The sequence below is a fragment of the Nelumbo lutea genome, chromosome 8, assembly GCF_056320005.1.
Source record: "Nelumbo lutea isolate HS-2025 chromosome 8, American lotus-T2T, whole genome shotgun sequence".
Lineage (NCBI taxonomy): Eukaryota > Viridiplantae > Streptophyta > Magnoliopsida > Proteales > Nelumbonaceae > Nelumbo > Nelumbo lutea.
Window position 1 is genome coordinate 52,034,351 of NC_142691.1, and position 72,089 is coordinate 52,106,439.

Consider the following 72,089-nt stretch of genomic DNA (forward strand, 5'->3'; position numbering starts at 1 on the left):
TGAGCTAGCGACCTAAATTTAGTAGTGTTGCCCCCGAAGGTCAAACTCCTAGTAGCTTCTTGTAGGAGTGGCTGACTAGCATTACGAGGCTGATGCAGTGCAATCATAGCTCTAAGACACCCACCTGGTCAGCTCGGCACCTCATAGGTAGCTCAACACCTGGTCAGCCCGATACCTCATAGGTAGCTCGGCACCTCACAGGTATCTCGGCACCTGGTCAACCCAAAACCTCACAGGTAGCTTGGTACTCAGTCATCCCGACACCTCATAGGTAGCTTGACACCTGGTCAGCTCGGCGCCTCATAGTCAAATCGGCACCTCACAGGCAGAGACCTCGACAGAACTACTTAAGACCCAGTCACCTCTTCGGCATGGGCAAAGTCAAGAAGAGTGGACTACGAGTCGCTCCCAAAGCCTACGGGCCACGTTATTGCTGAAAAACCCAATCGCATCTATGGCATGGGCAAGACAACCGCTTAAGACCCAGTTGCCTCTCCGGCATGGGAAAAGTAAAGAAAAGTGGACTATAAGTCGCTCCCAAAGCCTATGGGCCACATTATTGCTTAAGACCCAGTCGCTTCTTCAGCATGGGCAAAATTAGCAAAAGTGGACTATAAGTTGCCCCCAGAGCCTAAGGGCTATAGTACTGAACTGGCGAAGACCTCCTCACCTTATAGGTAGCTCGCCACTTACAGGCAGCTCGCCACTTACAGGTAGCTTGCCAGTTACAAGCAGCTCCCAAAGCCTAAGAAATTAGATCAGCACTTACTAGCTTGTCGACTTACGGGCCAAAAGGAGAAATCTACTCCCTTCGCCAAATTACTCTCGACTCGGAAGTGGGAGGCAAATGATGAGGGCAGAGTTGGCCCTCCAATGGAATTATGACACCTGGCACCTCATGACAGCCAAAGAACTTGCCAAGGAGCTCGGCATCTCACCAAGGAGCTAGGCAGCTCTCCAAGGAGCTCGCCACCAAGGAGCTCGACAGCTCTCCAAGGAGCTCACCAAGGAGCTCGGCAGCTCACCAAGGGGCTCGCCACCAAGGAGCTCATCAAGGAGCTCGCCACCAAGGAGCTCGCCACCAAGGAGCTTGATAGCTCACCAAGGAGCTAGGCAACTCTCCAAGGAGCTCACCACCAAGGAGCTCGAAAACTCACCAAGGAACTAACCACCAAGGAGCTAGGCAGCTCTCCAAGGAGCTCGCCAAGGAGCTCGCCACAAAGGAGCTAAGCAGCTCTCCAAAGAGCTCGCCACCAAGGAGATAGGCAGCTCTCCAAGGAGCTCACCACTAGGCAGCCCGAAGCTCATTACCAAGGAGCTCGCCACCAGGCAACTCGGAGCTCATCACCAAGGAGCTCGCCGCCAGGCAGCTCGGAGCTCATCATCAAGGAGCTCGTCACCAAGTAGCTTGGAGCTCATCACCAAGCAGCTCGAAGCTCATCACCAAGGAGCTCGTCTAGGGCCTCACAAGAAGCATTCTGTCTGACAGCCGTACCAGAAGACTGTACCCACGCCTCTCAACTGACGGCACCATACCTACCAGCTCTGGTGGTTGCTTACTGCCTGGCAGGACCGTACACTGCAACGATTACCTGCGCCCACCAGCTCAGCCCTAGCAAATAGCAGTTGCATCAGTATATAAAGACCTCACCCCCCTAGGGAAAGGGGGATGGAAAAATGGAGGTAACCCCTGCTCTCTAGCTCTCTCATTTCTCTAATATCATCTTCAAGCTCTCTACAATCAGAGTGCTAACTTAAGCATCGGAGAGTCCTCGTCGAGTAAACACCCTCGGGTCCTCTGATTCAGTTCTCACAGGTTCCTCAGCTCTCGCCGTCTACAAAGAGGAGAACATCACCTCATGCAGAGGGCAGTCGGGTTGCGCTACACCAGGGAGCTCCACCATCCTTTGAGTCATAGGCCACCTGGGAGCAGGTCGAATGATGAGCTCACCACCAGGGAGCTCGTCACCAAGTAGCTCACTACCAGGGAGCTCGCCACCAAATAGCTCACCACCAAGGAGCTCATCACCAAGTAGCTCACTACCAGGGAGCTCGTCACCAAGTACCTCACCACCAGGAAATTCATCACCAAGTAGCTCACCACCAGGGAGCTCGTCACCAAGTAGCTTACCACCAGGGAGTTCGTCACCAAGTAGCTCACCACCAGGGAGTTCGCCACCAAGTAGCTCACCACTAGGGAGTTCGCCACCAAGTAGCTCACCACCAGGCAGTTCGCCACCAGGGAGCTCCATCATCTGGGAGCAGATCAAATGACGAGGTACTTAGCCAAAAAATTGATACATCACGAAAAAAAAATTTGGTACGTGACCAGAAACAGTTACATCGACTAAGCCGATGACTAGATCAAGCAGAACAGCAACTTAGAGAACCAACGGCAACAAGATGATGGAGTGGAAGAGGAGAAACGCGGTGTGATTTTTGGAGAAGTAGAACGGATTGGAGGAGAAACGCAAAGCCGAGAGGTGATTTCTAGGAAAAAAGTCGAAGAGACACTCTCAACCTTATTTGTTATTGGGGGGAAGGGGGGGCAATTTTGAGATTTTCCTTTTTTTATCTACTTACCCTCCACTCGGGAACCACTCGGGAAACCAATTTACCCGAGTGTCGCAAGGGTATCGTTTACCCGGAGAACTGATATTCGGGAAAATTAAACTTACTGTGGGTCCCATATGATTTTAGAATTTGAACACTGGTCAATTGGTCAATGGCATTCACAATCCCATTTACCAAACTTTCCTCCTTCACTTCACGAAAAACGAACAGGGCCTAAAAGGCTCGTTTAAAGACAAGCACAGAAGGTTGGCCGAGGGTGGTGTGCTGTTCAGACTCCCTCTGGTGATTAATAGTTTAAATGGTGCTTGTTCTCCTAGTTCTTCGATATCTGCATTTGGCATTCCTCATTAGGAGATAAGTGAATGCCAAATGCAGCCTTATTATCTTCTTTTTGAAATCCAGGCCCTGAAAGTCAAATTTCAAGATCTCAGTTTTGTTTACATTAACAGACGGCTGAATGATAATGCGCATTGTTTGAAGAAGTATGCTAAACGAACTCTGCATGAGTTTCTTTGGTTTGATCATCAGCCTACCTGGCTGCTGGATGTTGTGAACCATGTTTCTTTTGGTGGTTAATATAGTTATTTTATACAAGGCTCCAAATACCTACACGGGCCGATACACTGGTGGGGCGGAATATCGGCCCATGAAGGTACATTTTTTTTTTAAGTTTCATTTGTTTTCTTTTTCGAAACCAGTTCAGAGGGGCCAGTTTAAGGCCTGGCTACCCTCTGAACCAGTGGCTGACCCGATACAACCCCTGGAGGGGCATATCGGTAAGCCATTGGCACAATATGTATCAGCCGATACGGGCAGATATGATACTTTGAAGCTTAATTTTATATAGCAAAAAAAAAAAAAACTATACAAGCTTGAAAGAGATCACTGACGTAAAAGGTATCTACTGATATTCCATTTAAGTATAAGATCCAGATTTGTCTGAAATTCATTTCACTGAATCAGAATGCAAGACACGGCCTAAATAAAGTAGGCAACACTTGTTTCTAGTTTACAAAAATGTACCATTTCATTCCATTCAAAAAAAAAAAAGTGTACCATTTCATGCAATTCGGAAATATAAGGCAAACAAATAGGACAATTGAGATGGAACAAAATTTGCTTTTCTTTTGCTGCTAAATTTCACAAATCCTCCAAAAGCACCACTACCGTTAAACATCTTAAAGCTCACAAGCTTCTAAATCTAGATTTACCCCTCAAAACTGATCAAACCCAAGCTTTAAATACAGATGAAAAATGAACTGATCAAAACCGAGCTTTCCTTTTGCGGGCTGTGTATTTTGTGTCAGGAGGTACCATGTTCCCTTTTCTTCTCATCTGTTCCTTTTTCTTGATCACCCATTCTCTTCCCTTAACCTTCTTTGTTGTCTTCAGCTTCTTCCTGGGGCGATGCCTATCTGAAATGCAAACCTGGATGCCAGAAGTATTTTCAGCATCATTACTAAAAATACTAAATAAATGAGGTGTTGTAGAGTCTATTGTCTCCAAACCCCTGCAAAACAGTGTTGAATGGACTCTCCTAAATGGATGACGTGTGTTGGTTACACATCCAAGTCTGACACTCCATGAATTCTTGAAAGCACTTGTGTGTAACATTTCCCATTTATAACATGAAAATGATATAAACGAACAGCTAATCTATAAGATGAAAATGATGTTGTATCAAATGTCACCTAAGCTGTGTTTGGTTGCATTACATTGCATGGGAGTGTAAAAGGACCAAGTATATATTCTGGTTTATTTCAGATTTTGACCAGTTTTCTTTGTTTGTAAGTAAACTAAAGTGACCTTCACTCAGAGAATGAAGGTAGGAGGGTTATCCGTCTAGGAGTATGGTAGGATACAAGATGATGTGACCTCACTTTATATGAGAAGAGTTGAGGTAGAAGGTGGTGCAAATTTTGCATCACTTTTTGGTATGCAAAATTTACACTGCCAATGAATGCAAAATAGACAAAGTACAAATTCTGTATCAGGTAGCAATGCAAATTATATTTATGACAAAACGAAAGCAAAACTGAACAGGCTACAAATCTTGCACCTGGTCAAAATTTGCACTGCAACCAAATGCAGCCTAATTAGTGATGGCCTGACAGGCAATATTTTTGTAAGTATCTAACTTTAGAATTCAAAGAATATGGAATTCTTTTAATAGTATATACTTTTCAGTATATGTGTCCCCAGTCCATGTTTTCTCATTTTGCACTCCTGGACACATGTCGGATTCCGACTCCCATGTCCATGCCCATGCAACACTGCTGCAAACAGATTATCTCCTTGATTAATGAGCCATACCACCAAGATAATATTTGATCAGATGATGGCTTTTTAATCAAATAGAGTATATCAATTTGATTTGACCATAGAATTTATTTAAGGGAAAAGGATCAAGCAGTCTGCAAATAAGCACATCATACTCCTGATGTACCAAATAAATGTCCACTTCCTTGAAGAGTCAATTAAGTGGAGCTTACCGTCTGATTATCCTCATCTCCACTATCATCATCAGAACAAGTCTCTCCATCTTCACCTTTCCCGCTGGGAAGGGCCGTGCTTAGGGATGGTGGACCACAAGTGAGGACAAGGTATTCCTTCCTGCTCTTAGAACTGTCATGAAGATAAATATTTAGGCCAGAGCCATTTAATTTGCAGGTTCATATCTATGGCAAGAATCAAGATCAAAGCAAAAATCAGTGTAGCTTTAATAAAAAATTTTCCAAAAAGATTTTCCCATCATAAAACACATTAATAGCATGAATCAAATATCCAGAACGGAAATTCTATGCATCTTTAAAATTAAATGATTTTCTTAAAAAGTTTGCAAGAAACGATTAAACCATTTAAATTGCATGTTACATCACCAGCATGGAAAATAGACATGTTACATTTTGAATTCCCAAAAGCTACTATAACAAAAACATACAAGAATAGGAAACTGACTTTCCCATTCAAAATAACAAGAGCTCCATCCTTTCATTCTCTCACCTGTATCTTTGTTGCATTCAAAATAACAAGGGCTCCATCTCTTCATACCTTTCTCTTCCTCTATTCTTTCATTAACTAATAGAAACACAGTCTCTGCATCTCCATCTTATATAAACAGAGTAGTGGTTTATTCCCTAGTTTTTCGGTCATATAATTCTCGATGTGTTTAGATCACTTTAAATGTTTTCTAATTGCTGTACCAACTAGTGAAACAAGTTAACATTACCCAAGTTTCTATATGAAAAAATCATCATCTAGATAGTGTTTTAAAAGGCATGGGAGGTGTACGCCTGGAGGTGTGCCTCCAAGCAAGGTGCTTCCAAAAAGCCCCAAGGCGTAGGCTAGACCTGTTCATGGGCCGGGCCGGGCTGGGCCTTGACTCTTTATTAACAGAAAAATGTTAGGCCCGAGCCCGGCCCTAATAAAAAGCCCGAAGCCCGACATAATAAAAGAAATTCAAAATTTTCCCTATTCAAATAGACATTATCTATTTTAATTCAAATGTTTTTCCCCTATTTAAATGAACAATGGGCCTACAAGTGAATCAACAACCTTCTCAAATCAAAAAATTTATTCAAATGGACATCACATTGGGTTTTTACTTAGGTTTAACTATAGATCGGGCCTGGCCGGGCTATTTTGGCAAAGCCCGAGCCCGGCTCGAATTTTATGCGGGCCGGGATTTTTGGCCCGAGGTTTAGCCCGCGAGCCAAAAAGCCTGTTCAAGCCCATCCGGGGGTCGGGCCGGCCCGTCAGGCCACCCGGCCCATGAATAGGTCTAGCGTAGGCTAGAGGTGCTGACACCTCTGAGGTGTATGCCCCAGGTGCAAGAGGTGTACGCTTCATGTGCTTTTTCCATGAGGCGTGCTAGAGGCATACACCTCATGTGCCTCATGCACACCTATAAAAAGACTGGAAAAAAAAAAGCAAAAAGAAAAAAGAAAAAAAGGAAAGGAAAAGAAAAGAAAAGAGAAGAAAGGGAAAGAAAAAGAAAGAGAAGAAAAAGAAAAAAGGAAAGGGAAGGAGAGGGAAGAAAATATAAGAGGAAAGAAACTAGTGCTATGCATCTTTATTCTTCTTCAATATAAAAAAAAATTATTATTAAAAATAAAGAAAAATGAGATTCCCCCTTCCTCTTTTTCCGCCTGACCCCCCTCCTCTTAAGGAGGCTTACGCATCTTTGTGTTTGGGAGGCTTACGCCTCTTACGTTCTAAACTATGCCTCACACCTCTAGGTAGTGGAACACCTCATGTCACGCCTCCATGTTTTAAAACATTACCTAGATGATGCCTAGGAAGGGGCCTAGCTAGATGGACTACAAGGCACTCCACTGTTGTACAGCCTCATAAAATTTTAACTTTTACACCAGTAATGTGTAAAATAGATGTATATAATAAAGAGAAAACTAAAGAAGAGAAATCCTTAATTCCCTACAAAAAGAGAGGAATTAAGATAAACAACCCTTGGAAATGAGGGCTTAAAAAGTGCACAACATACAGAACATGAAAACATAGACTCTAACCCAGTAAGATAGGTTCACAATAAGTGACAAAATTGAAATTTTATCTGCTTCAATCAGGAAGCTAGAATTAGCCAATGATGCAGTTTCTAACCTTTTTTATCAATGAATTTTTATGGAAAAAATATTCTGACAAATAATTAATAGAACAGTCTCCTCAATTGAGCATCTCCTTAGGTTAATGGCATTTCCCCCTTACACCAGCTGATTGGGTTGCACCTGAAATGAACTAACTTTATGATAGTAATAAAGAATATGGATCAGAAATGAAATGGCATACCCAGATTAGAAGTTTATTAAGGACAATATGACAATTTTTTGCTATATAGTTGCTTGATCTGCACCTAAGATATTATTTAATGATGAAACAGAATAATAGATAAAAAGGATGGCATTAATAACAGATACTTTCTTCCATTTTTTTTAAGATAAATAAAGAAAAAAGTTATAAGAAAGAGACAAGATAGGAGATTACAATGGGTGGTAAGGAATCAACCCCCAAAAAATAAGAAACCAAAACACCCTGCCACCCCAAAAATTCCAAAACTATAATCACAAAACGACCAAAACTCTCGAACCACCCAATTAAAGCCCAACATTGTCCATGCGTTAACTCCTTACTGAACCCCCTCCTCATATTACCCAAACACCTTACAAACAGACAGCTCAAAACTCCCCTTCCACCTACCGAATAAATCCCCCTTAACCTTGCAAAAGCCTTTGATACTGGCACAACTTGGAAGTTTTTATGTTGTTTGAACCTTTTAACTGCATTGGGCATGTCCTTAGCACTCCCCCCTTCCTCCTCTGTAACCTTAGACCTCTCTTCAACAATTGCACTGTCCTCACAATTCTTCCAAAGACCACCAGGAATTTCTTCTATTTCCTCAAAGGCTTTTCTTGCAAATTCCTCTCTTCCCATGAAAAAAAGGCCCAGCGTTTTACCCACCCCCATCTTGATGTTAATAATTGTTTCCAGATCAGTTTTCTTCTCAATTTCGTGAACTCCATCCAACATAATCACCTCTTCCTCCTCTTCATTTTCAATTTCCAATTATCCATTGCAAGGTCTTTTTCCTTTGATAGCCCCAAACCTTTCCAATTCAACCCTTCCTTCCATTCCATTAATTAAATCCTTCTTCTGCTACTTCCCCAATCTGTTCTCATTGCTTACTTTATTACTTAATATCTTTCCTGCCCCTTCCTTTTCCTTTCCTTTCAGCCTTACCGTATCATTTTCCTCTGTTATCACTGAGAGAAACCTGTATCTCGTACAAAACCTCCGCTGAAAACCCTTCATTCCTTTAAACCTCAAACCCCTTAATCTCGACTGACCTGATTGCAGGGTTCCCCATATCCTCCCATCCCGTCCATCAGTGTCTAGTCGAAGAGGAAGACGATGGACCAGAAGAAATGTCCAACAACCCCCTCCTGAAAAGTCCACTGGATCACTTAAAATCTCATGTGCCTCCTTTATGTTCAACAGGTTACATACATTTAATCCAACATCTTTATCCAGCCCACCCTTTATGGGCTCCATCATAGTAGGCCCAACTAACTCAATTGGACATCCTCCCATGTGACCATTTAACCCATTACGTGAAGATACCTGATCCAAATCGTAAGCCTGATTGGAGTCATCCACCTGACCTACCTCCAACTCCTCTCCCTGTCTCTTAGACTTCTTGTTCTGCCCTTGAACCTCATGCACATGCTCTGGAACATTAAATTCCATTTCTTCCTTGCACCAATGAATAAGATCTTGGGTTTTTAACCCAATGTCTACCTTGCTTCTCAACTACCTTCCCCTCCCAAATTATTTCTTACTTCCATCTCATCTTTCATTTCCAAACCCCCACCTCCACGTACCGCCCACCATGCCTCATCATCATCTTCAAGCTTTCTCCCACAGCACCAAAGTGTTGCTTCAGCTTCTGTTGCCACCCACACTTTCCTCCAAAAACTTAAGAAACAGATCAATTGAATGAGGGCTGATCTCTGGCTTTGAACCTGAGATTTTGATTCTTGCTGCATGAAGATCCGTCACATTCACAGCCTCCAAGTTTCCCCCACAAGCAGTCACAATCATGTCCAGAACTGGTTCAGTCCAACAATTGAAGTCCAGTGATTTAAAAGGCACGCCTAGGCGCACATGTAAGGCGCATTTTAGGGTATGCGCCTCGCCTAGGTCCTAGGCACAGCCCTTTCAAAAGGCACATGCCTAGTGCGCCTAGGTGTGCACCTTACACCTCAGCCCAGGCATGCACCTTTTGAAAATTGGACACTTTTTTTCTTTTTTTGAACCTAGCGGCTGGGCCGGGTGGACTTGTTCATTCATTCATCCTAATAGAATATCTTCTTAAAAAGCAATTAAAATTATAAAATCATTATTTTTGTGTGAGAACTAAGAATTTAAGACCCTAACATGGACTTGTTTGGGCTTGCTTTGAGGGGCATGGCACAAAGGTGGCTGATAGAATCAGGAATATAATATGTTTTACATTACATTAGCTACTTGAAGTAATGCAATTGAGGAATAAAAGAAATTGTGGGAATTACATGCTTGAAAATGATTCACGTTTGATTTTATTTTTAAATTATCATTTGAATACACTTCACATGTTATGCTTATGTATTTTAATTGTAGATAATAGGTTTTTTAAAACACTTATTTTAAAATTTAAGTTTATATTTTTTATTAATATTATGTTCAATATTTTATACTTTTTTTTACATTTTTTGGCATTTTTTATTTTTCTGACATTTTTAATATTTTAGCATTTTTTTTGTGCCTTGCTTCAAAAAGGCGTGCGCCTCGCCTTGTGGCTTGTGCCTCGGATGCAAATTGACCCCTAAGCCTTGCACTCTTAAAACACTGAGGGAGTCCCAAAATCTTCAACAGAAAAGGTTCCATCTACTGTTTTTTTTTTTTTAATTGCAGAATGAAGACCGACTTTCCACCACAACAATTCCTTCACTGGATTTGGAGCTTACCAGCATCCAAAATCGCTTTATTCTTTTTGAAAGGCACGAGAGTAGCACTCTCTTTGGTCAGAGTCTTCATCAGGTTGCTTCTCTGTTTCCTCATTTTTCAATGCTTTGTTGACTGATACTAATGTGGTTAACTCTTTTCCTGCTAGATAAGTGTGGTATGCTCCAATACCCCCATAGGTAAGGGCTTTTTGTTGGGAAGTGGTACTCCAAAAAATTAAAACTTTGGAGGTACTTCAAAAAAAGAGACCAAACTGGTGCTTATCCCCACACATTTATAGTCTTTGCTTGAACAGCGGTGAGATGGTAAATCATCTACTTTTATCTCATTCATCAAAAAAAAGAAAAACATCTACTTTTATCCTGTCCTTTTGGTACTCATGTCTGGGAGTGGTTCTCTTCCTTCTTTGATTGCAAGTGGAATCCCCCCTCAAGAGTGGCAGAGCTGTTGATTCTAGTTTTTTCCAACAAAAAAAGAAGCGGGGAAAGGTGATGTGAAGAACAATGAGAGCAGCTTGTGTGGGCAGTTTGGGAAGAGAAAAATAACAGCATTTTCCAAGGCCAAGAACAAGTTATAGAAGGCATTACCATCAAGGTGATACATTGGCTGAAAACTATGGACCTCTTCAAGGATTTTTCTGCAGATGACTTGCTTAGAGGTTGGAACATAGTAGCAGGCTCTTCCATCCCTCCTACTATTGTTAATGAGTGGACCCCACCCTCACATTTTTCTGTGAAAATGAACTTTGAAGGAAGTTCTATGGGAAACCCTGGTCCTTCTGGAATCGGGGGGGGGGGGGTGATTAGAAATACGGAAGGAAGAGTTTTGGCCCTTTTATCTGGCCCTTTAGGGGTGGGTGACTCACTAAGAGCAGAACTAATGGCACTCCTTCAAGGGCTCAGATTGGCTAAACAGTTGGGCCTCCAGCTAGAAGTGGAAGGGGATTCAAGATTAGTCATAGGCTGGATGCAAACAAGGAAAATTTATCAAAAGTGAACAAGGAAAACCAAAAAGGAGCATCAAGGTGAAGAACCAACACAGTTCCCTGATGCCATAAAGATGACTAAGACTGTTTAACCTATAGCATACCTGTGGGGATAATCAATCACCACGCCACCTGCAAATCCAGCACGCATAGCAAAACCTAGGATCAACTCACGCTGTGCTAAGTTTTCAGGATATACTTGCAACACTGCTCTTGCTCCCCTTGCTAAACATCTATATAATGATCCAAAGAAAGCCCTGCAAAAAGATTATGCCCCATTCATTATGCCTGCCACAAAATATCTTTCTTGATTGGGATAGGAAAATATTAGCTCCATGGTCAGAAAAAGCATACTTCAATCTCAATCTTGGATCATGAGAGGATTTGTCAGCATTGCATAACCACTGCTTAATTCAAAACCAGAAAATGATCAAACTCAATGACAGACAAATGGGAGAATTGCAACATCCATCAAAAAAATATTCAAAGAGTAACCACTTAATATTTCTCCAAAGGAAACTAAGGATTTTTGCATTGAAATATAAATGAGCCATAAGACATTTGGTATGATTTACAGCTCACAGGTAGAACTTTCAAAACAACACTTTTGGACCAAGATTTTGAAAATTCGAATGAGTTCATTTAGTTACATTAACATATAGAGTTATTCTTTTTAGAAAACATTGACATAGTAGGTATGTGGACAGGGGTATTCTTGTCTGTGTACCTTTTTATCAATAACGGAAATTTTCATTAATAACTAAATCAGAGAACATTGGAGACATAAAAGAGGAAAGGTAAAGCTTCTTAACTCTCCTCAAAAACTTAAGAGATTACAATTGAGACCAAAACAGTTGACTTCTTCCCACACCTTTCTTTGCTAGAATATCAGCAAAGGCATAGCAGTTCTTTTAACCCAACTAAGTCTCACATCCATATCTTGTGTCATCCACTTGAATTTCTTTCTTTCACTACTGTATCTCCACAGTCCAGCTTCTATCTTTTGCAGCCATTCCACTACCAGCTTTGAATCACCTTCTATAATCAGCTTACTTAAGTTCATATCCTTCGCCTTTTGCACTCCCTCCATAACAGCCATAATCTTAGCCTTTAATGAGTCCCCTACACCAATTGGGCCTGAGAATAAACCAATAATTATGCCTTCACCATCTCCAAGAACACCTCCAATGCCAAAAGGACCTAGGTTACATGCACTACTCCCATCAAAACTAAACTTACTGTCATTAGCTGGTGGAGACCATAAGGGGCTTGTAGTAGACTTAATGACGGTCTGAACAAGCCACTTCCATCCAGTTTTTCCTAACGTCACCTGTTGAGAAATCAGTAAAGAGCTCCAAAGATTTCCCCCCATTGAACCATTCTAATCATGATGGTGTCTATGATTGCCTCTTTTCTTCTTTCCTTATCTGAAAAAAAATCTTGAATTCCGTTCTTCCCATACGTCCAGCTCAAAGCAGCCCTTAAGCATTTCCACATTATTCTCCCCCTTTTCTTTGGTCAACTAAAGAAAATAGAGAAAAACAAGCCTTGCACATTAAGCGGGGGAGTCCACCTACACCCAAAGAGAGAGAGAGAGAGAGAGAGAGAGAAACCATTTCCAAATATAGGTTACAAAGGGGGCAGGAGATTAATAAGTAAAAGAAAGTTTCGCCATTAACCTTGCATAGAACGCACTAGCGTGGGGACAAGCACCAATTAGTTCTGTTCTTTAGCCTAGACCATAAGTATTTATTCTCAGGAAGACTTCACAACAGAAACCTCCAATTCTTTAAGGGATATGTTTACTCCAAACCTCCTTTATAGCGAAAGGATGCCCCAAATTATCAAAGGGTTGAATAAAGGCCTTGAAGAACGAAGCAAAGGACAAGGTACTAGTGGAGGTGAGGGTCCAAATCCGGCTGTAAGTTTTAGAGGGAGCCAAAAAACTCCCCTCAAAAGTATTTATTCTTTTCAGGGAGACTTGACAACAGAAACCTCCAATTCTTTAAGGGATAGATTTACTCCAAACCTCCTTTATAGGGAAAGGATGATGCCCCAAACTATTAAAGGGTTTAATTAAGGTCTTGAAGAACGTGGCAAAGGAAAAGGTACTAGTGGAGGAGAGGGTCCAAATATGGCTGTAAGTTTTAGAGGGAACCAAGAAAATCCCTTCAAGGATACAAGGATATGAAGCAAAGCCAAAATACAATTTCATTCGGAATCCCTTACACTCCTCAAACCCAAGTCTCAATCAAAACAATTTCTTGAACTAAATGGAACAAGGAAAGTAGAGACATGCTCATCTTTGTATCTTGAAAGGGAAAACAAGGAGGGAAATTTGTCTTTCAAAGGACGGTTCCCCACCCAAATATGTTCCTAGAATTAGGGTTTCCAAAACATAGATCATACCAATGTTTTAAAACGCGAAGTCGTCACGCGAGGCGTGAGGCGTAGTTCATAACATAAGTGGCGTAAGCCTCCCGAACACAAGGAGGGGAGTGAGGAGGAAGAAGAGGAAGGGGGGATCTCATTTTTCTTTATTTTTAATAAAAATCTTCTATATTAAGAAGAATAAAGATGCATAGCACTAATCGAAGTGGCCGGGGGAAGACCACTTTCTTTCCTCTTATCTTTTCTCCCCTTCCCTTTCCTTCTCTTTCTTTCTTTCTTTTTCTTTCCCTTCCCTTCCCATTCTTTTCCTTTCCTTTCCTTTTTTCTTTTTTTTTTTGTCTTTTTATATGAGGTGTGCATGAGGCGCATGAGAAGTACACCTCTAGCACACTTCATGAAAAAAGCTCGTATGAGGTGTATGCCTCAGAGGTGTTAGCGCCATTGGCATACGCCTCAGAGCGTTTTGGGAGTGCCTTGCCTAGGGACCTACGCCTCCCACGCCTTTTAAAACACTGGATCATACCTAACAAAAGGTAGGAAAAAAGGCAAAATAGCTTGGATGGCCTTCCATGAAGAAGTTGTTGTAGCCCTAGTCAATACATCAACATCCCATCAGTCCACTACAAGACCATGAATGCTTACCACTACCTTAGCCCAAAGTTTATCCTTATCCATAGGTAGTCTCCAAGCCACTTCCCCAATAATGATACATTCCTTTTTTTTTTGTAAATTACCCATGCCCAAACCACCAACTCCTTGCTTCTACTAACCATTTCCCATCTAACTTTATGGTCCTTTTTCTCCTCCCCTGTCTTCCACAAAAAGCCTCTCATCCGACATCTTAAATACAGATATGCAATAAATAGGCAAACTAGATAAAGTGGATCTTATTAAAGCAATCCTACCTACTAATGACAAATAGCTTTTCTTCCACGAGGCAAGTCTTTTAGCAAACCTATCCACAATAGGATCCTAAAAACTACTCTTCTTTGGATTTTCCCAAGAGGTAAACCTAAATATTGCAATGGCCATTCATAGGCCCTCACATCCAATTGCACACTTTGACCCTTTATTTCAAATCAATAGCCACCATATAACTTTTATCAATATTCACTTTTAGATTTGAGATCTATTCAAAAAGTTGTGCTATTAACTTAATTCCTGACCCACCTTCTATTCCCTTCCTAACAAAACAACATTGTGTCATTTCCAAATTGCAAATGTGTAATTGGAATCCCATCATGATCAATTTTTTGTCCTCTCACTAGAACTTGTGAATCCACCCTAAAAATTATTTTCCCAAGGATCTCAACAATTAGAGTAAAGATAAAGGGAGAGAAAGGGTCCCCTTACCTAATTCTTCTTAAATCCAAAAAGAAGTCCACCACTATTCCATTCCCTTCTCTTTTCATCTCCTCCACACTCTCATTCTTCATAAAAGCACCATGATTAGGTGAAATCACAATATGAAGAGCTACCCTAATCCTCAAGGATAGAAAAAGAAGGGCAGCCCAATGCATGAGGCTCTTGCCAATGCGAGGTTTAGGAAGGGACAAATGTACATAGCTTAACCCTACGCATACAAAGAGACTATTTCCAAGATTTGAACCTTGGTCACCCATGTCAAAATGGAGCAAGCCAACCATTGTGCCAAGGCCCACCCTCCATTATTTTATATAAACTCTTCACCAAGCTAATGGGACTAAACTCTTGAGGATGGGTTGCATTAGACTTCATAGACACCAAGCAATAAACGTTGAGTTCAAACCTAGATTTATTACTCCTCCCTCAAAGAATTCATTAAACACTTCATGCAAATCATCTTTCAAAATGCCCTAGCAATCTTGATAGAATGGCATTGTTGACCCATCTAGCCCAAAATCTATCTATAGAAAACACAACCTCCCTGATTTCCTCTAGCTCAAAACTCCTCTCCAACCAATCCTTGAGTTCACAAGATAAACTCGGCCAATCAAGGCCATCTAGTCACACTATCATTCAAGGGTCTTCTATAAATTCATCTAAAGTGCTCTTTGAAGGCCCCAACTACCTCATTTTGTTGCGTGATTGTTACACCATCCACCACTAATCTTGATATATGATTCTTCCTTTATCTACCATTTTGTTATGTGATTTGTCACCCCCAACCCATTTATGCCTTGATTTTTGCCTCTAGCTAATTTCCTCTTTATAAACCTGAGTGACTAGGGTTCAAATTTTGGAAACAACTTCTTTGTATGTACGGGGATAAGGTTGGGTACATTTGTCCCTCCCTAGACCCCGCTTGGTGGGAGCCTTGTGCACTAGGCTACCCTTAGAGGATATCTTTCAGTTGCTTCCTCAAAGACCATCTTGTTTCCTTATCCCTTTCCACAAATACACCACTCCCTTTTTATCCAACTCCTCAATTTGAGTAATCACCATATGCTTCCTCTCTCCAATCCTCCCAAATTGTTGAATATTCCATTTTCAAATCTTAGGGCGTGTTCGTTTCTTCTTAAATCACATCTTTTAAGAGGAATCTTATAATGTTCATTTCCTCTTATCTCTTATCTCTTAAAGATAAATCTTACAACTTTTTGTTTTCTAATGATACACCAAAACCACAAACAAAAGTTCTCATATATGGGGTTAAAATTGACATTTGACCATTTTTCGGAATTCAGAATTCAGAACACCATTCTCTTTATTCAGAGTTCAGAGGAAAGAAAAATTCACCAATGTAATTATTGCACTTTCAGATGTCAGACGTTAGAGCAAACAAACAGGCCCTTAGTCTTCAAAAATCGCAACTTCCTATGGAATCTCAATCTTTTCCATTTTACTCTAGGGTTACTCTCCCCCCACCATTCCTTAATCTTTTGCACAAAGCCCGAATGACCTACCACATGGTCTCAAACCTAAAGGGAGTTCAGCCTCTCCCATGTAGCTCCTTCCTATAAATGGAGATTGGCCAATGACCCAATGTTACCAATTACCTTAGGTAGAGATCTAGACACTAAACCTCCCCAATGCTCTTCCCAATCCACCAAGAAGAAGAACCTATCCAATTTAGAACAAACTGGGTTGGCTTGGAGGTTGGACCAAGTAAAACCACTATGTAAGAGAGGCAATTCCTTAAGTTCAAAGGTATTTATGAATTGGTTAAACCTTCTCATATAGCAGTGCTACCTTGTCTCCTGTTATTTGTCTCTTTAGTGAATCTGATCACATTAAAATATCCACCTATACAACAAAGAACCTCCTAAAGTCCTCTAATATCACCCAATTCTTCCAGAAATTCATTCCTCTCCCTATAACCATTGGGCGCATACAGATTTGCTAATACCCATTCAAAATCATTGTCTACTTGCTGAAATTTTAAGGTCATTGTAAATTTACCCACAAGCTCTTTAGTTCTAGTCAACACCTCATCTCTCCAAATGGCCACTATACCCCCTGAAGACGCCAACTAACTTCCCTACCCCTCCATAGACTTCTAGCCCATCTTCTGTCAAACTCTGCCAGCTTGGTTTCCTGAAAAATGATTATATCAGGATTTTCTCTCCTTATCACCTCCTTAATGATTGAAACTTTCCTAGCACTGCCTAAACCTTGGACATTCCAACTTAAAATCTTCATTTTCAACCTTCTTTTTCCTCGGTTCCTCCCCCTCTTATTACTTCTCTTCCTACTTACTCCCTTTTATCCTTTCCCTTCTCACACTATATTTTTTATCTCCAACACTTTAGTCTTTCAACTTCAACCAACTTCCTCTTCCTCACCTTCCCTTCACCCTTATTTTTCCTTAAGTTTCATATCATTTGGGTTCTTTACGATGCAGCCAAGCTTCCCAACAAAATTGGCCCCATCCTCATCTTTGTTATTACTCTCTAAAGAACCCTCTCTCCCTTCACCTCTATCTTCCCCAATTTCTACCACCCTCTCCCTCAAATTACCTCCCTCCTCATTTTCTTTGAAATTACTTTCCCCTTCTAGTTCTTCCCTCTTTAACTCTTCAAATAGGACTCTATTAACTCCCAAATTATACTGCCTTTCCCCTCCTAATCAACCACCACATTCTTTCATTTTCTCTCTTCCACCTCTTCCCTCTCATTTAATGCTTGGTCCGCTCTAACATGGGCTTACAGCTTTCAATTAGGTTGGGTACCTAGAGAAAAGCTAACAGGGACAAAGCAAGAGTTAGTATCCAAAACCAAAATGACAATAGTACCTGAACAAGAGGGATGGGTAGAGGCAGCTTCTAGGATTGAATGCTCCATTATCCTCCCCTATTCATTTGGTTTAGTAACACTCCCTAACATTAGGGATTTGTTGGAAAGATTCACCCATCTCTGTTCATACTCTTGGATCACTCCTATTATTCTGTCGCTCATCCCCAACTAGAGTATCTCTAACAGGCCTCTGAATATCCTCAACAATTCCCTTTTTTATAATAAAGAAAATTTCATTAAACAATAAAAAATAGCACAATCCATCTCGGGTGTTAAGGCAACACCCACAAACATACATAAAATTGAAAATACATCAATAAAAGAAAGTTTCAATATCATCTCTAAAACCCACTACAACCTCATCTTCAAACTGCAGATGGGTGACTATCACCTCATTTCTGCCTACCCTCCAGCCTCTAAGCAACCTAGACTGAGTAGCCTTATTGATGATACAAGAATATACAGCACCATCACCATTACTCACTACATATCTTATGATCTTCGGTGGAGCTCTCACAGTGCTACTACCCTACTCTAAAGATCCAAAGGCTCTTATGAAAACTTTGCATCTGTGAACTTCGGTATCATTTCCTTATCTAGTTACAATGGGTGGAGAATAAGCCTTAGCTCAATGATTTCTTAATGGTAAAATCTATTGGCACCACATGCTAAGATAAGCATGATCTTGAACCAGGATAACTAGTCTAAGCTATGCTTTCTCAAGTTTGGCTCATTGATGTACACGGTTTTATATCATGAACCAAGTACCCACAAGTAACACAAAAACCATTACATATATCACGTATTAATCTTATGCCTTATGACTTACAAGCTACAACTTATGAGCAAATACTCAAGTCAATGCAACTGAGCCTTAACCACATGTATTTGGGGTGCTGGATATCATTTGAAAACAAGACAATAGAAAGATACATAGCTAACCTGAACTGCCGAGATACTAATAGCACCATCAATAACTCCAGGTCTGAATCCTAAGCCCTGCAACCACAGCACAGTCTGATCATAAGTCTATGGAACCAATGTCACAAACTCACTGACCATGAATTATCAATGTGATAACACCAAACAAGAACTTTGACTAAGGAGAATGTAACAAGTAATTGTTAAATGGCAGAAATCATGGAATTAGTAAAAGCAAGGATGAAACCATAACAGAGGCAAGAGAAATCCAAAATCAATACCACAACCAGAACTCTGGTAAAAAAAATCCAAACCAGGACCATATTAAAAATTAAAAAAGAAAAAACAGTTCAATAAATTTTGCAGATGGTAAAATCGCAAGGCAATTACCAGACACTAGAAAGGAAAAGAAAAGAAAAGAAAAGAAAAAAGCATAATAAACATACAAAACAAGAAATGCTAAAATTTTGCACAAAAAACCTTACTCATACCAGACAATTTTGTTCCTTTATAGTCTTCTTATATGTCTAATTTGCATTTTTACAATATAGTTTGTTGACTTGTTGCTCTTCAGGGAAAATTAAAGGGAAAAAATGCATACAAACCCATGATATCCAATAAATAATAAAGTATGAACTATGAAGTATAAATATCAATGTGGAAGGGTAAGTATTTAAAGTCTAAAAGATAGCATCTAAGGTATAACTCTGCTTTGATGAAGAAAAAAAGCTTACTTGCTTCTTTTAAGAGGAATGCCAGTAAACAATGAATTTATGCAACTCTTGTAAACTTTGCCCTACAAATGTAGTTGTACCCATGACAAAACACATTACAAAACAGAGTTGGGCATGTCTTTTCACAGATCCCACCTTTGAGGGAAAGGAAATCTAAGAGTTGCATATATTGTTGTTTACTAACATTCCTTCTTTCAAATTACCATTATTTGGTTATGGGTAGGGGCGATGGACTACCCCCAGTTGTGTAGCCCAACAAACTCAAAAAGAAAAAGTCCATTCTGGGTTTATCTATCTATCTAAGAACCTTCTCTACCAATAGAAAATAATCAGATCTGACGAATCATTTATGTTAATTTTATATATACTATGCAAAATTTAATCATAACCAGAAATCAAGATAACTATAGCTTTTCACCATGATCTCATACTTATCAAAACCTGAAGATTAAGGAGTTTCACCTTTCGATCTAGTCCCAAACCGGAGGCAGATTCCATGTTTTGCATACATATTAAAGTAACTAGTAAAATGGCAAAGAACCAGAAGAAATGTTTCAGAAGGAAGGTTTAGACTTGCATTTCCCTTGTTTTAAGGTGGATCATCATCTTTTCATTGATACTGAGATGGATTATCAGGAGATTTTTTTATGGGATGGTTTGGATGGTGAGAAGTGTCTACACCTTGTGCCTTGGAAGCAAGTGTGTTTGCCCAAATCTCAGGGTGGCTTGGGAATCAGACCTCTTGAGGCAGTAAATAAAACACTACTAGGGATGTGGATATGGAGGTTTGTCTCTGAGAAGGATGCCTCGTTGAGAAAACTAATTCAGGAAAATATGGACAGGATAATCAGGGTTGGTCTACAGGTGAGGTTCATTACCCGTATGGAACTATGGGCTCAACTTATGGAAGGGCATATCCAAACTGAATCAGATATTCTGGTGTAATATCATTTTTTCAAGTCAGGTGCTGGTGACCATATTGCCTTTTGGAGAGATCCCTGGTTGCACATTCAGCCTCTCAAGGAAATTTTCCCTTGTACATGTTGGCACAAAACAAAGGAGCCTCAAATAAGAGACTACTGAGATCCTGGGTGAACCAGTGGTATGGGATCCCCATCTGAGGCGAAACTTAAATGATCAGGAAACTCAGGACTTCTCCAATTCGCTAAGCATGCTGCAGCTGGCCAGAATTGACCCCTCAAGGCAAGGTTGCATATGGTGGTCCTTAGAAGTTCCAGTAGTTTCTCAGTCAGATTTTTTATCAATCTCTTGTAATCATCTCGGCTGAACATATTCTATGGTCTTGAATATGGAAAGCAAAGTGGCAGTTGAAAGTGAAATTTTTTTGTGGACTGCAATCCTTAACAGAATTCCTACCACACATCACCTTATTTCCAAGGATCTGCCTATAGTCAATCAGTGTGTGCTCTGTCAAGCTGAAGTTGAAGATGCTGCTCATCTTTTGCACTGGTGCCCAATATCCTACTGTATATGGTGTCATTTCTTGCAATCATTGAAAATAGCCTTGGTCATGCCAGGTGATTTGTCTTCTCTGATAGTGGCTTGGCCTTCTAAAGCATTCAGCAAAAGGGATAAGAGATTACAACAGCTACTTCCTGGGGCATTACGCTGGACCATTTGGTTGGAGCATAATAGTAGGATCTTCAATCAGGTGGGAGTAGATCCCAAGCAGCTAATTGGAAGGTCGAAAGGTGTTGATAGAATGGCCAGGTAAACAGAAGAAATTTAAAGGCACAACTGAAAGGAAATTCATGAACCAGTGGGAAAGGACTAGTTCATGTAAAAGGCTCCTTCTCGATTTCTTCTTACAAGTACCCCTGTTCTATGCCTGCGCCTCTTTGGGTTTCCTTGTAAAGGAATCTTGAGCTAGGTCTATTCCTCCAAAGGTTTCTGTGTTTTGCTGGGAAGTGTTTCATGGGAAAATTAATATTTTGAATAATGTGCAGAAGAAGAGACCTTTTATGTGTTTGTCCCCAATTTGGTGTATATTTTGCAAATCTAATGGTGAAAATTGCTGTCATTTACTTATATCCTGCTCTTTTGCTTTGACTATTTGGAATTGGATTTTTGCTATTTTTGGGTGCTGTGGGAATCTGCCAACAGAAGCAAGATTGTTGCTTGAGTCTTTAGCTTTTGCTTGGTCTACAAAAAGAAAGGGTGGGGGGAGAGGGGGAGGTAATGTGAAGATGCATTAGAGCAGATGCCTTGTGGACAATCTGGAAGGAAAGGAATGCCAGGATTTTCCATGATAGGAATGAAATATGTAATTTGTCAGAAGTTAAGGACGGAATTTTGACTAGGGCATACACTGATTAAAGACTACTACTTCCTTCCCGTCTTTCTCCTTCAATGAGTTGTGGAGGTGTTGGCCAGAAATGGCGAGTAGTTCCTCTCATAAGGAGATATTATTGCAGGCGGTTTCAACCCCCTGAAGATTTTATTAAATTGAATTTTGATGGCAGCACTCAAAAAGCGCTTCTAGTGTCAGAGGGGCCTTCAGAGATAAGGACAGCAACATAAAAGCCTTATTCTCAGGACCTGTGGGGAGTGGAAATTCTAACAGGGTGGAATTACTAGCAGCTTTACAAGGGGTTCAGCTAGCTAGTCAACTTGATGTGAAGAATTTAATAATTGAAGGTGACTCTAAGGTGGTTGTTGGATTTGGATTCGGTTCATTGGTATTTTAGAGATTTTATAAAGAAATTCAGATGGCTAACATAATACATGAACGTGAGGTGCCAATGGGTGTGAAGGTTGGCAAACAATTTTGCTGATTCACTTGCCAAAAAGGTTAACAGAGATAATTTGGTGCGGACTGTTTTGTAATTGTCTGATTCTGTTTTGTTTTCTTTCTGGCTGTTTTATAGCCTTTGTGTTTAGAGTGAGGCTGCATCTTGCACCTTCCTCTGGATGCTTGTAGTAGTCCTATCCTTTGATTAATGAATTAATTTCAATTATCAAACAAAAAAAAAACGTTGTAAAGGACTCTTTTTGCGGATTTTGTAAATGAATGAATAGTGGATACAGCCAGGTCACTTACTATACTTTTTGTATAGGAAATATAGACCTATATATCTCTATATTTTGTACTTAGTTTGAGGGACTCTTTCCCTCTTTTAAAATATGTATATATGGTGGATTGTCATTATATGATACTATTCTTGTCTATGTGTGTTTAAGGAAGATGGGATATGGGACTTGATGCTTACCAGTAATGACTCAAGCCACACACTGGAGTTTGATCAACTAGGCCCACTAATATACCAAATCTAATGTGCAGTTGTATTATGAAAATTTAAATAGAAAAAAAAATTGATAAATGAGAGTAATTTGTTTGTAAACTTGACCTTGAAAAGGCCTATGACTTAGTGGATTGGGGATTCTTATCACTCGTGCTAAGGAAGTGTGGGTTTGGGGACAAGTGGTGCAAATGGATAAACGGTTGCCTCTCTAGTTGCCATTATTCCATCCTAGTCAACGGGGTAGTCACTGATTTTTTCCCAGCTAGTAGGGGTCTAAGACAAGGTGATCTCACGTCACCTTTCCTTTTCACCTTAGTCGCCAATGCTTTTAGTAGACTCCTTTCAGAAGCGGATAGAGCCGGATCTCTAAGAGGGTGGAGAATAAGTAGAGACAGAGTGTCAATAACCCATCTCCAATTTGCAGATGACATAATAATCTTTTGTGAAGGTTGAGATTTTATAGAGGTAAGGAATCTGAAGGACTTAATAATTCACTTTGAGAGGGCCTCGAATTTGAAGGTAAATTTTGAGAAGAGTTGTGTTGTGGGGGTTAATTTGAATAGAGAGGAGGTGGAGTCTATAGCAGCCTTGTTAGAATGCACTTGCTCTCAGTGGCCTCTATCCTACCTAAAACTTCCTCTAGGTGCAAACCAAAGGAAGGTAGGTTATGGAATCCGGTGGTTGAAAATTTTGAAAAAAGATTGGCAGCTTGGAAGAGGAACTACATCTCCGTGGGTGGTAGAGTTACTTTGATTAAAGCAACTTTAGCCAACTTGCCTTTATACTTCCTGTCAGTCTTTAGAATTCCTAAAAGGGAGGCAAAAAGGTTGGAAAAACTGATGAGGGACTTCCTATGGGAACCTAATGAAGAGAAAAAAGATCACTTGATTAGGTGGGAAGTGGTGAGTCGGAGCAAAAAAGGAGGACTAGGCTTAGGGAATGTGGTGAGTAAGAATGAGGCTCTTTTAGGTAAGTGGCTTTGGAGGTGGCCCCTGGAAGGCTATCTCTGGCATTCTCCCTAAATTCCTCAAGTTTGTAAGGTACAATGCTCATTCTGGAAACTCTATTCTTTTTCGGGAAGATACTTGGGTGAGCACTCAACCCCTAAAAGACCATTTCCCTTCTCTCTATTCCATCTCCCTCTTTAAAAAGAAACCCATTTCTTGGTTCCTTCCCCCTGGTTTGCCCTTTGGCTTTAAATAGGGATTTTGGGTTTCGGAGAGGGTTAAGGGATGAAGAGTTTCATTGTGTCTCAGAGCTGTTGTTGCTTCTAGATTCGGTGTGCCTGGAGCCCACCAACCCGGACAAAAGAGTCTGGGCTCTAAACCTGGTTGGCTCTTTCACTTGCACATCTTTCTTTAAAGCCCTTTTCTCTAACCCTTCCTCTCAGATCTTCCCTTTTAAAGAGGTTTGGTCAAGGCCAATACCCCCTAAAGTAGCAGTGTTCTGTTGGGAAGACTATTATGGTAAGATCAATACTGTGGAAAACTTGCAAAAGAAGAAACCTTTTTTGTGTTTGTCCCCAAATTGGTGCTTTATGTGTAAAGTGAATGGTGAGGACTATAACCATTTGTTGATATCATGCTCCTTTGCTGCCAATATTTGGAATTGGGTTGTTTCTTTATTTTGGTGCAGGTGGAACTTGCCCTCTAAAGTAAAGCTGCTGTTCACTCCAGATGCTCTTGGGAGATTGACAAAAAGGGGGAAGATAATGTGGAAATGTATTACAGCCGCCACCTTGTGGATCTTATGGGAGGAGAGAAATGCTAGAATATTTCCAGAAAATGAAAGAAGTCTTGCTGAAGTCAAGGAATGTATATTGACAAAGACAACTTCATGGCTGAAATCTTCACGATTGTTGGCAGATTTCTCCTTTGATGACTTAAGGAGAAATTGGAAAGCAGTGGCTTCTACAGTCTCCACCAAGAACAAATTACAAGTTGAATGGAAACCCCCACCGAATGGAGGGGTAAAATTGAACTTTGATGATAGCTGCCAAGGTAACCCAAGGCCATCCAAAATTGGAGGGATTCTGAGAGACAAAGACAGCAATATGTTGTCTCTTTTCTTAGGACCGGTGGGTGAAGGTGATTCTGTAAGGCAGAGCTACTAGCAGCGGTACAAGGTATACAGACAGCTAGTCAATTAGGAGTGAGCAATTTGTTAGTAGAAGGAGACTCCAAGGTAGTAGTGGGCTGGCTGAATAGCCCAGACACAGTTTGTTGGGGCTACAGGGTGCTGGTGAAGAAAGTTAAATGGATGACAAGAAATATGACTGTTAGGTTCCAGTGGGTTAGCAGATCAGCAAGGGGTGTCAAGGGGTGATCTGTTTTGGGCTAATTTGTAATTTGTTTCTCAGGTTTGGGCATGTTTAGTGCTTATGATTCAGTCCTTGGGGGAGGTAACATCTCGTGCCTCTTCCTAAGCTGTATGTATTTCTGAACTTAAATAGAAAAAAATCAATAATGGACCCTAAACTTTCTATGGAAAAGTGGGTGATCATTGCATTACTGTGTGACAGAAGCAAATGGCATATGCAATTTCACAATTACTGATTGAGACAAGTCGAGCACCATACAGGGACTTGATCAACTAAGGCCTAACCCAAGAATTATATTTACCGTATAATCGTATCATGAAACTCAAAAATGCAACTCAAGCAAAAACCAACATTATTACATAGAAAAGAAACGAAAAGAAACCAAGTGGTTTCCCAAGGAGCTACCTGACCCATGTCACTAAGCATAAGATCACCCTCAACTTCCCTTTCCAATGCAATATCTGCATTTAAAGAAGTGATTGATAGAGGACCTTCAAGAGAAACGAATTGGGAAGACCCCAAAGAAAACAATTTCAGCTATAAGAAAAATAAACAGTTGACATACTAAGCATTGATTGTGATATATCCAGGCCAATCCATCGGTGCCCGTTTTCAGATAGTGTTTCTCCACTAAGACCCGATCCACAACCTACAAACAACAAAAATAAAGTTACAAAGTTGACTTCCCAAGTTTCATCCAATATGACGTTAAGCACAAACAAAGCAGGTAAAAGGTGGCTGCAAAAGAGAGCCACTGCCCACTTTAAGAAAAGAGTCCTATTACACTCATCAAAAAAACAAAAAAACCCTATTACAGCACAAAGTGAAGGTTCTGTGCAACCAAGGGCTGGTGATGGAACTTCTCTCAAGCTCAAAATTCTCAAGTCCAACTTCACCAGATGATTTTCATTCCTTAATTTTAAAGCATTTCAAAGTACCTATTCAAGTTTCTTGACCAATAAGCTGTAACTTGATCAGAAACCAGCATTACATGGATATGGATACAGGAGTCAGAATTGACATACAACTATGAATCTAACTCAGTAACATGGAAACATAGACACATCCAAAAAATAGAATAATTGTGAAGGCTCAACACTCCATCTCTTGTTTACTCCAGTGTTTTGAAAGGCATGGGAGGCATACACCTGGAGGTGTGCCTCCAGGGGCAAGGCACCCCCAAAATGCCTCGAGGCATATGCCAGAGGGATTGATACCTCTGAGGTGTCCGCGTTTTAAAACATTGGTTTACTATCATATTGCATACCTAAGCGAAAGGACATAAGTAAACCTAAAAGTTTGTCTTTATTACCTATGAACGTTTCATAGGAAATAAATCAGTAGTAGTTCATTTATGACAGATAAGGAGAAAAATGGAAAATGATATGCAGAATGTCCGTCAAAAATGGAATAAGTATTAGTTCATATCTTGTACCTTATAGCCTGTTGCCCTCTTGTGGGGTAGTTAGGTGATCTTTTTTATGCAATGAACTGAATTTCTTACTAATCAAAAACTAAAAAAAAAAAAAGATTCCCTCAATAATCCATGAAAAAATGGAATTTGATACATATCCAACGCAGTTATGGGAACAATTTTTTCATTGTGCCTATGCATGAAAAAAGATTCATCATAATGACTAAAGTAGTACAACCAACTCTTGTTGCATTGTGCCTATGCATCTCAGTTATGGGAACAATTTTTCTCTCTAGTGGAGTGTGTTGGGTGCCTCCTACAGATAGCAAAGAGTTGTTTAGCACAAATTGGATGAGATGTTACACAAAGAGACAAAATTCTGTGGCAATGTGTTAGGGGTACTGTGCTATGGAGTCTGTGGCATGAAAGGAATGCTAGAAAGGAATGAAAATCATTAGCTGGAATGTGAGAGGCCTAGGAAGTGCGAGAAAGAGGAGGGTGATTAAGGATTTGCTAAAAAGGGAAAAGCCTGAAGTTGCGCTACTGCAAGAAACAAAACTCTCCGAACCAGACAAAAGGTGGATTAGGAGATTTTGGAGATCTAGGGGTATAGGTTGGACCTCAGCTCCCTCTTGGGGAGACTCGGGGGGAATCATCACTCTTTGGAAGGGTGATGTGGTGGAAGCAGTGGAGGAATTGATAGGTAGATTTTCAGTCTCAATTAAATTTAGAAATGTGGTGGATGGTTTTGTTTGGGTTGTAACCAATGTTTATGTCCCTAATAGTTATAGAGAAAGGAACAAAATGTGGGAGGAGTTGTATGCAATTCAGGGCCTATGGGATGGTCCCTGGTGTTTGGGAGGGGATTTTAATGTTACACGATTCACTAGAGAACCTAACAGTCCCCAACAGACAACTACAACTAGTATGAGGAAATTCAATGGCTTTATTGAAGATTGTAAACTAAAGGAAATCCCACTTTTAAACTCTAGATTCAACTGATCCAACCTACAGGAAAATCCCCTCTGCTCGAAAACGGGATAGATTCCTTTTTAACTTAGACTGGGAGAATCACTTGGGAGATTTGGTTTCTAGAGCCTTGCCTAGGGTCATTTCCAATCACTGTCCCATCGAAATAGGGGTGGAGTCATTTGTCAATGGAACAAGAACTTTCAGATTTGAAAACATGTGGCTAACACACCTGGATTTTGTGAATAAATGAAGTATTGGTGGGATGAGGAGTTAAGCAGGGTAAAGTGGAAGGGCATAAAATTCCATAAGAAATTGCAAAGACTCAAATGCAAAATAAAAGAGTGGAGATAGGGATCGTTTTGGGAAAGTTTACGAACAAAAATGAGATTAATCTCTCGGATTGAAGAGTTGGATGAAAAAGAATCTCAAAATATTTTGAATGAGGGTGATAGAGAGTTGAGAAGACAATTGAAAGGATCTAGAAGAGATGCTTTGGAGGAAATTATTGAAGGCAGAAATCAAGGCATAAGTGGATTAATGAAGGCGACGGGAATACTAGATTCTTTCATGATTTAGCAAATGGGAGGAGGAAGAATTTTGTGACCAAACTTGAGATAGGAAAGGACGTGATTACCAATTAGGATAAGATAGCCAAGAAGTTCGTGGACCACTTCAAATCCATACATGAGAGATTAGTGATGGAAGGGGTGAATTGGCCAAGGGTGATCGAGGAAAGGGCTATGTGGTTAGAACGGAATTTTGAGAAAGAAGAAATTAAACAAATAATGTTTTTAATGGACAAAGACGAGGCTTTTGGCCCTAACGGGTTCACAATGGCTTTCTAACAAGCAATGTTTTTGAAGAAACGCACATAGTAAGCCATGGAGTTAATGCAACTTTTTTGGCCGATTAGTTTGGTGACGAGCATTTATAAAATCTTGGCTAAAGTGCTCTCCTTGAGGATTAAAGCAATTCTCCCCTCCATTATTAGTTAAGTTAAGCCCAATGGGCTTTTATTCACGGACGACAAATAATTGATCGAATCTTGATTGCCAATGAATGTGTGAAGGAGATGAAAAGGTCTGGAAAAAGAGTCTTTGTCTATAAATTAGATCTTGAGAAGGCCTATGAATTGGTGGATTGGTAGTTTCTCTTAGAGGTGTTGACGAAGTGTGAGTTTGGGCAAAGATGGTGTAGCTAGATACTTGGGTGTATTAGTACCTATTACTACTCAATATTGATGAATGGAGTAGTGAAGGACTTCTTTCCAGGTTGTAGGGGTGTCAGGCAAGGGGACCCACTTTCACCTTTACTTTTTACCCTAGTAGTTGATGTTTTTAGTAGAATCATCACTACGGCCAATAGGGAAGATCTTATAAGGGGTGGAGGATAGATAGAAATCAAATTCCAATCACTCATCTTCAGTTTGCAAATCACTTGATGATTTTTGTGATGGGGGTGCTAGTGAGAAGGTAGCAAAGTAAAAAGAGGTGATAAGAGGGTTTGAAAGAGTGTCCAATTTGAAAATAAATATGGAAAAGAGTTGTATAGTAGGTATCAATTTGGAGGATAGAGAGGGTGAGGCTATTGCAACCTGTCTAGAGTGCACCATCTCTTCTTCGCTATTGTCCTACTTAGGGCTTTTGTTAGGGGCAAACCTTAGGGAGGGTAGGTTTAGGACTCCAATGGTTGAGAAGTTTGAGAAGAGATTAGCATCGTGGAAGAACTACATTTCTTTGGGTGGTAGGATCACCTTGATAAGAGCTACCTTGGCAAACTTACCCACTTACTTTCTTTCTGTCTTTAGGATACCACCTAGGGAAGCTAAGAAGCTAGAGAAACTAATAAGGGATTTCCTGTGGGAACCAGGACAAGGGCAGAAGGACCATTTGGTAAAGTGGGAAATTGTGTGTAGAAGCAAAGAAGAGGGTGGTTTGGGCCTAGGTAAGGTGATTCAGAAAAATCTAGCGTTGTTGGGGAAGTAGTTGTGGTGGCCTTTGGAGAAAGACAAATTATGGCATGAAGTACTGGGAAGCATTCATGGGAGCTCAAAGAATGGGTGGGATGCTGGTGTATCAAGGCAGGCTACTTTGACAACACCTTGGAAAGCCATTCACAGTGTTCTTCAGTTTGTCAGGTATGATGTTTACTTTGGGAACAGTGTCTGATTTTGGGAGGATATTGGGTTGGTAATCTTCCTTTAAAGAACCTTTTTCCCTTCACTTTTACCCGTGTCTATATAAAAATGAGGTCATTTCAAGCTTTATCACAATTGAGGGTACACCTTTGGCTACAAATTGGGACTTTGGTTTTCATAGGGGGTTAAGGGATGAGGAAATTAATTCCTTATCTGGGGTGTTTTCAGGGATGAGAATGGGATTGTTTCTGCCATGTTCTCAGAGTCGAGATCCATAAGGTTATGGAAGGAATCCAGAAAGCCAGGGAGATGAATATCGAAAACTTATAACTGAAGGGGACTCAAAGGTGGTGGTAGGATGGCTGAATAAAGACAACAATGGCTTATGAAATTACAGCAATATGAGGAGGAAATTTAGATGGCTGGCTTGAGAAATGGAAATTAAAATCAGTTGGGTAAAAAGATAAGCTAATTCTTTTGCTGATGGGTTAGCTAAACAAGGGGTGGAGAGGGAGTCAATATTTTGGGCATAGTTGTAATTTTCATTTTTTTTCTCTTTCTCTTTTTTTCCTTTTTTCCTTTCTTGGTCCTCAAGTTATAGCTGGAAGATAAGAAAGTTTGTCTTCCTCTGTAATTATTATTGAGATTATTTAATTAATTGTGTTATTGATCAAAAAAATTAATTCCTTATCTAATCTGTTCTGTCTCTTGAATCAAGTCTGTTTGGGTTCCTCAGCCCAAAGGGACCTTTTCTTGTGCTTCTTTTTTTTAAGTCCCTTTGTCAGTTTCCCTCTCAATTGGTTTTCCCTTCAAAGGAAATTTGGTGTAGGCCAGTTCCCCCAAAGATAATGGCTTTTTGTTGGGAAGTGTACCATGGTAAAGTGAACACTTTAGATAATCTGCAAAAGAGAAGACCGTTCCTTTGTATTTCACCCAACTGCACCCAACTTGTGTACTCTCTGTAGAGCTCACATGGATGATTGTTATCACCTACTAATGTCCTGTCCATTCTCTATAGAATTGTGGGATTGGCTTTTTTCATTGTTTGGATGCAGGGAGAACATGCCAACAGAAGTGTGCATGATCTTTAACCCTTCTACCTTTAGTTGGCCCAAAAAAAGAGGGAGAATTGTGGAGATGTGCTAGAGCAGCCTTGCTATGAACAATTTGGGAAGAAAGGAATGCTAGAATCTTTCAAGACAAGGAGAGAAGCAGTCAAGATTTGAAGGAGTGTGTGATGAATAGGGCAATCCATTGGATGAAGACTAGGAACTTTTCCATCACTTTTCCTTTTCAGACTTGTAGAGAAATTGGCTAGCAGTGGCAAGGTGCTCTTCTGGGAAGACTAAGGCATCTACAAGATGGACTCCACCGCTTGAAGGTTCAATGAAACTGAATTTTGATGGGAGTAGTCAGAGCAATCCAGGGCGCTTTGGAATGGGAGGGGTCTTGAGAAATGAGGTTGGATATATTATACTGCTTTATTCAGGTCCTTTGGGATTTGAGGATTCAGTCAGAGCAGAACTATTAGCAGCCATAAATGGAGTGCAACTCGGAAATCAGTTAGGAGTAGGACAGCTTGTTATAGAAGGGGACTTCAAGGTGGTGGTGGGGTGGTTGCAGAACCTTGAGGAAACTAAATGGTGCCATAGAAATGAAGTCAAAGAAATTTTAAGTGGCTGACAAGGAATATGTCTGTTAGTACACAATGGGTGGAGAGATCAGAAAATGCTTTGGCTGATGGCTTAGCTAAGCAAGGGACAAATAGGTAAGTTTTGTTTTGGGCTCAGCCATAATGTTCATCTTTTCCTTTTCCTTTTAAGTTTCTTTGTAATCAGTTGAGAGAGGCTGCAGCTCATGCCTCTCCATGGGCTGCTGTATGAGATCTTCATTTTCTTTTGAAGTAATAAAACTATCCTTATTCATCAAAAAAATATTTGAGAAGGCAAGAGGGGTGGAGTTATTTGAGCTCTCCATGATTAGAGCTGCCCATTGGGCTCTGGTGACCAAAGAATTCAACGGTATTTCCCTAAATGATGTGTTACGGGGATGGAAAACTATTGCTGACTTTCAGAAGAGGAATTCGGGAAGCATGGTCAGTTGGTGTGCACCAGCAGCACAGAAGCTTAAGTTAAAGTTTAACAGGTGCAAGCATGGGAACCGAGGAAACTCAGGTATTGGTGTGTTGTCACGAACCATAATGGGAACATCCTACTCAGCTACTCTAGGCCTATTGGGTTTGGTACTCTTTAAGGGAAGAATTGAAAGCTTTATTACAGGGGCTGGAACTGATGAGGAATTGAGGATAAAGGACTTTAAGAACATAGAGGTGGAAGGTGACTGTCAAACTCTAATCTGTTGGATGAAGAAACTGGACCTGATACCTTGGAAGGCTAAGCCATTGGTGAGACAGGCACAATAGTGGGGTTCCTTATTGAATACTTCATTCAATTGGGTGCCTAGGAGTGCTAGTGGCCTGGATGACTCTTTAGCTAGGGCTAGGGTAGAGAAAAAAAAAAAAAGCTGGAATGGGGTTGTCCAGGACTGGGTGGTAACCTGTAATATTTGTTTTCTCTCTTATGTATTCATGATGTTAGTACTCTGTGCCTTCCGGAGGTGTTTTGTTTTAGGCAGTGGTTTCCATTTTTAATGAAAGTAATCTGTTGCTTATCAAAAAAAAATGACTAAAGTAGCATAAGATCGGAATCTAGCTCCACTAAACCTTCATGTTTACTTCAATCCAGAACACAAACCTAATCCATTTTTCTTATTGATGAACAAAAGGTATTGAACTAAAAGATTTGAAAAGCACCTATATCAAGCAGCAGTCTGGGCACTCCATCATCAGGCAAAGCAAGCAGCTCCAGTGCTCTCTCTGAAAGCTTTGACTTTTGATACACCAAAGCAGAAGCATTAGCAAATGGATTCCTTCATAATCAAAAAATAATCTCAAATCCATCCTAATTCCTGATTTTCTATAATATAAAATTATCTATTTAATAGTTGGTTCAACTATAAACAAGAGTTTTTTTTTAACATCCCACATTACATGCGGCAATGTTTCAGTAAAATACACGTCAAGATATCTGAAACCCATTAATAAATTTGATCAAAAAGAAAAAAAGTAAGTGAACCTAGGGAGAAGGGAGGAGGGGGCACTGGGTTGATTAAGTTAAAAGTAATAAACAAGGCATGACTGTTGAAAAACACAAATTACAGTTGCACCCAGAATAGTTTTTGTGTTTTCTGTATGGAGCTACCTCGTGCCTCTCTAAGGGGATTTTCATGTAACCAATCTTTGAATTAATAGAATATGATTCTTTACTTATCAAAAAAAAAAAAAAGTAAAAAACAAGGCCCTACTTAGTAGGTGGTTGTGGTGGTTTGGAGAGGAACACATTCAGCTTTAGAGGCAGCAGGTAATAAGTGAAGTATGGTGTTGTCCCTATGGATTAGGAGACTCTCATGCCTGCCCAGTCCTACAGCTCTTCCCTGTGGAAGGGAATCATGAATCTAAAGCAGAATTTTAACGCAAATATTTGAAAAAAACCTGGTAATGGTGAACATATTTATTCCTGGACTGATGTTTGGTGTCATGAACGGGTTCTTTGTAATGTATCCAAGCCTTTATAACATCGCTGACAATAAGAAGGCATCTGTTGAGGAGTGTACAGGATGGGTTGGCTCTCAGTTGGTGTGGGTACCCAAATTCAAAAATAATTTGAATGACTGGAAAGTGACACTTATTGGAGGGCAGCTGTAGAGATTATGAGGCATTCAGTTGAACACCCAGCAGAGAGGTTCCCAAGTTTGGCTGAAGGAGCATTCAGGTTCTTTCTCCAACAAATTTTGTTACAAAATGCTGATTAGAGAGTTCTAAGCTATTCCATGGAGTTGGATTTGGAGATCTCAGGTCCCATCCAAGGTTATCTTTTTCGTTTGGGCCAATGTTTTCAAAACGCCATTGACCCAGGCAGTGGAACCACTCAGCCCAGAAACTGGCTACCATTTTGGTTCCTTCTACTGCCTGGCCCATTATTTTGTAAATATACATTGAATTGGTCAACAAACCGATTACCTAGACAGTCTAACCACTGAACCATTCAACTCCAGCAACAGTTCACAGTTTAAATAAAAAAACAAATTATTTATTAAAAACTAAAATAACAAAAAACAAGGAGAACAGTTGACTGGCTGGTGGGGGAGAGAGAAAGAAACTGACCGGTTGGTGAGGAGAGAGAGGGGGAGAGAGAGAGAGAGAGAGAGAGAGACCTGACCAGCTGATGGGGGAGAGAGAGAGAGCGATGAGATGAGAAGAGAAACCTGAGAGAGAAAAATCTGAAGGAGGCAATCATCTTCTTCTTCGTCTCCTTTCTTTCTTTCTTCTTTCTCAGCCACTCTTCTCATTCTCTCCTCTCTAATAATATGTATATATGACCTATGTATTTTCCTAACCTAACCTAACATTCCAATCTAATGGCCAGAATGCAATATACAATGTAAATTGAACTCAATCATTTTGACCTATTTGACCCAACCAGTTGAATTGCTGACCCAGGAACCAGAGGAAAAAGCAGTTCTATTTCTGGGTCAGTTCTTAAAACCTTGGTTTGGGCTGGCTGCTGGAATAGGATTAAGACTGAGGTTGCTTTTGAAAAAGGGTATGAATTTGCACAATGTCTACTGCTTTGTGGGGAGTCACCCAATTCAACTGATCATTTGCTTATTCATTGCCCATTTTTCCTTCTATCCTTTTAGTTTAGAGGTACTTTCTTAATCTATTCTGGAGACAATGGACTTGTCCTTGATCGGTAGAGAATTTGTTATCTTCTTGGAGAGTGGGTTGTTTTTCTATTGAATAGAGAATCCATTGGAATTTGCTGCCCTTTGCAGTTTTCTGGGGGTTTGGAAGGAGATGATTAATAAGGTGTTTCAAGGGAAATCTTCCACTCACGTGGTTCTGGTTTGCAAGATTGCATGATTTCCTATTCGGTGGGCATCAGTACTACACCAATTTTCTGGGATTAAAGCTATCTCTTTCAAGGAAGATTCATTTTCTATCATTTTTTATGAGTCCAAGATATAATGTATATGCTATAGCCTATAGTGATACATGTATAGCATTCTGTAAACCCCTTCTCTGAGGGTGTCTCGCCCTCTTTATAGTAATAATAATTCCATACAATACAATTTTTTGCCACTATTCACAAAAAAAAGGAAAAAATGGTTTGATTAAAATAAAACTAGAAAACAGAAAATGCCTAGTTTTGGTTATTACATTATCTAAATAATTTGTTATTAACCAATTAAATATAAATTATAGACCATTTATATACAATAATTATTGATTGGTATAATAGTTTGTTTTCAATTCTACAAGAAATACCACAGAGAAAAATCGGAAAATCCATCTTAATTCGCTAAAAACCAAGCTAAATTCAGATATGGAACTAATCGCTTAAATTTTAAATATAAATACTAAAAAATTCGCTAATTATCAGCTTAAAACAACTTAAAATAAAATTTACCTGAATTTCGATTATCCGAGATGAAGAAGTATACTTCCGAGCCTCTGCATCGTCATAGAATATCTCCGGAATTTTAAATGACGAAACTACCCTTTACCCGCTCAAACGTCTAGGGCTGCAAATTGTATCCAATTAATCGAATTCAAATTCGAATTCGGATTCGATCTATCAACGTCATCCGAATTATATATATGGATGTATCCCCATCCAATCTAGGGGTGCAAGTCGGGCGGGTTGGGCCGGGTTTATGGTCAACCCAGGCCCGGCCCTAAAATTTGGGCTTAAGGCCTGAACCCGGCCCGAGCCCGAGGTCAAGCCTGATTTTTTCAATCCGAGTTCAGCCCACCCTCTATTTTGATGCATTTGAGTTAGGCTCGGGCCCAAGCCAAGCTTAAGTTGGTTAATGAATCCATTCTAAAATTATACATATATAAATGTATTTATGCAAATATATATACATATATTTATGTGTGTATGTAAATATGTATGCAAAATATCTATACAAATATGTATGTATATATATATGTAAATATGTATACAACATTTACATACACACACATATATATATGTATGTATGTATAAATGTATATAATTGGGCCCGGCTCAAGCCGGGTTCAGGCTACCTAAGGGCTAAGCCTCAGTCCGGCCCGAAAAATAAAAAGAAAAAGCTAACTTCTTGGGCCTGAGCCCAGCCCGAGAACTGAAAATCCAAGCCCAACCCATGTAAAATTCTAGGTTGGGTCAGTTCGAGCTTAAGTTGGGCCCGCCCAAGTTGCACCCCCTAATCCTATCTCATAAATTTAAGCCTATAAATGGTATTTTTTGTTTTTTGAAATAAGTAGATTGTAGTCCACCTCAGAAATCTGAAATTACAGCCCCCTTCTAGTCTACTAGTAGCCCTCTTATAAACCGCATCCTGCTTGTGGATTTGACATCAATCCACATGATTCATCCCACCTGTACATTGGGGCTAAGATTTATGAAGTGGACTGAACAATAAAAACCCCTTATTTTTTTTATCAGATAAGACAAGAGGGGCTACACAAGACCTGGGGGTAGCACGTCTCGAAAAATCACTCACACAAATGTAAGAACTAGCTAGGCATAAATTGTAGAGATAAACAGTAAGAAGAAAACGAATTTGTAAGATCTTCATGGGCAATGATGTTCATCTTCTCCAGGCAGCTATCAATGATGTTATTCATTCTCCATGGAGCGTCCATCTGCTTCCTAAGACAAGAGATAACCAGATTTGAATCTCTCTCAATTATGAGCCTCCCAAGCAGCCCATGCCTCAGCCAAGTTGATAGTTGAATCACCCAAACGGTAGGCTTTGACATCAATAATTTCCCCTCTACAAGTCTTTGCAATAGTGCCACAGAACAAACATAATTGACACAGGAAACATCGAAATTGATCTTAACAGTGTCATTGTTTGGATTGTTCCACATAACATGAATCCAATTCTTCATTCTTTCGTTTTCATTAGGATTAGTTTGGCATATTGACTTCTCTAGATAAACACTCATAGCTTGATCTATCATAATTTGAGGCAGAGTTTCTATGTTGTTAAACACTCTCCGTAGGTCTCTACTCTTCCAGAGGTACCATAAGGTAAATGTCATTTTCTCCATCACCTCGCCATAAGGGGCACCATTTTAGGATAGGTTCTATTCCACCAATTACTAAGGTTACTATCTTTCTCTTTCAACCCATCTAGATCCGAGGTTAATGTCAACCAAACTTGCATAAACACAATCTCTGAATATGTGATTAACATCCTCCATCTCATCACACCGGTTACAAGCATCATCAATGTCAAACCCCCGATGTCTAAGCAACTGGAAGCTCGTTGTTTAATATTAAGAGATAAACATTCTTATCTTAGGGGGGGCATTTGAGATTCCACACCCTAGTGATCCATTTCATATCATTAGAAGAGTGATCCAAATTTGCTTTAGCGTAATATGATGATTTGATTGAAAATTTACCATTTCTATTTGAGTTTCCAAAATATTTTATCCTTATTGCCCGATAAGGAGACAAAAACTGACTTAAGTTTGTTCCGTATTTGGATTGGAACAGCATTGCAGATTGTTTGCTGGAGAACAGCAGCTGAAGAAGAAGAAGAAAAGGAGATCTGAGAATGGCGGCTTAGTCACTCCAGCCGACCCTAGAATCTTATGTAAGTACTCACAATGTAATGTTACAAGAAATGATTAGAATGCCCCAGATTAATGATGTGACACCTAGACATAAAATGAATAAAACAAGTTTATGCCCAATAACTAAGGCCCATAATAAGCTCAAGAACTTAAAACATAAATAAAACTAACATAAACACTAAACCAATTGAACCAACACTCCCCCTCAAGTTAAGCATGGATGTTAGTCATGTTTACCTTGCCAAGTAAGTCTAAGAATTTCATTGAAACTAGTCATTTTATTAGCACATCTGCAATTTGCATCTCGGAAGGAGTATAAGGGATGCAGAGTTCCCCTTAGACTATCCTTTCTCTAACGAAGTGTCGGTCAATCTCAATATGCTTCATCCTATCATGTTGCACTAGGTTATTTGCAATGATGATGGCAGCCTTGTTGTCACAATACAGTCTGAGAGGACACTCGACCCTTGTCCCGAGCTTACTGAGAAGGGTCCTAAGTAACACCATGAGCCATAGCTCGATATTTAGCCTCTACACTAGATCTAGCAACCACATTCTGCTTTTTACTTCGCCATGTAACCAAATTCCCTCCAACGAACGTGCAATACCCAGAAGTAGACTTATTGTCTCCAATAGAACCAACCCAATCTGCATCAGTATACGCTTCAATTTCAATTTTATTGTGGTTTTTGAACAAAATTCCTTTTCTTGGGCAAGTCTTCAAATACCTAAGAATCCTTTTCGTTGCTCTCATGTGAGGAATCTTTGGAGAGTGCATGAACTGGCTGACAACATGTATGGAAGAAGCAATTTCTAGTCGAGTGAGAGACAGATATATCAATTTCTCTACCAGTTTTTAGTATCTCTCTTTATCAAGGTAGTCATCTCCAACTGATTCCTGTAGATAATGATTCTATTTTATTGGAATATCTGCTGGTCTACTCTCCATCATACTTATCTCCTCTAGAAGATCAAGGACGTACTTTTGTTGACATATATAAATGCCCTCTTGTGACCTAACAACTTCAATTCCAAGAAAAGTATCTCAGATGGCTCAAGTCTTTGATCTCAAACTCAGATGCCAAGAACTCCTTCAATCGTTTTATCTCTTCTAGATCATTCCCTGTAATCACCATATCATCCACATTAACGATGAGTGTCATAAGTCTGCTATCATGTTTCCTTATGAACAAAGTATGATCTGCACCACTTTGATTGTATCCCACTTTCCTCATGGCCCTATAGATCTTCTCAAACAAAGCTCGAAAAGATTGTTTAAGGTCATATAATGCTTTCTTCAATCTACACACTTTCCCATCAAAATCATAACCTGGTGGAGGATTCACTAATACCTCTTCATGTAGATCGCCATTTAGGAAAACGTTCTTCACATCCAACTGATATAGCTCCCATGAGAAGTTTGCAACTAATGACAATAGAACTCGGATTGTATTGAGCTTTGCAACTATAGCAAAAGTCTCTTGTAGTCAACTCCTTCCTTTTGAATAAACCCCTTCGCCACTAGTCTGCCCTCGTATCTTTCAATGGACCCATCCTCCCTATGCTTCACAATGAACACTCACTTGCATCCCATAGTGCTCTTCCCTTTTGGTAGATCCACTAATTTCCAAGTCCTGGCTTTCATTAAGGCTTTCATTTATTCATTCATAGCCTCTCTCCATCTTGGGTCAGACAATGCCTCTGAGTACCTAGTAGGGACATGTATGGAATAAAGAGCAGACACAAAGGAATAATAACGAGGAGATAAATGTGAATAAGAAACATATTCAACAATGGAGTGTTTGATAGTACAAGAATAGATAGGCTTACGAGGAGCAATAGGGAGATCCAAATCAGAAGTATAAGTGATAAGATTATACCTAGAGTTGTTGAGATAGATTGATCCGAATTCGATTGGTTGCTGCTATGAGTTGGAGGGTCTTTTTTTCTTCTATTGTAGATGATTCTCATATCTTTTTGTTGCCTATTAGTGTCCTCAGTTACATCCACAACATCAAGAGTGGTAACAGGTTCAATGGGAGCCTTACTAGATTCACCTGGGGTGTTACAACTAGGAGGATCGGGAGGAGAAGATGGAAGGCCCGAAGTTAAAAGAGGCACAAAAAAAGAGTGAGAAGAAAAATCATTTTCCATTCCACTAGTCTCCCCTTGAAGATGATTCTAGAAAGATTGAAAATAGGATTAAGACTTAAAAAATACCACATCCTTTTTGACTTATTTCTTCTTGGTAACTGGATCATAACACTTGTAACCCTTTTGTGTAGGATAATACCCTAGAAAGATTCATTTCGTAGTCCTAGGATCCAACTTTGTCTTTTTGGGTCATTTACATGAATAAAACATACACAACCAAAGACTATAGGTGGAAGAGGAAAGTCTGGAAGATTAGGGTAGATGATAGAGAAATGAGTTTTCATACCCAACACTTTAGATGGCATTCGATTTATCAGATATGATGCGGTAATGACTGCTTGAGACCAATAGTGCTTGGGAACCTTATGTTAAAATAGTAAAGCTCGAGTTGTCTCCAACAAGTGTCTATTTTTGCGCTCAGCTACCCTATTCTGTTGAGGGGTACTAGCACAAGATGGCTGGTGTAACATTCCTGCATCCTCCATGAACAGGTGCATCATGAATAGTGATCAATAAAGTTGATAAAATAATGAAAACCATCTAAAAAAACAAGAGGTGAAGGGCCCAAACATCAGAATGGACCAAATCAAAAGAAGCTTGAATTCCATTACTAGAAATTGGATAAAGAGTTCTACATTGTTTTGACAACTAACACTTCACAAACTAAACTTTGACTCGAAACACACTTGAATAATTTAGGAAACAACCCTTGTAATGACGAAAAAGGTAAATGACCTAGCCTAGTATGCCACAAGTGTAACCTAGCTATTGACTCCTCATTATTTTGACTATTAGTAGCAAATGATTGTAAGGCCGAACTGATGTCTGCATCAAAAGACGATAGGGGCCCTCCTCTTCCCTTTTATAACCATGAGGGGCACAAACCGATGAGAGATCAACAGTGCAGATGAAGCACCTCTGACAATGCCTCAGAAGGCCAATCGGCGCGACCAATAACGTATGACAGGAAGCCTCGAAAACCGAAGCGGCACCCTCGACAGGCAGCAGTTGAGCCCATTAACTGCACTGGTTCAACCTTCGACGCGGAGACCCGCAGTACCGATATAGCCTTCAACACAAATCCTCGTCTAGGCCACTCAAATCCTCGGCTAGGTAGCTTACAGCCACAAGGCCGCACAAGAGTCTGGTCAAGCACTCCCCCTCCTCAACAGCAAAACTCGGGGAATGGTTTGGGAACCAAAATTTCGGTTCTCATTTAAGTTTTGCAGCTGACAATCGGAGGACTCCTCGACAACAACCAACATTGCGCAAACAATATGTATGCTCAGAAGTTCCTAAGCCAGGCAACGAACCTAGGGAACCTCGTCCCTTGGCTTCGGAACTAGGGGAGTGATGTTGGGGACATGGCTAAGTTGGCCTAGAAGCCCATGGCCATCTGTCATAGCTCGGCCACGTCGACACAGTCTGGCCGAGCTACGACATTACCGTGATCCCGCTGACCACGTTAGTGATGCCCCTCACGGATAAGCCCGCTTAGCGGATAGGGATGGAAAGACAACTTCGCCGAGGAGTAGGAATCTACCCCCTGTAACCTCAATGGGGAACTCTATCCCGATTTCCTTGGAAACTTACTCCGATTAGGATACAAACCATTTGTCTATAAAAAGGTACTCCATGCTCGAGGTAAGGGACTCTCCCAACTTCTAACACCCAAACTACTAAGTAGCCCAAACCAGCATTCCTATAGCTCGGCCCGACCATCCACTCCCTCCTACTGACTTGAGTGTCAGAGTACTTACTCGGGGATAATTCCTCGGGCCTCTGACTTCTTCCTTGATCGCAGGTCTTGAAGCGTGGCCTCATCCTTGCAACTCAGCCCCGACTTTCCAACAAGGATTATCTAATTTCTGTCCTCGGTTCATGCACTACCTCGAATTGAGCAGCATCAGTGAGTTATGTGCCTATTTAGATGTAATTGCGTAGAATTAAAAAATTAAAAATTAAAAATTAAAAATATAAACTTAACAAAGGGGATTTTGGAGCAAAAATTGAAGAGGAGAAAGATGCCATGTGGACTAAGTTGCTTTATATATAGATAGATAATATATAGAATATATATAATATGTAATATATTATTAATAATGTATAACTAATATATTAAAAAATATTTGTCTAAATTGGGCTATGGACTTTATATAAGGCTAGCCTCAAGCTCAAGATGTAGGCCTGATGGTTGGGTTGAGCTTAGGCTTGGGATTAGTCATTTTTTATTTATAAATAGGCAAAGCTGGTCCAAACTTGACCTGGCTCGTGAACAGGTCTATTCATGACCTACAAGCAAGGTTTAAAACTTTGATACGATACACCCAATACAGGGTGTATCATATCATATTTTTTAAAAATAGATATGAGATATACATGGAAATCGTTCATTTTGAACCCATATTGAGGTATATCAAAGGTGTATCGAGGCATATTGGTAGCATATCGACAAAAAAAGATACGACCAAAAACTAAAAAAAGGGAAAAGTAAAATTCTTTTCCCTAAAATAAATATTCTTTCACCCTCCAAATGACTCTTAAACTCCAAACCTCATTCCTAGAGTGCTAGATTTAAAAAAAAAATGCAAGAAACAAGGGTGAATCGTTAATTTTTGTTTTAAGATTATTCAAATTTAAAAAAAAATGGTAAAAATAGGTACATTTTTTTCAATTTTTTATAAGATATTATAATTTCTTTTTTTCTTCAATGTATAAATTTATGTTAATCTACATTTCTTACATTCAAAATCATAATTTTTTTCATGTTATTGGTAGATATGGAAATTTCATGAAGATATTTGGTGAAAATATAAATTAACAAAAAAATTGAAAATGCAATTTTTTCTCTACTTATAAAGACTAAATTTGTTTTAGATCTATGGATTTACCTATCATATCCATAGAGCAATTGAAATTTCTTCTTTAATATGTTTTTTTTAATATTTTTAGAATTAAAAGTAAATAATAATTAATTATATTTTATCATTTGCTCACAACAATTGAATATATTATAATTCTATAGATTATATACCATATCCACAAAGCAATTGAAATTTCTACTTTAATAACTATTTTTTGAATATATTATATAATGTTTATTTATTTTTTATAATTTTTGAAAATAAATAATAAATAATTATTATTTAAATAATAATTAATTATCAATTATATTTTCACTTAGAAGTTGTACTAATGCATATTTTATGGTTGGATAGGAGAGTTGGGTTTTTTCCATCCCATAAAACATTAAAACTTAAGAATTATAATTTACAAATTACAGTTAAGCATAAGATTTTTAATGAAATAATAATTAACTACAATATATTTCTTCGTAAAACCATTAAAATATATTAATTTAATGTATATACACCTCATTGAGGTCTTATATTTAATGTTGTTGATCTATTTTATGATTTATTAAAGTATTTATAGTGTTTCCAAGTAGGGGTGTAAATGGATCGAATTCGAATCGGATCAGGCAATATCCAAATTCGGATCCAATTAAAATATTCAATATCCGAATTCGATTTGATATTCGACGGATATCGAAAATTAATATTCGAATTCGAATATGACTTAATATTCAAATATTTGATTCAATTTGAATTCGACTAACTAATTATTTTAAATAATTAATAAATTTATAAAATAAATATTATATATATAAATTATTTATATAATTTAATTATTATATAAAACATTTAAATTCGACTAACTAATTATTTTAAATAATTAATAAATTTATAAAATAAATATTATATATATAAATTATTTATATAATTTAATTATTATATAAAACATTTAAAAAAATTATATATTATATATAAAAATTAAACAATTGGTCGAATTTGGATATTTATCGAATTGAAGTAGGTCATATCTGAATTCGACCAATTAACTATTTGAATTATCCTAATTCAATTCGATTATGTTGAATCTCGAATTCAAAATTGGATTTTCGGATACCGTTGGCACCCCTATTTCTAAGCGTATTTATGCATATCTTAGTTTTTGTCCTGTATGCATTCATATACAAGGTGTATCTCAATACGTCTATTAAAATTGCCATTCGGATTGGCATTTTTGATACTTTGAACCTTGCCTACAAGTAAAACCCTCTTCCCTGGCTCCTCTTATCTCCTTCCTTTTTCTTCTTCTTCTTCCTCTTCCTTTTCTCTACGCAAATGAGGTTGAGAAGGAAAACTAATTAGTCCATGGTATTGAGATAACTGACACCTTGGAATCAAATAATCTTGTTGAAATGGGCATTAGGACATCGATTTTCTTTCTTTCTATTTTCAAAACAAAAGAAATAGCCGGTTAGACATCAGAGGTTGTCAGCACCCAATTTTTGCTCAATCCATTGCCTAAACCTCCAATTCACCCCAAACACTCGATCAGACCCCTTTCGACTTCTCCGAAACACCTAAAAACCTGGAAAACCCAAATTTCACCCTGAAAGCCCTCAGATCTACCATTAAACCTGCCTAATACCTACTGATGGCCCCGATTGACCCTCAATTAGACCATAATTATTAGATCAAACACACCCATTACACCCAAAACATCTCAAAACACTTACCCAAGAAATTTGAACTCAAGATTCCTTCATTCTCCCGTCCATCAAACAAAGATTTCATTTCAACTATTTTCGCACCAACAACATCCATTTGATCCGAACACATCTAAACCAATCAAGAATTTCCAATCACTCCAAAATATCAAAATACCCCTACATATGAAATTTTTGCTCAAAACACCTCCATTTTCCCTTGACCACACAAAGATTCCATTTCGAGGCTTTAGATTGACCAGATTCTGAATCTGCCTAATCTGGGCCCAGTTGGCTTAATCTAATCTTCCTAATCATCTCAAACTACCCAAAACTCTACCTTGAGAAATTTCACCCAAAACTGCCTTCATTTGCCCCTTCATCACATAAAGATTTCATTTCGAGCTTCTGCATTAACCTAATCGAGCCATCCCCAGATCCTCCCATTCCAAGCCTAGTTGGGCCAGTCCAACCCTACCAATCAACTCAAAATGTCCAAAATCCCCTTCCCCATGAAATTTCATTCAAAACTACCATGTTTGCCTCAGTCCAAGAAGATTATGTTTCAACCAATCTCACTATCCCTCGCATATAAAAATCCCATCTACGGTTAGACTCATCTCAACCCTCCATTCGGACCCAAAATCTTAGCCATTCATCTGAAATCCCAGGTCTGATCTTCATCGACCTGGTTTAACCCTCTTATACCCAGTTTAACCCAACCTGCTTAAAATTACCAAAATACCCTATTTTTATGGAAATTACGAAATAACCACCACCCCATAAAAAAACAAAACAATGCTTCATTTAACCTAATTGAATCGAGAGGGAGGAGGAAGGAGAGACTGTTCATTGTCTTCTCTGTTCGAATCAACGGTGGAGCAAGCAACGAAGTCCACCGTTCCCCTGTGTTTCTGCCCATTTTTCTTTCATCTTCATCCTTCTTTCCTATGCCTTTGCCTCTTCCCTTTCTCTCTTCTTATTGTCTCCTCTGTTCACAGCCTTCTCCCCGTCTTCTTTTCCATTCGAACCAGCGGCGTGGCGAGCAACGGAGTCTCTTCTTCTCCATCTTTCCTAGTCTTCCTCTTACACTCCCTCCTTCTTGTTCTTCTTTTATTTTTCATCGGACTCAGCGATACAGCGGCTGTGAGACAAAGCTCTACCACCATCGACGCTCCCCTTCTCTTTTCCTCTAGTTCCTATTATTTCAAAATGCATTCCGGTCGCTGATGTGACGCAATCTAGCTGCTCCTAGCTGGAGGTGATTTGGGGGTGCTTACCCGGCGAGGTCGCTCCGATGCTTAAGTCAGTAATTCACGAGTTGAAGGTAATTTAGAAAGCAAGAGAGCTAGTAATCAAAGATTACGCGTACCTTTTCTCCTAGAGGGTTGGGGTCTTTATATAATGGAGCCCTCGCAGGTTTTTCGGAGTGGTTATGTGATTATTGCTATGATGTGGGCCTGTTTCCTTATTAGCAGAGGATAACGCCGATAAAGCTTATGGCTTCTGCCCGATTTGGACTGGGGAGATAAGGCTAGCTGTTACGAGGCGTAATCCCGTAAAGCATGGAATTTGGTGGCGAGATCTTCGGTGTTGTCATGCAGAAGTCGGTCAATATTACCCGAGCTAGTGCCCTTTGGATCCAACCTGGTACGAATACCGAAGTGCCTTGGAATTGAGGTGGTCCTGATGCGATCGTGTCCTGAGGTGGACTTACCCTGAGGTGGACTTGCCCCGAGGTGGGCTTGCTTTGAGGTGGTTTGGTTATCCGAGCTCGATCCGTTGTAGACTTGATGTGTCGGGGTGAGCTGTCATCCTGTCAGTTAGGCCGTGTCCATGTGTTCCCCTATTACTAGGTCGGGCCAAATCACCCCACATCAATTGCCCCCCACTCCCTGGGCCAGGGGTCCTGACTTGGTGCAGGGATTTTATGACGAGCCAAGTGGATTTGGTCCGAGGACCGGGCGGCTAGTCAGATGAATCATGGGTCGGACTTTATTCGGCCACTCAGCTCAACCAGGAAAACTCAGGTCGCCTCTGGTTCACGCGCGGACATTACGCGATTTATAAATTCTGTGGACGTCAAAAAATGTGTTAAACCGATTTTATCCTCAAGGATCGCATAGCCGGTTTTCCTAGGAGTCGTTGGATTGCTTCGATCTTGACCGTTGGTTCTGGGACATTGCGGCTATAAATAGGGGGTCCGTGACTTATTCTTGTCGCAACAAATTTAGTGATTGAGCTCTCCTGAGGTCACGTCGGAGTCTGCCAGCTTGGTCTTCTTTCTATTTTCCACTTCGTTCTCTTCGGTGAGTCTCCATTCCTTAGCTTTTTCCTGCTTTCTGATTATGTCAAGTTCTAGCATAGATAGGCTTGTAGATAGTGTTAGTGAGGTGGAGGGCACTGTTGTTCCTGCTGGAGAAGTCATCTCGCGGCAGGGTACCTCTCTTCAGTCTTTAGAGGGAACCTCTAACCCTGAAGTCGACCATCTCGGCTCAGGGAGACCGAAGCTCAGGAAAAGGGTCAATCCTCCAGATCAGGGGCCCCAACTTCTTCCCGAGGTCGGGATCCCGATGACTTCGGGCATTCCAAACTGTCTTCAGACAGATTGTTGTACTTAATGTCCTGCTATCATCTCCCCGATAGCTTAGTCTTTAGCATACTCTTAGGTCCGTACCCTTGAGCTCATGATCACAATGAGCTTCCTATTTTTGAGGAGCAGCTCGCGGCAGGGCCGCGCTTCCCACTCCATCCTTTCCTGATAGAAGTAGTTAAGTTTTACAACATCACCATTGACCAGCTTCATCCAAACTCTATTCGGAATATCATCGGCATTATTTCTCTATTCCACTCCTACGACCGACCTCTAACTCTGGATGTCGTCAGCTTGATCTGTGTGATCAAGTGAAACTCGGCCTATCTGCGCGGGGACGTCAGACAGAGCTACTATATCTCTCCCAGGCCGGGATTCAAAATGTTGCATGGTTGTCTGAACAAGGTTCCGGCCTGGAAAAGGCGATACTTCATTGCTTGTAACCCAGAAGGGTGGTCTTTCCCAACCTACTGGAGGGTGGCTACTCAGGACCCCGGGGTGAGCTTGGACGACGAGACTAGGGTGGTGATCAACTCATGGAGGGACCTCGGGCTTGAAATGAAAAACTTCTTGGCCAAGGACACGTTGGTTTGAGCCCTCTTGTTAGGTTTCCTTTCGGATATTTGATTAAGATACCCTTCAAGTTTTTTGACTAACTGTCTTTTTTTTTTTTTTTTTACATTTACAATGCCAAAGGTCGATGTGGAGAGCCTCCTGATGAGCTCTCGGAGGGGGAAAAAGCGGAAGGCCGAGAGGTCGGGCCTTCGACGTTTGGAGCAACCGAGGCCTTGGCTATGGAGCCGATCTCCACTGAGCCCCCCAAGGAGGAAGCCCGACTTGCGGATCCCGAAGTTGTCCCAAAGGAGGGTCGCGAGGTGGAAGTTCATCCTCAAGAATCAGAGGATGTACTGGCTTTAGAGGGTCCCATTGCCGAGTCAAAGAGCGCCCCCATGAGTGAAGGAGAAAGCACCATGAATCACGTGCTCATGGTGCGCAAGAGCCGGGATGCCGTCTTTCCGAGTGAGGTCGCGCGATGGGCTGACATGCCTCCAAACCGGCTCTTGGGACTATCTTCCAGCCACTGCATGGTGGTAAGTTTTCAACCTTTAGCTACACTCTTCTCCTTTTTTTTTTTACTTACCTCGATTTGCTTTTGATAGGTCAACTCCACCCCTCATGCATTGGCCCGCCAGGTCGCTATCCACTCAAAGGAGGCTCGGGACGCCAAGGTGGAGGAACGAAAGCTCCATCCCGAGCTGGACCTAGCTCGGGGTGAGGTACTTCGGGCTAAAAAAGGGACCAAGTGCCAGAAACAACTTATCCTAGACCAGGAAGGATGGATGTCCACGCTGACCGAGGAGAACACAAAACAGAAGGAGCTAATATCAACAATGACAGAGGAGAAGGAACGACTTCAACGAGAAGTCAAAAACCTTGAAGCAATGGTCCATGAACGAACTCAAATCTTCGAGACTGCCATCCAGGAGGCGCGGGAAGAAGAGAGGAACCAAGCCGTTGAGCATTTTAAGGAGTCATCGGATTTCCATGCTCTCTAGGTCGAATATGGCTCAAGCTCCTACCGCTCCGGGTTCAAGTTGTGCAGGTATCTAGTCCGGAAAAATTTCCCTGATCTCGACCTCGGTGCCATCACGATGTCAGGCTTAGCCCCTGGAGTGGCCAAGGCAACGAACGAGGAGCCCGACTCATCAGAGGAGGAGAGTAATGACGAGATCGAAGTGGTGGACCCTTCACATAAGGCTGACAGTCCTTCTGCGTGATTCTGCCTCTTTCTTCCTTTTTCCCCTTTTTTTGAATTATAGATGTACACCCCGAAGCTATTGAGCTCGGGTGATAATGAAATCTTTTCATCAATGAAATATGAACTTTTTGACTAATCCTAGCATAAAAGTATTCTAAGTGTGAGTGACTCCCGATCTGGGTAGAGAATGTGTAGGTTACCCGAATTGTCGAGCTATTGAGTTGGACAATAAGTAAGGATAACCAAAAATAAAAATTTTCTAAGTTCAGATCACCCCGAATTGTCTACCCGGACAGTAGTATGGGTAACTTCATATAATGTACACCGAGGTGAGCGACATTCAGGGTATATAGCCGACATGTCCGCGCACGGACTACTCATTTAGATGTCGGTTGTCCCTAACGGACCCAACCTATTGTTATATGCCAAAGTGGGCTAGACATCGTAGGGCTTATATTCAAGTTGTCTATGACTTAGGCATTAGAAGTACCTTGCCTATGTCGAAGAGGCGGCTAGGACTTATATGCCCATGCCGAAGAGGTGATAGGATCTTATGTGCCCATGTCGAAGAGGTGACTGAGACTTATATGGTGACGAGTTCGTCAACTCTATACTTTGGCCCTTAGGCCCTGGGGGTGACTTATTGTCCACCCTCCTTGATCTTGCCCATGCCGAGGAGGCGACTGGGGCTTATATGATGCCCCCCGGTGACGTTCATATTAGCGTTCTGTCCGACGTTACTGGAAAATGCCATGGAAATTGAATTTGGAATGCTCAGTGGAAAAAGGCTTTTTGAAGCGTTTCTCACTGACGACGCCAAATGATGTGATGCAATCTGGCTGCTCCTAGCTGGAGGTGATTTGGCTTCCGGTAGACGACGGAGTTGGCTGATTTGCACAGAGAGAATCAGAGAACCCAGGGGTGTTTACCCGGCGAGTCACTCCGATGCTTAAGTCAGTAATTCGCAAGATGAAGGTAGTTTAGAAAGCAAGAGAGCTAATAAGCAGAGATTACGTGTACCTTTTCCCCCTGGAGGGTTGGGGTCTTTATATACTAGAGTCCTCGCGATTTTTTCAGAGTGGTTTCGGGATTATTGCTATGATGTGGCCCATTTCTGTATTAGCAGAAGATAACGCCGATAAGGCTTATCACTTCCGCCCGATTTGGACGGGGGAGATAAGGCTAGCTGTTATGAGGCGTAATCTTGTAAAGCGTGGAATCTGGTTGCGAGATCTTCGGTGTTGTTATGCAGAGGTTGGTCAATATTACCCGAGCTAGTGCCCTTTGGATCCGACCTGGTACGAATACCGAAGTGCCTTGGAACCGAGGTGGTCCTGATGCGATCGTGTCTCGAGGTGGACTTACCCCGAGGTGGGCTTGCTCCGAGGTGGTTTGGTTGTCCAAGCTCTGTCCGTTGTAGACTTGATGTATCGGGGTGAGCTGTCATCCTGTCAGTTAGGTCGTGTCCACGTGTTCCCCTATTACTAGGTCGGGCCAAATCACCCCACATCAATCGCCATAGCTAGTTTCATTTGCCATCTATCACACCTTCAACGCCAAACCAAGAAGTTGCAGAATGAACCCCTGTGCAGCATCGGTGCTTGACTATGCTAGACAACCCGGGACTCTTTGAGATCCTAAAGCGGACCAACTTTCCTTCTACCGGAGTTCGGCCAATCTTTGCAGTATCCTGCGACCTCTCGGGAATCAGCGCACTCAGGTAACCCATCTTCAATCAGCGCTCTTCCTCTTCAGTCTGTATTATTCTGTTTTTCCTTCATATATTCATGAATCAAGGGTTAGAAAGGGGAAGTGCCGATTCCCTGTAAGCTCCCGTACCCGGCTTAATCCTAGTTTAATTCTTCTTAGATTTAACTCTACTTCTGTGATTATATCTGTGGGAAGATTATTCTTGTTTGAGACAGCTTGTAGTTCGTGCAAAACAATGGCCGCCGAATAGCATGTTTAGCTGGTTCCGTTCCTTTTCTTTCTTTTATTGATTTTCTCTGATGCATTCTACCGAACTGCAACAATAGGTTATTGTCTTTTCTTTTGCCGTTTATTCTCTAATATATCACACTAAACTGAATCAGATCGATGTCTGATATATTTTTGTTAATCGATTTTCAATTCGGCATTATTTCAGAATTTGGCATTTCTTCAGATGGTTTTAATTCCTCCCCGAATAACAAATTTAGCTGGTTCCAATGCATTTTATCAAGAAGTTTTTTTATTTAGGTTTGTTTCTGCCGAATAGCTTTAGTATTTGATGCTTTTAATTTCATCTTCGTTTATTTATTTATTTATTTATTGCCATATGCTCTTCCCGGATCTGGTTATGTCAAATTCTATGCTTTCTCTGTTGTGATCACTAGCTCGTGTTTCTCTTTAGGTTCGTTTATGTTTAGTAATATGTTTTAGGTCTTTAATTGGTTCAGGCCATTAGTTTTTTTTTTTTTTTTATAGTTTGTGCATATTTGTTTTCAGCTCTTCATGTGGGCCCTGCCTTTAGACTCGGGAGAGGGATGCCTAACCCCTTTCTTCTTCCATTCGAGACTTATTCGGACTGGTTAGACCAGTTCCTTTGGGTTGAGGGAATCACTATTGAGCCAAAACTATTTTGATGTTGTTTTCGGAGGTCTCATCACCTCTATTTATTAAACCAATGAGTCGCGATTCCATTTTCAATCAGTGAGACGGTTTTTTTATGCCCATAAAGGTCATTGTATACTTTCATTTGGGAAAACAAATTAACAAGTAATACTGTTGCAAAGTACAAAGGGTGCTTTAGTAAAAATCAGATTTGGTTTCACAAAACCATCCTTGTAGCCATGCATTGGGAATATCTCTCTTTAAAAAAACATACAACTATGAAGGTTTTCCAATGTACAGTTTAAATCTATTCCCAACAAATTGTTCCCACATCCTTACCCACGGAACACATGAAGCTTACTAGTATACAATTTTTAGGGTAGGTTTTAATAAATTATGCAAAACTATTTTAGCCTTCTTAAATGACCATTCTTTGAAACATTGATTTTAAGACCAGTAAAACTCCACAATCAACCATGAGTGACCATGCCAATTTTCCTTCAATCCTTCCTGCTAAGCTAAGGTATGGATTCCACGTGGAGTATTGTAAACAAATACTGACGTGTTCATCACTAATAAGTTGCATATCCCGGTGTACATAATTCCATTCCGTGATGATGCAGTCCGATCAAGTATAGATACACAAAATAATGCAAACTTTATTTCCGTTTTTGGCAATTGCTCTTTTATGAATATTTTAAACTGTTTTGCCTTGGAGTAGTTTTTTTTTTTTCTTGATTGGGTGTAATTTGGGTCTAGTGTTATTTTGGTTCCAAACTTTAAAATTGGTTTTGAATTTTTAAGTACCAATTGCCGTTAATTGTGATTTGAAAATACACAAATATCCTGCCTCTTTTATTCAAGAAAATTAGGGTTATATCTGAGTAGGTATTCTACTAATCCCAACTTTCTCGAGCTATCACATTTTGACTGTTTGGGATTCTAAATTGTAACGTTTTAAAATTCGGGTAACGTTTGGCAAATTTTCCTCCGAATCTCCGCCCAACAAAAACCTGTTCCAACCAGCATCGTCAGTGTCGGTATACTTTTGTTTTCGGATGCAGTGTAAATGAAAAGGGAAAAGAGTGCATAAAATAACATTCTTTCCATTTATTTTCATCAACTCAGACTAAGGTTTCACCGTGTAGAAACAACGGTAAACAACACCACCCACGGCTTATCCAGTAGCCTCAAGACCACTAACAAAAAGCGAAGCAAAAACAAGCATTTGTTTTTTGCCAAGGGCCAGACCAACCTCGACCCCACCATCTCCATCTCTGCTCTCTACCATGGAGAACGCTCCACTCTTCCATACCGACGCTATCTCCACCTTTCTGGGCTTTCCCCACCCGAAATCAATGTCATAAACGCTCAACTTAGGCGACCAGGAGACTGAAACTACTCTCTCGGACCTTGCAGCAGCCGTGATTGCTGAATCAGTCTCCGCCAGATCTCTCAGGACTCCGTTATCCAGCTGCTTAACAGTCTTATCGATTGCCTCGACTGCTACAGCCATCCCATCTTCTCCCATTAACTGACTCATGTCCACGGTTACGAGGTTTGCTCGAATGCAATTACCAAAGTAAGTCATAGGAACAGGTGGGTCTAAGCGAGTCCTGCAACCTGCAGAAAATACGAAGTGAGCCTTCCTCCTGCTTGTGTCTTCTGCTTTAACCAGGCAAATCCACACATAGGCGCAGGCCAAAGCGTACCGCGTTGTATGCTTTGCGTATTTTTCCCCATCTGGTCCACTAACAACCCATCTTCTGAGCCGCTCAACATCGCTCGAGCTGAGCACGAACGTGGCTTGGACAATGTTGAACAGATCTCTGTTCTCTGATAATTTCAAGCTTCGGTTTTGAGACTTGGGCTCGGACAGGTTCGACTCCAGCAACCTTGTCAAGAGGAGTCTCTCGATTCCTTGAGAATCTTTGATAATTGTTCTGTCGTAGGACGGCCTTGGCGATGGGTGGTCACCTCCTCCTCCAAGCCTACAGGACGAAGCCCATTCCTTCATGAACAGAGTTATCGTGTTACCGTCGGCGACCGCTTGGTGGACAGTAATTCCGACGCAAACGCCGCTGTTTGGAAAGGCTGTGACTTGTAGGGCCATGGCAGAGGCTAATGTGTCAGAGGTTGGCAAGTCAGGGAGGAGGGACTGGTATTCATTGACGTCCCACATGTAGTTCTTAGCAGAGAAACGATGGAAATCGCTGTAGCACTCAGCTAAGGTTAAGCAGACAGAGTCCTCGTCAATGAAACGGAGGACGGGCTTCTCAGATTCTCGTGGCCAAGTGAGGTTTCCAGCAAGAGCATAGAAGTGCTGGAGAGTGAGAGAGAGGGAGTGCTTGATGTTGTGAAGTAGCGTTTCTGTGAAGTGGGTTAGCCGGAAGAAGTAAAGGATCTGGAGGGGTGGGTGTCTTAGCCATTGTAGGTCGAAGAAGGTAAGAGGGAGTGACACTTCGGTGACTGACTGAGGTGGAGGAGCGACGGAGAACATCTCCAGAACCTTTACTTTGGGTGGAAGTGCCCCCATTAGAGCCTGATGTGACGAGAGAGAGAGATGTAGAAGTTGTCTTGAAATATTGAAACTGCAAAGGAAAGAAAATGGTGTGGTCAGAGATGCTTTGTGATGAAAATAGGACAGTAGACTCCATAATATATATAGATGAAGTGGGATGAGAGTTCACATCACAGTAGATGGTAGCAAAGAGGGATAATAATTGACACGTGAGACGTTCCCATACAGGATGAAATGTAGTGTGAGACGTTGTGGGGCGCAAATCTGAACTCGTGGGATAATAATTGACACGTGAGACAATTCAATCATTCAATTACGTTCACAGTAGATGGTAGCAAAGAGGGGAAAAACTTGGACTATTTGGAAGTAGGAACAGCCCGGATCTCATACCCGGAGGATACCACAGCCACACACATGGCTTATACATAATAATTAAAGATATCTTTTATTGAATTCACATCTCCACCCTGCAACGCCTTACATTACATCTTGTCGTGTATTGAGTATATCTATCTCACAATGATGATATCATCAGTTCTGAGATACTATCAGAAAATGTTTTCAATACACAGCGGCATGTGGTGTGGGGTGAGAGCGGATGTAGGGTAAATTTGATGATAAAATATTACTGGGTTGACCCTGTCCCCCTACTCGTCCCATCACTTTCTCATTCCCTATTCACGTTGCTCAAAACGGAATACTACTGAAAAGGATTCCAATGAATCAATGTGATAAAAGTGGTTGCATGCATTTTTAAAATTCTTGAGAGGTTTCGAATTTTTGATTAATTGTTCAAGTTCGATGGCAATTTGATTCGTCCCATGGGACTCCATCACTGGTTGGGGGGAAGTTCGAAACTCTAGGGTAAATTTGTAAATTACAATTTTCCAATTAAGAATGACTGGGCTGGGTTGGAATTTTTAGCCCTGGTGGGGTTTTTGGCGGGGCATTTCAGTTTGGGGTTGAGGATAAGGGCATACAAAACCCTGCTTTGCCTGGCCTTATTGCCATTCTTAAGCATAGATTAATATTTTAATTATCTTTTCTTTTCACAGCAAACAAACTATTTATTAAGATTTAGGAATGGCAACAGGGTGGATTTGGAGCAAGGATTATGTTTCCTGTTCTCGGTATTCACGGTGGAAGCAGTTGTATAAGTGCATGCCATTGTGCTTCTGTTGAACTTCTAGCTTAAGACTTAAGGTTGTGTTTGGTTGCAGTATAAATTTATTTATACCAGTACAAATGAAAGAAATGTAAATTCTTGTTTAATTTTTTTGGATTTTATTTTATTCTGGTTCATATCTTAATTTACTTTATTTATACTGTAATCAACAAAGTAAGCTAAAATTTGAAACAATAATATGTCAGAATTTACACTCAAATAATTTATATTGTCATGGCTTTGCATCAGTGCAAATTTATTTGCACTGCAACCAACCACAACCTTTTGTCCAATTGCTGCTATTACCCTGCACTCACTTGTGATTAGAATAAAAGAACTTGGCTTCAATGCTCACAAGATCGTGTTTACACCATTCCACAATCCCTTACAACTTTGTATTGGGAATATCTCCTAATGAAAAAAGCATACAAGTACAGAGATATTCTTAATGTATGACTATAAAAACTGTGCCAATAGTGTGAAAAAAGTCTTCCTAGCAATGAAGCTAATGTCAAAAGAAAATGGGATTATAACATATAAGGGCAACTTTTGGGCCCTAATATCAATAGAAGCAACAAATTTAATAAAATTTCAAAAATAAGTTAAATTTTTTTAAAAATAATATAAAAAGGGGGCAAAGTTAATGTTCATATTCTTCTTGTTGTAGATTATTCTTCAGAGCCACCCGTCGTCGCCTCCGACACACCTCCGCCTATGTTCAATATCGCAACTTCCGCCCACCTCCGCCTTTGCCTCACCTTCGCCTCTGCCTCCATTGGCAGAGGTGATGGTGTCAGGAAGAGGTGAAGGCAGAGGTGACGACGCTGGCGGATGGTAGACCAGTGCTGCCGTTACCCACTTCCGGAGCTGAAGATCGGCGGAGGTGGCGGTGTTGGACAGAGGCGGAGGCGTGCCGGAGGCAGTGACGGGTGGCTCTGAAGAATAATCTACAAGAAGAATAAGATGAACAATAACTTTGCCCCTTTTTATATTATTTCTAAAAAGTTCAGTTATTTTTGAAACTTTATTAAATATATTACTTTTATTGATATTAGGACCAAAAGTTGCCCTTATCTGATATAATCCCAAAGAAAATCAGTGATGCTACAATGTGTAAAAACCATATCCACATTGTAATCCAAAGAGTTGGAGGCATTGCTATCCCTTATTTTCTCTACAGGCTTTCCTTGTAGAGTACTGACATTGTTAACTGCTATGACTATGTTCATGGGATCAGGTTTGATATTCTCCAACAACTTTTTGTTACGAACTTTCCACACAAGCCTAAAAGCGATAGAAACCTTCTCCATAAGTAAGGGTCTCAATGGGCTGGTTTTGGATTGGATCCCGTCTAGTCCAAAATCAACTTGGATTGATTGGACAGACCAACAAGACATTGGATTTGACAAATTCGGTCCAAAATATTTATTAGATTGGACTGGATCTGGTCTGTCCGCAACAAATTTATATTGGATTGAGTTTGATTAAGCCAATATCTGATCCATTAATATAAGATAAGAATATATTGTCAATGGACTGGATTTGGATTAAACCAATCTAAATCAAAATAAATTTGAACAGATTGAATGGTCCAAACATCAAATTAGACCAATCCAATTTAGTCCAAAATTGGACCAAATCCATTTCAATTGACATCCCTATCCATTAGTACGTTTTTTTTATTTGCCTTTGATAAGGAAACAGCTTACCCTATATATTGCCATACAAGGCCAGCGGTATGGATTGTGACTTCTTGTAAGAACTGATACAATAAAAGCAAGTGGTAGATCGAATCAATCTTTTTCAAAGAAAAAGAGGGCATATATCAAACACACAAATTACTAACACACAAATTTTGTCCTCATGTGTGTATGGACAATTTTAAATAACAAAGAAATTGGTGGATCCCACCGTGTGTAAAAGACTAAAGATTGAGAGTTTGGACAATTTATTTGTGTACATGTTGTTCTTAGTTCTTACACTAGAACGTCTTATATTATTTAGATAATGGGCTCTCCAGTCTCCACTTGTCAAAAGGGAATTTATGTTTGATTTGGAGAAAAAGGTAGGGAAAGGAAAGGTAGGGTGCCAATTAATTGATTGGTGAGGTCATCTATTGGTCGTAATGGAGATATATGGGATTGAATCCCGCTTACACATGGGTTGGGGTGTGGGTTAGCCCCCGTTGTATACCCCTTCAAAAAAAAAAGAGAAATTTATACAAATTTTGTAAAGGTTTATGTATTTTTCTCTTTCTTTCATTGTTTTCTTCTTTCAAACCAAACACATCAGTCTATCTTATGGATTTTTTATTAATTTTTTGAATTTTATTTTCCAACAACTCCACCTATCATATATAGTTTACAACCCTCTTGAATTTTAATTCATTCTACTAGTGGAGGAGCCTGCTTCGCACATTTTGGCTCGAGAATCGTGTAGGCAATTGATTTCGTTTTACCTCAATCCTATACATTTTGGCCATTTTTTAGTTTTTTTTAATTAGAATCATCTAGGCAATTGGTTCTGTTTTATCCCAATCTCGGTCCCTGAATAAAAATCGTTGGAATCGATCAACGACCCATTGACTTGGGCGGTCGAACCATCGACCCGTTGACCCGTTCAATGATTTTTGGCTATTTTTTATATTTTTTAATTTTTGTTATCAAAACGGGTTGTCTGTTCGAACTAGGTGGTCGAACCATCGACCCAAAAAACTGGTGGCTAGAACGGTTCCGTTTTTCAGGTCGTATAAGTCATACGCTCGAATGACATAACACGTATGATACTGCTTAATTAATGGACATCACACACTCAATTTTTTACTTGCAATTTTTGTTGTCAGAACGAGCCATCCGTTCAAACCAGGTGGTTGAACCGTCAACCCAAAAACTGGGACCAGAACAATTTTGTAATTTTTTGATAAATAATCATAATTTACCTAAAAATTTATATTTAAGGCTGATTTTAATAATCATACACCAAAACACTAAAATAGTCAACTATATGTAACACGTGGCGAAAGGGGAGACCACCCCTTTCATATTAATATATACCTAAAAAATTATATTTAAGGCTGATTATAATAATCATATACTAAAACATTAAATAATCAATTATATGTAACACGTGGTGAAAAGGAAGACCACCCTTTCGTATATATATATATTAAAAATCTATTGTTAAAAAGAAGGGATAATAGCATATAAGGGCAACTTTTGGGCCCTAATATCGGTAAAAGTAATATTTTTCAGAAAAATTAAAAAAATAGGTTAACTTTGGGCAAAATCACTGATCATCTTCTTCCCCTTGCAATCTATTCATTAGTACCGCCGCTCGCCGCCGCCCACCGCTGCCTCCGCCTCCGGTAATATTACCGAAGGTGGGTGGAGACAGAGGCAGCGGCAATGCTGGTGGGCGAAGGTGGTGACGTTGGGCCCATCAGCGCCTTCGCCGCTGCCTCTGCCTCTGCCCACCTCCGACAACATTGTCGAAGGTGGAGGTGGGCAGAAATAGGCGAAGGCATTGCCGAAAGAGGTGGCGGGCAACAACAGATGATGGTGGGCGACGATGCTGATGAATAAATTGCAAGAGGAAGAAGATAAATAATGATTTTACTTTTTATTAATATTATTTTTAAAAGCTAAATCTATTTTTTATTTTTTTCTAAAAAATATTACTTTTAGTGATTGCTGATATTAGGGCCCAAAAGTTGCCCTTATATACTACCATTCCTAGATAAGAATCTACACGGATAGATATGGACAGTAGACGGTCGAGCACGTATACCTCATTTTAAAACCCGAAGTATGATCCCGGCCTCACGGACTTCATGTGATATTTGGGTACATGTGTTGAAAGCGTACGGAGTAGAGAGACAAAACAACGGAGACGGGAGACGGGAGACGGGGCTGGGCAATCTAGAAGGAGTGAATTTATCCGCAGCCAATCGGGACATGTGGCATGTGAATAATTGCCGAAAAGCAATTCATCCCCACTTCCATATCTGCCATGTCAATGATTGCAATTCATTTCAGATTTCGGAGAATTACATAAACACCCGATGCAGCCCCCCTATTACCAGCCCTCTCTCCCCTATAAATCACATCTTGTTCGTGAATTTGGCATCAATTTACGGTCAGATGCATTCATTCCCTTGCAACATGGGTTATAAAATTCTGATCTGAGCTCTTTAAATTTTAATATAATTTTTTTGGTTCAATTATAATACGAAAAAAGATATCATATCTGAAAATCTTCTTGCCGGTCAACTGGAATCATAAATGAGGTATCACTTTTTTACATGACAGATTTTTTCAATTTTTTATTGTTGCTATCACTTTTTCGGTCTCTCTCCCGCCTATCTAATTTCTCTCTCTTATATTAGACCTATTCATGCGCTGGGTAGCCCGATGGCCCAGCCCGGCCTCCGGATGGGCTTGAACACAAATTTGCTAAAAGCTTGACTCAAATTTATTTCGGGCTAGGCTCAGGATTTGTCAAAATAGCCTGACCCAGCCTGACCTTTAAGTTAAACCCAAAACCCTAGCCCTAAATATCCTAACCCCTCTTCTCGTTCATCTCTTTCTCTTAGTATTAGCCAAACCTCTGTTCTCTCTTCTCAGTTTTCACAATCACAACCTCACACTCTAAGGCAGATGGAACCACCGAACACTTACAGGCGCAACCAGTGAACTCCAACGAACCGGCGATGAGTCCTCTCTCTCTCTCTCTCTCTCTCGTTCCTCTTCTCACTTCTCCTTCTCTCTCAATCTCAGATGCGAACTCAGGCACCGGCAAGGCGACGAACACATGCACCAACGACGGTAGTGAACAGTCATCATTTTAAACTCTCAAAACCCTACCTGAGCCTGACTTTCCCCTTTCCTCTCTGTTGACTATTTTCCAATTATCAATTATCATTCTCAGCAGTCAACAGTCATCGTTTTCCAATTCTCATTCTCCCAAAACCCTAGCAATGGATTAGCAATCTAGCATATCTTCTCAAGTGTTTTCTACTCTGACAAACAGACCAGCAATTCTCACTTCTCATTCTCAATTCCTTGTTCCCTCTCAATCGTTTTCTTCTTCGGCAATCTCCAATGAACGCAGGCTAGCAGCTACAACCCTTCTTTTTCTCGTTATATTCTCTAGTGAACTTAGGCTAACACCTCAACGCGAACTCAACACCGACAACCGTCTTTTTGTTAGGTCGGGCTTCAGGCTCAGGCCCGGGCTCGGGCCCAAGTTGTATGCCCGTGGGTTGGGCCGGGCTTGGGCTTGGGCCTAACAAAATCCTATTTATGAAGAGTAAAAGCCAGGCCCGACCCATGAACATGTCTAATATCTATATCTATATATATCTATACTATAAAAAGCACGAATAGTCTCACTAATATTTCTATATATTTTTTGGGTCAAAATTTGCCCTTTTATATTTAAATTTATTTATAAAAATGAAGGCAAAAGGGTAATCAATTATTAATACTAAATGAGTTGAAAAGAGACAATTATAAGATATTCAATGCATTTAATTCCCTCTTACTAAATCCAACATTTAAAGTGTTAATTTGCATCCACCTTCAATGAATAATAAATTAATAATTCCTATAACATAAAAAACATACTTTTAAAATATACTTGAAAAAAAATAGTGTTTTCATCTAGGCAGTGATAAGAAATTAAACCATTTAAAGTCAAATGGGCTAATCCAAGCTATCAAAATTAAATAATAAAATTAAAAAATAGATAAAATGCAAAAAGTATAAAAATTAAAAAAATAGGAACATTTTTAACATCATATATTCGACATATTAAACAATAATAGTTATGATAAATAATAAATGTCTTTATTAATGATGAAAATGGAATGTAAAATTTAAAACCAATTAGAAATAAAACTATTTTCCTATTCTCTCTCATTAAATCTCATTTTAAGGTATATTCTCTTATTAGATCCATAAAATTAATTTTAATATTATAAAAATAAATATTTTGAAAATAATTTAAAAACAAAACTATTTTCTTCCCTCCCAATGGTGGGTAGGTAATTGAACCATTTTGAGCACATATCTAATCTTACATATTCATAAAAATAGATATTGGGTACATCTTTAATATTATACATTAATTATCAATGATGAAAATGTAAAATAAATATAGTGTCAACCTATAAATAAAATTATTTTCCTTTTTGGGTTGTGGGTTAGTGGTTTGGGTCAAATGGATTAACTGAAAATATGATAGTTAAATAATAAATCTTTAAAAAATAACAAAGTACAAGTAATCAAAAGAATATATAAAAATTATATATTAATTATGTCATACAAAAATTAAGTATAATAAGTAAAAATTATTTATATAATGTAGATGATATATAATTTAAAAAATCCAAAAGTAAAGCTAATTTCTTAACTAGATGGTGGGTCAATGATCCAACTTTTCAAAGAAACTCATGATGTCATAATTGAATAATAAATATTTTAAAAAGATAAAATACAAACAATGAAAAAGTACAAAATTCTATCGCATTTGATAACATTTATAATGTTATATATTCATCATAATAAATAAGAATAATTGTTAAAATAAAATTTATATTTATTTATGGTAAAAATTAATGCAATAATAATAATAATAATAATAATAATAATAATAATAATAATAATAAATAATAATAATAATAATAATAATAATAATAATAATAATAATAATAATCATCATCATCATAGTAACAATAATACTAATAATAATATTAGTAGTTGTAGTAATAGTAGTAGTAGTAGTAGTAGTAGTAGTAGTAGTAGAATTGTTATTGTAATTGAAAATTTCCACATGCAATGCATGTGCACATTTATTACAAGCATTTGAGTTTATTTTTAATCATATTGTTACTTTTGTTAATTTTCAATTTTTATCTTAATTATGATATATCTAAAATTCAAATAATTAATATGAAAAAAATTTCTCACGTGCAATGCACATGCTTAATAACTTATATATATATATATCACGAAATTATGTACTATGAATTAAATGATGTTTTTCTAGATCATCGATTTAAATGTATCTCAAACATTTAATAATATGTAATAGATTTAAATAAATAAAAAACAAATAACAAAAAAAATTAAATATTTTATAGATTATTTAAATAACTAGATATTTATCATAGCTAGATTTTAAATAGTTAAAATAACGATATTATGCAATAAATTAAGAAAAAAATCTTTAAAGCAGAGAAATAGTTATAAAATAATATTGAAATTCATAATAATTTAATATATTACAAAATTAATAATGAAATTATGTAATAATAGTATAAATTGTGATTTTATGGATAATTAAATTCCATAAATAACTAATATTTTAAAATTTAAATATTTTACATATTATTTAAGTATTTAAATAACCAGGTATTTAAAAAAAAATATTTAACAAAACTAGATTTTAGGTAGTTAAAAAAAAGAAATTATGTAATAAATTTTAAAAATTTCTGAAAAGTAGAAAAATAATTATGACATAATATTGAAATTAATAATAATTTAATATTTTTACACAATATTGTAAATAACTAATTTCACTTATATCAAGTAACAATTCGAGAAAATAACTTTCAAAAAATTTAATATATATTAATAATAATTTTAATCTGTTAATGTGTATTTATTATATAATTTTATGTACTAAAAATAATACTGATTGTCTTTCAGTAATTAGTTATTATTTCTATGATAAATGTATTTTTAATGATCATGTAAAAATTTATTTTGTTTTGTTATTTAATAGAAAACTTTCAATAATTATTGTAGATTAAACTACTATTTATGAAAATTTTAAATTTAATTTATTGTACTTATTGTATTTATTGTATTTTTGTTATAACTTATTGATTAATATTTGTTAGAGATTAAACTATTATTTGAGATTATACTATTTATTGACTAAGTTAATATATTTTTTGTACTTATTGTATTTTTGTAATTATTGTATTTCTTCATTATCAATATATTATCAGTAATTATGTACTTTTGCTATAAATCTTCAATAATTATTGGAGATTAAATTATTGTTATTTATCAGAGATGAGACAATTAATTTAGTTAAAATTATGAGTGTTCATGAGTTTATTTGGTTCAACCGTAGGCTATTTGGCCAACCAAATTGACTTTGTCAGGTTTGAGAGTTGGTCAGCTGAAATCGACTGACCTTTTGTGAAAACTGACCGACTTAAGTTGTATTAGTTTGGGTCGATTTTTTGGTTTGGTCAGTTGCTTCAAAAGATTTAAACTTAAAAATTAAATTAAATTTTAAAAATTATAGTGAAATTATTAAAAAATAAATTTAAAAATTAGATTTATGATATAAAACATTATAGACTAAGAACTATGGGAAATATCCATGGTTAGGTCATTCGATTTTGGTTTATTTACAAATGGCCAAAGTGAAATTGATCCAACTTGGTCGCATTGCAAAATTTTTGAACAAAAACCGACCTAAAATACTAGAAAATTGACCAACTCGGGTTGACTTGATCGAGTTAGTCGGTTTCATCAGTTTTATGAATAAACCTAACTGAAATTAATTATTGTTATTTTTGTATTATAAAAAAAATTATTAAAAGTAGTATATAAAAATGAATAATTATTAATTATTTAAAAAGTTGAAAATATAAAACAATTGTATACTCTTATGTGATTCTATTAGGGTCATTTTGCAAAACACATCTTATAGTTTTACATATTTACTTAACCTACCTTATAGTTTTCATTTTATTAAAACATCCCATATATCTTACAACTTTTTTACTTAATCAACCTTTCATTAAGGAGCATTTGTTTTGCCATTAAGCCCATAATTTTTTATTCCAAAAATACCCTTAACACTTTTTTTGGTACATAAAACAAAATTAACCAAATATAGCCAATAGAGTGCTTGCCCGTGTCTTATAAAGGGAAAAATGGCATTTTGTTTTTATTTTCTTTTTATGAAATTTATTTAGATGAGCATTAGGGTCAAACTATCATTTTCCACTATCATCTAATGGAAAATTTATTAAATCCATTGCAAATTATAAGTGGTGTTTTAGTAAAATTTTAACTATAGGGAAGATTTTAGTGAATCCATGAAACTATAAGGGTATTTTAGTAAATGACCCTTTCTATTATTTAGCTTTCTCTTAATAAATCCATGAAACTATCATTTAGGTTTCTGATAGTTTATATTAAAACAAGACAGTGAAAAAAAAATTCTCCTTTTTTTAATTTTTTAATTTTTTATTCCATGTCATTTTTGAAACAACCAATGAGATGCACTTTCCCAATAACCTAAATAATATATTCTCTTAAAATTTATCCCAAACTACCTCCCCCACTATCCCTCACTTTCTACAAAATTATCTATAATTCCTATAGATCTTCTAAATTATCTCTAATTCCTATTTATCTCCAAAATCATCTCTAATTTAGTAGAGTTTCTCTCCTAAATTATCTCTAATTCCTATTTATCCTCTCCTTACATTTTATCTATATTTATCTAAAGAAAGTTTGGATTAAAAAATTTAAGAATTATTTACATATTCTAAAAAAAATGTATAATAACTTTACAATATTTATTAAAAACACAAAAAAATAATTTTATATTTTTACAAAATATATCACGAAATTAAGTACTAACAATTTGAATTATGTTTTTCTGGATTATCAATTTAAATGATTTTTAAATATTTAATAAAATGTAATAGCTTTTGTTCGGGTCATGGCTGAGTTGGCCTTGCGAGACACATGGCCGCCTAGTTATCGCCCAGCCACATCATCCTAGCTCGTCTATGTCGGCATAGCTCGGCCGAGATACTCTATTATGGTGGCCCCCCATCTCTTTTCAATCCCGTCAACTACACGTCATGTGGATGAGCACAACTACGGATAAAAAGGAGTAAGGAAGACGACTCCACTGGGGAATGGGACTCTACCCCGAATACCTCGGCGGCTAACCTCATCCCGACAACCCCGGAAGCCCAATCTGACCAGGACACATATCTTCATCTATAAAAAGGTACTCCATGCTCAAGGTAAGGTATCCCAGCTTTTGAGACCATCAATGCTATTTAGCTCGAACCAACATCTTTATAGCTCGGCCCGACCACCTACCACCGCCTACTGACTTGAGCGTCGGAGTGCTTACCTGGGGATAGCTCCTCGAGCCTCTAACTTTTGCTTCCTTGATCATAGGTCTTGAAGTGCGGCCTCGTCCTTGTAGCTCGGCCCCACCCTGCCAGCAAGAACTATCTGGTTGCTCTCCTCAATTTGTGCACTACCTCGGATTGAGCAGCATCAGATTGGCGTCGTCTGTGGGAACCACACAAAAAGCCTTTCCTGGAAATTCTTCCTCACCGCGCTATCAAGAAAGCGATCAGGATGCCCAAGAACCAGCCTGAACGATCAACAAGCCGATCCTTATCTCGGGAGTCTTGCCACTATAGTCATCCGAATCAAGAAATTCCGCAGCCTCCAGCTGTAGTTGATCCTGGGCAATTCCGAGCAATGCAATAAAAGGTTGACAACATCTTTGAAATGATGCAGAACATAGGATCCACAGCACTGCCTAGCAAGACTATCCCCCCTTATGCATCGACGTGCACAAAGGATGATCCTCGTCTCGAGGACCCCAAGGTGCACTGAGAAGACAAGGGCATAGAACGATCCAACCAAGAAAAGCAAGATACAACAAGAAGGTGGATCTCTACTAAGGAAAATCTCGGAAGACGAACGCCACCTCATGTGGTCTCCATCGTCGAGTCCAGCTCCGTGAAAGACTGCACCACACATCACAAGAAGGAAAGGGCAACACACACCGCAGCCCCAGACCAAAGGGATGATGAGATTTGGGAACTTCGACAGTGCTTAGAAGAGCTAGAGCGCAACCAGAGAAGCACGACACCGGTTGTAGATCATCCTGCACCACTGACTGTGCCCACAGCCAAGGAACCACCCTTCACCAAGGAAATTGTGGATGAGATACCTCCCACAGGACAGCGGGCACCTCAGCTTGACAAGTATGACGGAAACACTGACCCCGCCGACCATATCAAGGCACTAAAGGCTTAGTTAATGTTGCACGGATCCTCTGAGGGCTTGATGTGCAAAACCTTAGTTGCCACCCTTGCAGGTCCAACCCTAACCTGGTATTCCTCACTGCCCCCACGCTCAATGGTGTCATGGGAGCAGCTGGAAACCCAGTTCCGTGCTCAGTTCATAGTGAGTCAAAATCATTGGAAGACCTCGACCTGCTTCATGCAGGTCCAACAGAGGAAAAATGAGTCCCTTAGGGACTATCTGGCAAGATTCAACAAGGAAGCACTACAGGTCAGACACCTAAACCAGTCTGAGGTTGTCACCACTATTCAATAAGGCCTCAGCCCATCCCCATTCAATTTCTCCATCTCCAAGAACCCTCCGCAAACCTTGACTGCGCTGATGATCCATGCACAAAAGTATATCAACACAGGAGAAGCACAAACACAACTACGAGATGAGGAAGAGAGGCCCGACAAGAGGAGGAGAGATACTGAGGAGTGAAAGTCTAAAAGATCAGGTTGGGACCATAAGAGGCAAGACCGCCGACCCAACCATAGACCACAAACACCTCCGCCGACCTATCGGAACTTCATGCCGCTCAATATGCCATAGTCTGAAGTCCTAATGCAAATCCACGACCGCAACTACATTCATTGGTCTGAGAAGATGAAAACGCAAAGCAACAAAAGGAATCACGACAAGTATTATGAGTTCCATATAGATCATTACCACAACAAGGAGAACTGCTTCGACCTGCGCAACCACATTGAAGACCTAATCAGGCACAGAAAGCTCGGTGGGTTCATCATGAGAGATATGCCGGCACAGGAGGAACAACGCACGGAGGATCCTCCACCGCCGCCCTGAACTCCCCCTATTGGTGTGATCCATGTCATATCAGGGGGAATCTCTGTAGGAGGGAAGAGTAACTCGGGGTGCAAGAAGTATGCACGACTGTGCAAAATCGACAATTGGGGGCACAAGAAGAAGTGCGACCAGTCCATCACGTTCACTGACGATGACCTCCGAGTGGTTCAGACTCCACATGATGACGCCTTGGTAATCACACCCGAGGTGGCCAACTTCGAGATAAGATGGGTCTTGGTTGACATAGGTAGCTCTGTAGATGTATTCTTCGAGGACGCATTTGAGAAGCTCAGCATCGACAAAGAGCGCCTCACCCCCGTCAACACTTACCTAATGGGCTTCTCTGGGGAGTCCCTTCTGCCCAATAGAAGAATAACCCTCTCCCTACTGATTGGAAGCGACGACATTACTACGACGACCATGGTAGACTTCATTGTGGTTCGTTGCCCCTCTTCATACAACACCATCCTTGGTAGGCCAACCCTTAATGCTCTACAGGCTACGGTCTCCACATTCCATTTTTTCATGAAATTCCCCACTGAATATGGCATAGGGGTAGCACGTGGAGACCAAAGAACTGCACGGCAGTGCTACTTGCTCTCCTGTCAAGGACCACGCCCTGTCGTGGAAACATTGGTGGCAGAAGCTTATGACCTAAGGGGCGAAGTGAGAGCACATCGTGGCCAACCTGTCGAAGACCTCATCCAGGTGTTGCTCAACGAAGAAGACTCTGAAAGGACAATATAGGTTGGTTCTCTCCTAGATGATCGCCTTCGGGAAGAGCTTATACAGCTGCTGAAAGACCACGCCGACGTATTTTCCTGGTCGGTGACAGATGTGCCGGGGATCGACCTCGAAGTCATCGCACACCGTTTGAACGCCGAACCCCGCTACCAACCTATCAAGCAAAGGAAGAGGAGCTTCACAACAGAATGATGGCAAGTGATTGCAGACGAAGTATAAAAGTTACTCGACGCCGACTTCATTTGGGAGGTCAAGTATCCCAATTGGCTGGCCAATGTGGTAATGGTGAAGAAAGACAATGGGAAGTGGAGGATATGCATTGACTTCACTGACCTAAACAAAGCCTGCCCCAAAGACAATAGCTTTCCTCTACCAAGGATCGACCAACTTGTCGACGCAACGGCGGGCCATGAACTCCTGAGCTTTATGGATTCCTTTTCAAGGCACAATTAGATTCTAATGCATTCCGATGACCATGAGAAAACAACTTTCATCACTAACCATGGCTTATATGGTTACAAGGTCATGTCCTTTGGCCTCAAGAATGCCGATGCCACTTACCAATGGTTGGTGAATGAGGTGTTCAAAGATCGGCTAGGCCGAAATGTAGAGGCATACGTCGACGACATGCTAGTGAAGAGGAAAAAGGCCGAACAACACCTTGCCGACCTAAAGGAAGTCTCCAGTACCCCCAGGAAGTGTAAGATCAAGCTGAACCCAACCAAATGTACTTTCGGAGTCGGTTCGGGTAAATTCCTGGGGTTCATAGTGACACAAAGGGGGATTGAGGCCAATCCAGAGAAAATACAGGCCATCCTCGACATGCAATTGCCCCGAACCCACAAAGATGTGCAATGACTCACCGGTAGAATAGCTGCCCTTAGCAGGTTCATGTCCAAATCTGTGGACCGGTGCCTACCCTTCTTCAATGCCCTCAAACGACCGAAGGACTTACAATGGACCGAGGAATGTGAACGGTCCTTTCAAGAACTGAAGCGGTACCTATGCTCGCCGCCTCTCCTCACCAAGCCAAGCCCAGGGGATGAGCTAATGCTCTACCTTTCAGTTGGGGATGAGGTCGTTAGCTCGGTAATGGTCAAGGAGGAAGACTGGGCATAGAGGCCGATTTACTACACTTGCAAAGTCCTTAGTGGCACAGAAACCTGGCACTCCAACTTGGTGAAAATGGCTCTGGCTCTGGTCACCTCGGTCGGAAAGCTCATGCCATACTTTCAATCCCACAGTATTCGAGTGCTCACCGACCAACCGCTTAAGCAAGTCCTCCAAAGGCTGGAAGCATTTGACCGCTTGATTAAATGGAGCATGGAGCTAAGTGAGTTAGACATCAAATACGCACCCCGACCCACGATCAAAGCTCAGTCCCTAGCCGACTTCATTACCGAATGCACATTAACCACCGAGGATCTTGCCTCGCCACCACAAGTGTGGACCCTGCACGTGGATGACTAATCCAATCAGCAAGGTAGTGGAGCTGGCCTTATTCTCCTCGACCCAAATGACACGGTGTTAGAGCATGCCCTCAGGTTTGAGTTTAAAGCATCCAACAACGATGTTGAGTATGAGGCCTTGATCGCCGGGCTACACCTCACGCTAGACCTCGGAGCTTGGAGAGTAGAAGCCTTCAGTGATTCTCAGCAAGTAGTCAACCAGATTCACTGACAATTTGAGACGAGAACACCCACGATGACAAGTTACCTACAGAAGGTGTAGGAGCTCATCCACCGACTTGAGCACTTCAACATCCAACAGATTCCTCGAGCCGAGAACATACGAGCCAACGGGCTATCCAAGTTAGCCAGCTCCTTGAGAACCGACCTCGGCAAGACAGCACGGTTGGACACTTGGGCCTAACCGAGCATTCCGCAAACAACTCTCCTCATCCTCCCGGTACAGCATGACCCATCCTGGATGGATCCCACAACACTGTACCTCCGAGAAGGCACACTTCTAGAAGATCGGACAGAAGTGAAGAAACTCCAACACAGATAAACCTGGTATTGCCTTATCCAGGGTCAGCTCTATTGCCGCTCACACACTCTCCCCTACCTGAAATGCCTCTCCCCATCCGAGGCAGACTATGTCCTCAAAGAGATCCATGAAGGTATCTATGGAGACCACCCCGGCTCATGCACACTAGCACACAAGGCACTCCGGCAAGGTTATTTCTGGTCGACGATGAAGCAAGATGCAACCCAGTTAGTTCGGAGACACTCCAATCTCCATCACCAGCCTGCAGTCCCCCTGAAACCAATCATTAGCCCATGCCCATTTGCACAATAGGGGATGGACATCTTCGGCCCCTTCCCCACTGCGGTTGCTAAGAAAAAGTTCCTCTTGGTGGTGGTAGACTACTTCACCAAATGAGTGGAAGCCAAAGCTCTGGCATGCATTACTACGCATAATGCCTGAAACTTATTTTGGCAAAGTATTGTTTGCCAACTCGGTATTCCACGCATTCTCATCACAGACAATGGGACACAGTTCACCGATCGAAAGTTCGAGGCCCTCTGCTCTGACCTGAAGATCAACTATCAGACCACGGATGTACACCGACCACAGAGCAATGGGCAGACTGAGGTGACCAACCGAGCCTTGCTGTACAACCTGAAGACTCGGCTAGACCAGGCCAAGGGGAGGTGGACCAAGGAACTGTCGAGCATACTCTGGGCATACATGACTTCTCCACGGACAACCACTAGTGAGACACCCTTCAACTTGACCTACGAAGCTAAAGCAATGGTATCTGTAGAGATTGGCTCTCTAACCCTCTGGACTGAGCTCTTTGATGAAGACTCGAATGATGAGGACCTCCACACAGAGTTAGACCTGATCAAGAAAGCCCGGGACTGAGCACATGTCAGGATGGTAGCACAACAACAGAGGATGGCGAAGTACTACGACACTAAAGTCAGAAGATATGAGTTCAAGATAGGTGACCTTGTCCTCCGCAAAGTCATAGTGCTTGCGCCCAGAGAAGGAAAGCTCGAACCAAATTGGGAAGGGCCATATAGAGTCACCAAGGTTCTTGGTTCGAGCACCTACAGTCTCGAAGACCTGGATGGCCTACCAATATTGAGGAGTTGGAACACAGGAAAGCTTCGGATGTACTACCAATGACTCAATATTAATAAAGAGCACCTTGTTCAAGCTAAACGTTGAGCGCCCGACACACCACATGCACACACACCACACAGAACACACACGCCACTACACGACTGAGCTACACGATCGCGCTACATGACCGAGCTACATGACCAAGCTACGCGACCGCGCTACACGACCACGCTACATGACCAAGCTACGCGACCGTGCTACACGACCACACATGTGTAGCTCGGTATAACCCATTGACTTGGCTGACCTCCGAATGACCTGAGCCCACAACACATAGCTCGGTTGCGTATTGTCAACCTACCTGACATAGCTGATCTCTGAATGGCCCGAGTCCACGTCGCATAGTTCGGCAACGCATCACCGACCTACCTAACTCAATTGATCTTCGAACAGATTGAGCCAAAAGTGGAGAAGAACTCAGGGCCTGAGGATGGTCAACCAAACTCCGCTCACCTATCGACTAAGTCGGTTAGAGCTAGCCGAGCAATGGCTAGACCTCGAAGGGCCCCAAAGGCTCCTGAGACCGAAAATTGAGCATCCCAAAGACGAGAGCTTGGAATGCCCTTCCACTTCACCAATCGGTGTCTAAATTTCTCGGCTAAACCAAACCTCGGCCAAGGCAAAGCCGAGGAAACAAAAATAAAATATTTAAGTTGCACACAAGTTAGGAACAAGAAAATTTCATTAAGTTAAAGCAAGCAATACATTAGGCGAAAGCTTGGCACACTGAGCCATTACGAGAGCAACAAAAAGAAAAAGAAGGGACCCATGATAGTTCAATCTGTGAAAGGGAAGTTGGTGGCCTTGTCATCCCCATCTTCATCAGCGTCGCCGCCTCCACCTTCCTCACCAACATGCTCGTCCGAGGCCGGGGGTGTTTCATCGTCATTGGCTTCCCAAGTCTACCCAACATTGGCTAGCTTGAGAGAGTGGCACAACGCTCTCCGCCGGAAGACGTTAAAACCTGCTTTGTAGGAAGTCGAAGCATATTGATCCATGTCCTGCTGAAGTTCCACTGAGTTCTTGTGCCGCACCACTACCTCCTCGGTGGCCTCTTGCTTCAGCTATTCCCTCTCTGCCTTGAGTTCAATGATCTTGTGCTTCAAGCCACAGACTAACTCTACTTGCTCGGCCACCTCCTTCTCAAGTGCAGCAGATCACTCCCCAACTGCTTGAAGCTTGGCCAATTTTGCCTTCAGCTGCAGGTACTCAGAATTCTCCATCTCGTACCATCGCCGCAACTCACGAAGGCGATCAACCACAGCAATGGCTGAGCATGTGTTCTGCAGACACCAGAAGCAATGTTAGCATGAGGAAACACATTTAAAACAACGAAGGCACTTAAGTATGAACTTACCTGAGCCGAAACCCGAATGAGCGAGCACTCTAATGTGTTGCTCCCAGTACTCCCAGCCTCTTCAGTGATGTAGGCCATCATCATTCCGCGAAGTAGCTGCTCGGGAACTTCGGGAACCTCTAGCCCCTCTCGACTACGAACTGTCTAGTGCGACACATGGATGTTCGAGTTATTGCTCCCCACCTTGACCTGCGTAGGGAAAGCCGTCTGGCGAGCTTCCCCTGGTTCCATGACCACCACGTCCTCGTCATCGTTCCCCCACCGCCCAACTCTCTTTTGCCGATGAGGTGCCCTCTCGGAAGACCTCGGGGGAGGAACTACCTCAGCACGGACCTACGGTACCATGCCAGCCCGGTTTTGCCTTTGGCGATTCTCCTTCATCTGACGTACGATCTCCTCTTCACTCGCCATTCCTACACCTACATCACGGAAGCACGACAAT

At 40.2% G+C, this 72,089-nt stretch overlaps 3 protein-coding genes across 3 annotated transcripts; 1 reads left to right on the top strand and 2 right to left on the bottom strand.

The window, feature by feature from the left end:
* Window positions 1–3,673: 3,673 nt before the first annotated feature.
* RID2 (S-adenosyl-L-methionine-dependent methyltransferases superfamily protein) lies at window positions 3,674–36,440 on the bottom strand. The gene is made up of 10 exons (XM_088959511.1): window positions 36,092–36,440; window positions 34,969–35,054; window positions 32,253–32,328; window positions 25,483–25,566; window positions 25,323–25,378; window positions 18,622–18,678; window positions 11,429–11,478; window positions 11,179–11,331; window positions 5,067–7,316; window positions 3,674–4,002 (listed from the first exon to the last, which is right to left on the bottom strand). The coding sequence occupies exons 1-9, from the start codon at window positions 36,438–36,440 to the stop codon at window positions 7,271–7,273; spliced, it is 957 nt and encodes a 318-aa protein (XP_088815637.1). The 3' UTR covers window positions 3,674–4,002; window positions 5,067–7,270.
* Window positions 36,441–51,872: 15,432 nt separating this feature from the next.
* On the bottom strand, window positions 51,873–53,421 carry LOC148844168 (malonyl-coenzyme A:anthocyanin 3-O-glucoside-6''-O-malonyltransferase-like). The gene has a single exon (XM_088959953.1). The coding sequence runs from the start codon at window positions 53,320–53,322 to the stop codon at window positions 51,964–51,966; it is 1,359 nt and encodes a 452-aa protein (XP_088816079.1). The 5' UTR covers window positions 53,323–53,421; the 3' UTR covers window positions 51,873–51,963.
* Window positions 53,422–68,340: 14,919 nt separating this feature from the next.
* On the top strand, window positions 68,341–70,026 carry LOC148844169 (uncharacterized). The gene is made up of 2 exons (XM_088959513.1): window positions 68,341–68,488; window positions 69,644–70,026. Exons 1-2 carry the CDS (start codon window positions 68,341–68,343, stop codon window positions 70,024–70,026), a joined length of 531 nt encoding a protein of 176 aa, XP_088815639.1.
* Window positions 70,027–72,089: the final 2,063 nt, after the last annotated feature.

Excerpts from the sequence above, each read along its gene's own strand:
- LOC148844168 (XM_088959953.1), bottom strand. The coding sequence starts at position 53,322 with ATGGGGGCACTTCCACCCAAAGTAAAGGTTCTGGAGATGTTCTCCGTC.
- LOC148844169 (XM_088959513.1), top strand. The coding sequence starts at position 68,341 with ATGGCTCTGGCTCTGGTCACCTCGGTCGGAAAGCTCATGCCATACTTT. Across the intron at positions 68,489-69,643 it reads TAAATGGAGCATGGAGCTAA|ACAATGGGACACAGTTCACC; the intron begins GTGAGTTAGACA and ends TTCTCATCACAG.
- RID2 (XM_088959511.1), bottom strand. The coding sequence starts at position 36,440 with ATGAAGAATTGGATTCATGTTATGTGGAACAATCCAAACAATGACACT. Across the intron at positions 32,329-34,968 it reads CTCGGATAATCGAAATTCAG|TCAAAGCTTTCAGAGAGAGC; the intron begins GTAAATTTTATT and ends GTGTATCAAAAG. Across the intron at positions 18,679-25,322 it reads TGCTTAGTGACATGGGTCAG|GGCTTAGGATTCAGACCTGG; the intron begins GTAGCTCCTTGG and ends CTGTGGTTGCAG.